The sequence below is a fragment of the Nicotiana sylvestris genome, chromosome 10 (assembly GCF_000393655.2).
Source record: "Nicotiana sylvestris chromosome 10, ASM39365v2, whole genome shotgun sequence".
Lineage (NCBI taxonomy): Eukaryota > Viridiplantae > Streptophyta > Magnoliopsida > Solanales > Solanaceae > Nicotiana > Nicotiana sylvestris.
This window is the reverse complement of record NC_091066.1, coordinates 170,365,020-170,436,575: the sequence shown is the minus strand read 5'-3', so window position 1 is coordinate 170,436,575 and position 71,556 is coordinate 170,365,020. Positions and strand designations below refer to the sequence as shown.

The 71,556-nt window shown below is 37.5% G+C and overlaps 6 protein-coding genes and 1 long non-coding RNA gene across 9 annotated transcripts; 4 read left to right on the top strand and 3 right to left on the bottom strand.

The window, feature by feature from the left end:
• The first annotated feature begins 5,562 nt into the window (after positions 1-5,562).
• LOC104242716 (serine/threonine-protein kinase ZRK4-like) lies at positions 5,563-6,834 on the top strand. Its single transcript, XM_009797793.2, has one exon. It carries the CDS (start codon positions 5,723-5,725, stop codon positions 6,785-6,787), a length of 1,065 nt encoding a protein of 354 aa, XP_009796095.2. The 5' UTR covers positions 5,563-5,722; the 3' UTR covers positions 6,788-6,834.
• Positions 6,835-7,963: 1,129 nt separating this feature from the next.
• Positions 7,964-8,446, bottom strand: LOC138880250 (non-functional pseudokinase ZRK6-like). Its single transcript, XM_070159929.1, has one exon. The coding sequence runs from the start codon at positions 8,444-8,446 to the stop codon at positions 7,964-7,966; it is 483 nt and encodes a 160-aa protein (XP_070016030.1).
• Positions 8,447-8,852: 406 nt separating this feature from the next.
• LOC138880348 (uncharacterized) lies at positions 8,853-9,742 on the top strand. The gene is made up of 2 exons (XR_011402965.1): positions 8,853-8,943; positions 9,286-9,742. It is a non-coding gene; the product is annotated as an uncharacterized lncRNA (long non-coding RNA).
• Positions 9,743-10,876: 1,134 nt separating this feature from the next.
• Positions 10,877-14,098, bottom strand: LOC104242715 (uncharacterized). Of its 2 annotated transcripts, none has more exons than XM_009797792.2 (3): positions 13,999-14,098; positions 13,141-13,216; positions 10,877-12,105 (listed from the first exon to the last, which is right to left on the bottom strand). In XM_009797792.2, the coding sequence occupies exon 3, from the start codon at positions 12,078-12,080 to the stop codon at positions 11,088-11,090; it is 993 nt and encodes a 330-aa protein (XP_009796094.1). In that variant the 5' UTR covers positions 12,081-12,105; positions 13,141-13,216; positions 13,999-14,098; the 3' UTR covers positions 10,877-11,087. The 2 variants fall into 2 exon arrangements, with proteins under 2 accessions (XP_009796094.1, XP_009796093.1); XM_009797791.2 differs by having other exon boundaries at positions 10,877-12,139; positions 13,999-14,095.
• Positions 14,099-26,823: 12,725 nt separating this feature from the next.
• Positions 26,824-36,852, top strand: LOC104236280 (vacuolar-sorting protein BRO1-like). The gene is made up of 9 exons (XM_009790171.2): positions 26,824-27,306; positions 28,404-28,711; positions 29,008-29,961; positions 30,457-30,546; positions 31,591-31,659; positions 32,493-32,633; positions 33,009-33,057; positions 34,046-34,149; positions 35,884-36,852. Exons 1-9 carry the CDS (start codon positions 26,940-26,942, stop codon positions 36,469-36,471), a joined length of 2,670 nt encoding a protein of 889 aa, XP_009788473.1. The 5' UTR covers positions 26,824-26,939; the 3' UTR covers positions 36,472-36,852.
• A 6,346-nt stretch (positions 36,853-43,198) lies between these two features.
• LOC104236278 (uncharacterized) lies at positions 43,199-52,780 on the bottom strand. Of its 2 annotated transcripts, none has more exons than XM_009790169.2 (13): positions 52,523-52,779; positions 52,313-52,422; positions 51,876-51,986; positions 51,713-51,770; positions 50,313-50,402; positions 49,601-49,695; positions 49,350-49,403; positions 47,688-47,825; positions 46,404-46,461; positions 46,193-46,307; positions 45,997-46,066; positions 44,906-44,977; positions 43,199-43,563 (listed from the first exon to the last, which is right to left on the bottom strand). In XM_009790169.2, the coding sequence occupies exons 1-13, from the start codon at positions 52,698-52,700 to the stop codon at positions 43,447-43,449; spliced, it is 1,266 nt and encodes a 421-aa protein (XP_009788471.1). In that variant the 5' UTR covers positions 52,701-52,779; the 3' UTR covers positions 43,199-43,446. The 2 variants fall into 2 exon arrangements, with proteins under 2 accessions (XP_009788471.1, XP_009788470.1); XM_009790168.2 differs by lacking the exon at positions 43,199-43,563 and adding an exon at positions 43,570-44,318 and having other exon boundaries at positions 52,523-52,780.
• Positions 52,781-65,961: 13,181 nt separating this feature from the next.
• On the top strand, positions 65,962-68,158 carry LOC138880249 (uncharacterized). Its single transcript, XM_070159928.1, has 3 exons — positions 65,962-66,246; positions 66,331-66,893; positions 67,972-68,158. The coding sequence occupies exons 1-3, from the start codon at positions 65,962-65,964 to the stop codon at positions 68,156-68,158; spliced, it is 1,035 nt and encodes a 344-aa protein (XP_070016029.1).
• The last annotated feature ends 3,398 nt before the right edge of the window (positions 68,159-71,556 follow it).

The following is a 71,556-nucleotide window of genomic DNA, read 5'->3' as shown; positions in this document are numbered from 1 at the left end:
TAAATAACTAATTGGGATCTGAAAAGGTAAAAGACACATGGGAGGGGTACTGTGACATTTGGAAAACAGGCTGTTAAAAGGGATGGTGTTGAGGCTTATAAAAGGAGACAGAATTGGGCAGGAGAAGGGGGCATGAGGAGATAGACATAAAAAAGGGGATAGAATCAAAGGATAGGGAGGATCAGACCTGAAAAAGAAAATATACACACACAGTGAGGGGATTGGGAACCTTAAGAGCTGAAAAGGAAAAACAAAAACACAGATAGAGAGAGGTTAAGGGATAGAAGCTATACAACCAACAATCAGAAACTTTTTCCTCCTATCATTATTGGTTTTCAGTTGTTCAACTGGTTCAGATCAAATTCTGATCCTTATGAAATTCCAGTTGTGTCCTTTAGTCGAGTGTTTTCATTGGTTTACTACTGGTTTGGTCTATCTGGAGTTCTGATTCTACTCCACTGGGTGTTGCTGTTATTTGGCTATTGCTTTCTATTGGCCATAGTTGCATTTCTGCACTCGAGCCTGTTCTTGCTGCTGCTATTTTGCTCACTATTGTTGCTGCATTTCTGTCCTGCTGCTACTGCTATTCTGCTTCCCGCTGTTGCTGATTTCCCTATCTTCTTCCTCTTCTCTTTGGCATTTTCGGTTTGTTTCCAGGTACACATCTCAAGTCTTACATTGGTGTAGCTGAATGTAACATTGAAAAAGCATGAATAGAAAGATTTGAAGGAGTTATAATCACTCGTTTACTGACTGCCTTTTCATAAATGTTGTTAAATTTATGTAAATTGTAGTTTATAGATGATAGAGAATACATTATTAAGTTTGTACTTGTTGATTTGAACTGTGGTGTTCGATTCGTTTATTGGCATACAGAATGTGAATGGAACTCTTGGAATGTGAAATTATTTAATGTGATTGTTAAAAATTAAAATTCACTCCTTCAGCATGTATTGAATAAGTAAGGGCAAATGGCTATTAAAATAATGTGGTTTTGAAATGCCCGGTCTTCGATTTCTTTAGGCCTTTACAGGATTAGTTTTTATCGGCAGTATTCTTCAATAAGGAATCCTATTTACCCTGTTTAAGCAAGTTAATCTAATTTTTGACCTAAAGATATTTGTTCGGATTAAGTGTCGTATTTCATCAGAATAAGCGGATTTTTCTCTGTCAAACCAAAGCAATTTTCCATTGAAAAGTAGTGTTTTCTCTACTTTGTAAATAGTTAATCAGGTATTGGTAAGGATCCGGATTAGGCAAAAGTATATAGTTAAATTAGCATGTATCTTTTCTTCTAGTTTAGAGACAAATGCATTAGAAATGTAGCCACTTTAGGATGTCCTCTCTAAAATAGAGATGAGCCTCGCCGAATAAAGATGCAAAATTGCGGGGCCCTCAATAAATAACCATGATAATTATTTAGAATTCAGGATAGGCCATTTAATAAATTTCATGGCCTTCTACAAAATAATAACGCGTTAGACTCTTTAGGCGCGGCTTAATTAAATCATATTCTTAAATTCGGGTGCACATTGATGTGACCCAAATCCAAATCTCAATGAAGTTCAAATGTGTCGATGATCACGGGTGCATTGATTGTGACGTGGTTCGAGACGCATTTTCACGACGTTGCAATTCTATAAAAATAAATGATAATGATAAAAGCGGTTTAAACTTAATAAAAGCACATAAGTCACAACATGTATTTAAATCAGATATTTAGCCATTATAACAATTTAAGCGACCGTGCTAGAACCACGGGATTCGAGGGTGCCTAACACCTTCCCTCGGGTCAACAGAATTCCTTACTTAGAATTTCTGGTTCGCAGACTTCATTTGGAAAAGTCGAAAATTTCCTCGATTTGGGATTCAAGATAAACCGGTGACTTGGGACACCAAAAGCCAAACCTTTCCCAAGTGGCGACTCTGAATTAAATAAATAATCTCATTTCGAATATTGTCACTTAAATTGGAAAAACTCCACCCGCGCATTTAACCCTTCGGGGCGGGCGCGCAAAAAGGAGGTGTGACACCCAGTCCTAAAGGTAAAACCCGAACTGGAGTTCCTGTATTTTTAATTTTGTATTTTTTTTCTGAACCACCCACCCACCCTACCCATACCCCTCTCAAAAAAAAATTGTTTGTTTGTATTTTTAACTTTATATTTTTTTTTTGCTTTGAGCATAGTTCTAAAACATAGTCAAGTTGGGCGGGTTGGGTTATAACCCATTGTTTAGCCCATCTTGACCCAGTCCATCTTAGCCCAAGTATACTTTGGACTGGGTTGGACAATGACCCATTTATTGACCTAACCCATCTTGATCCGCCCAAATTCAGCTCAACCCGCCTATTTACCCCTTCTAATGGCGGTGATGGCCAGGTCGATGATGATTCTTCCTGTGCTTTTCTTTTCTATCTAGTTCCTCATTCTCATCAGTAGATTTACTTAAGAATCTACTTCTATCACACCTAAAAGCATCAGAATCTGAAGACCTTGAATCATGACTATGGGACCTGTAATCACATTTCCTATGTTTTCCGTGATTAATGCGGTCCAGTTTTTCTTCATCGCTAGAAGAGACAGAAGCATCTGAGTCCAATAGTAAGGAAGAAGATTATTAATTTGGAAAAATACTCGAGAAAATGAAGTTCTTAATCGTGGTGGACTTAAGCTATGTAGCTTATGAAAGATTTCAAATTTTTTTAGCTTTTTAATTACACCAACAAAAAAAAGCTACATGTAAAATATTGAATTTAGAACAAGGAGTATAGTTGATATCATGACCTGGAAATTTAATAACTTGAAACAACAACAGCAACAACTAGGGGTGGGTATAAAATCCGAAAAACCGAATTCCGATCCGAACCGAATTAATTCGGTATTTCGATTTCGGTATTTCGGTCTAATTCGGTATAACATTTTCGGTATTTCGGTATTACGGTACGGTCCTCGGTTACTAGGATCTTGAAATTTCGGTATACCGAAATACCGAATTTGTAAAGAATTTTATGTTGGACCTATACTGCCCAACCCAACCCAACCCAATATGTTGTACATCTAATTCGTTAAAATAGCACGGTATAGCTAGTTTTCGGACTGGTCATTCAAAAATAGCCACCATTTACGAAGTCAATGAAAAATAGCCATTATTTTGTTGCAACAGAGACCGGTCCCGCATAATATACGGGAGTTCGGTACATCAGTGTACGAACTCCAGCATATTATGCTGGACCGGTAGCTGACTCCTGTATAATATACGGGAGACTGGAGCACCGGCGCTCCAAACTCGAGTATATTATACTGGACATTTATACTTGCTGGAACTCCAGTACATTATGCTGGAGTTCTAGTGTACTTATGCTGGAACTCCAACATATTATGCGGGAGTTCCAGCATAGTTATCTGGAACTCCCGTATAATATGCTGGAGTTCAACCATACCTATGCTGGAACTCCAGTATAATATACGGACGTATTTTCTGGGTTTTGAATAGTGTTTTCGCTCAGATTTATCTTTACATGAAAAGTGGCTAAATTTCGATTACTTTTGAAACTGGGCTATTTTTGAATGACCAGTTGTCTGACTATTTTTAAAATTTTCCCATTCTAATTTTCTACACTGCTCTAGTACCTAGCGCCCCAGCCGGCCAGCCCAACCCAACCCAATAAGGCCCAACAGAAACCTCTTTAGTCTTTCACTACAAGCGAATTAGGGATTAGGGAATTAGAAGGGAGAAACAGAAACGGAGAAACCTAACCTAAGAGAATAGAGATCGTCTACGCTGACTGTGAGAGAGAACTCAGAGAAGTGAGAACTGGACCGATGTGAGATCGGGTTCGAAACATACTTGTCTATGGCCCGAGGAAATGCCTTTGTCCCTGCTATGGAGATGACAAAGTGGTTTGACACCAACTATTAAGTGACACATCAACCTTTTCTTTTCATCGGATATATGATTATCTTGTTCGTGTGCTGATTTATGGTTTTTCATTGTTTGATCCAACCACTTCATCAGTTCATTGTCCCTGAGTTGGGACCTGATGTTAAATTTTCTTATGCTTCTGACAAGGCAATAGATGAGTACAAAGAGGCTAAGAGGGGTATGCGATTCTTTTCTTATGTATACTTTTCACTTCACAATACATGTCTGATTCTTGAACTATTGGAAGGGGAATATATTTAATTGATATGATCGTTCATCGTCACTGACTTCACTTTTTTGCTTTATGTAATTTTCTAAAAAGAGTAGATAAAAGTTCGTATTTGTGGTCTAGAAAGACTATTGTTCATTTCTTTTATGTTTTCAGCAAATTTAGTTATAGCATTTACATTATCTTGTTAAATCTATTTATGCTTATGCATGGTAATAAAAGATTAGATGATTGATTTATTGATCTTGATCTTGTTACTCACGCAACTTGGAGTAGATACTGTTCCAGTACTTGTTGGTCCAGTTTCATACTTGTTGCTTTCCAAACCTGCTAAGGAAGTTGAGAAATCTTTCCCCCTGTTGTCCTTTTGGACAAGATCCTTCCAATTTACAAGTAAGTGTTTGTTTTCACGGCCCGCTATATCTGAATGGACATATGATTTATCTTCTTTTTTTTAGGTTCAAGTGCAATCATGCCTGTGCTCCTAAAGTATGCCCTCATATTTGGGAACACTTTAAGGTGATAGAAGATAATGGAGAAGTTCACAAAGTAGAGTGCAAGCATTGTGATCGAGTCTATAATGTTCATCCAAAAAGGATGGCACATATTGTTTAAGGAAGCATATTAGGCATTGTCTTAAGCGTCTTCTTGAAATTCGTATTTAAGAATTAAGACTAAGTTGATTCGAGACTATTAGTGTAAATTTGAATTGAGGGATGATCTCTCTGTTTTTGTTGCTCGGTGTTTAATTCTACTGCTACTCATTAGTGGTTGTTACTATCTTAGCTTACTGTGATATTTATTTACTTCTTTTGCCCTTCAAGTACTTGTTGTGTATGTGATAATCAGGTGTGCATCTTCCATGTATGTGTTGCTACATGTTAGGCAGATTTAAATGTTTCTTACACGCCTTTTGTTAGGCAGATTTGATTATTTAGTGTTGCTGCCTTTTGTTAGGCAGAATGACAGATTATTTAGTGTTGGTGCCTTTTGCTTAGTGCTTAGGCTCTTAGCACTTAGCAGTACATGACGTGATTATGTATTAAACTGAAACCATATCGAAACCGTACCGAACCAAAATAAGGAATACCGAATCGTACCGAAATATTTGGGTACGGTATTTGGTATACATGACTGATAAACCGAATATCGAAATACCGAACCGAAATTTTTAAATACCGTACCGAATACTGAATGCCCACCCCTAACAAAATACAGTATAATCTCACTAGTGGGATATGGGGAGGATAGTGTATAGTAGTGGCGGGTGCCCAAAGCAACCCACCTTCTCAATTTAATAACTTGAAACGTGGGCCAGAAAGAAAAAAGTTAGTGGCTGAAAATGGTGTAAAACAGCCAAGTCATATCAAGTCAACCAAATTTAACAAAGAATAATCAAGTTAAATTCCCCACAAGAAGCAGATGAACAATGGGAATGAAAGTGTCTGGAAATTCAAAAGACACAAAACAAAAGCAACGAAACTACCAAGTAATTCATAAGAGAGTCAAATCGATAGCCGTCTAATGCTATTTATAGTCATTTTCTGTGGAATTTATTTGGCAAGAACAAATGCATCATTTTAGGGGACTCATAAGCAAACTAATTTCATCCTTTGCCTCTGAAAAAAGGCTGAAGAAAGAGCAGTACTATTTGAAGAATGGAAGTGCAGTGCTAGAGGAGCTTATTGCTTTATGCGATGGAAAAAGCCGAATTCCCCTTCGTTACTTCAGCGCCATAGAAATCGAGAGGGCAATCAAACATTCAGAAAAATCATTATACACCTGCCAAAGACATATGGTAAAAGGCTTACTAGACAAAAGCATTGTTTTGGTTAGCTTCGCGTACACTACTTTCGTTGCAAAGTCCAACGATATATGTCACGATATAGCAATTACTTCTCAGATGAGTCATCTTAAGAACGTGCTTAAACTTATTGGTTGTTGCCTAGAATATGCAGAACCTGTTCTAGTGTATGAATATGTTGAGGCTATAACTCTTGATGATTTACTTTTTCATAAGGGTTATTATTATAATCATGCTAGAAATTCATTATCTTGGGAAAGTAGATTGCGGATTGCCAATGCGATTGCTTCAGCAATTCTTTATCTCCATAGTGAATTTACTACGCCCATTATTTATGTAGACCTGCACTCACAAAAGGTGTTAATAGATCAGAGCAGTGGAGTTGCCAAACTATTTGACTTTTCATTGTCCATAGCATTGCCTCCAGGAGAGTTGGAAGTAGATGCTCAAGGTGTGCGCGGAACATGTGGTTATTCAGATCCAGAATATGCCTGCTCGGGTATTGTCACTCAAAAAACTGACGTCTTCGGTTTTGGAGTTATTCTCTTTCAACTATTGACCGGAAAGAGAGCGCTTATTGTTAATGGCGAGATGAGAGACTTAGACAATGTGTCCAATATTGAAGAGTGTAATGTAATGGATATAGCGGATCCTGCCATTTTGGCCGAAGAGCGTGGAACAGATATTCAACAACAATTGGATGACTACTTAGATCTTGTTAAGAGATGCACACTCTCGAAGGGTGACGATAGACCATACATGATTGATGTTGCAAAGGAATTACGTCGAATTGAGAAGTGTTTTCGTGCCCTCACTCAAGGTTTGAATTAGAAAATAGTACTCTAAAACTCAATTGCACTTCACTCATGTAATTGTAAGTCTGATTGCAATGGTATAAGATATAAGCTTAAAGGAATAGATAGGCGCAAGGTAAACGACAGAACCATGTACTAACCGGACCGAAGGAAGAGGTCTCCTGTACAATCTCTGGCCCAAGAATCTGTCTCTCCCCTACTTCATCCCAGCATAGGGGAGTCCTGCACTTGCGTCCATAGAGTGCCTCAAAAGGTGGCATGCCTATACTCGCCTGAGAACTCTTGTTATAGGCGAACGTAACCAAGGGTAGATGTCTGTCCCAACAACCTCGAAAATCAAGGGATTACCTCCGCATAGCCTCCAATGTCTGGATGGTCCTCTTAGACTGGCCATCGGTCTGAGGATGGAAGGCTGTGCTAAGACTCACTCTGCTACCCAAAGCCTTCTGTAGGCTCTGCCACAAGGCTGAAGTGAACCGTGGATCTCTGTCTGATACTATGGATGATGGTATCCCGTGTAGGCGCACTATCTCATCAATATATATCTGGGCTAGCTTGCCCGTAGAGTAAGTCATACTGATCGGCAGGAAGTGAGCTGACTTGGTCAGCCGATCAATAATCACCCAAATGGCGTCATGTTGCCTCGCAGTCTTCGGCAATCCAGAGACAAAGTCCATGGCTATCTCGTCCCACTTCCACTGTGGTATCTGAACTGGCTGTAAGGGTCCTGCTGGTCTCTGGTGCTCAGCCTTAACCAGCTGGCACACTAAGCATTTAGCCACATACTCAGCGACATCCCTCTTCATACCTTTCCACCAATAGTGTGGGCGGATCGTCCTGTACATCTTCGTGCTCCCTGGATTAAGGATACTTTAACAGAACCTTAGGACTTATCTTGAGTTGGGCATCCCTGACTCCATTCCTGACTAGAGAAGGGAATGCGGTGAATCACCAGTTTGGATCGAAGAATAGGCACCCACGAATTAGCAGCATATTTGCGGGATCTATCGAGTGGAAAACCGGGATGTCGATACACCGAGGGACATCTGCTAGAGCTCGCAATTGACATTTCTCACTAAATTTTTAGGAGATTCCCGAGAGTTCGACTGACTAAGAGGCTTTCACAGTTGCCATAGTAAATTCGTTATGGAGATAAACAATTGCTGAAGAAACCTCATTGGCAATACGCAATCTACGTTCCCAAGAAACTGATTTTTTTAGCATTACACTTCTTGAAAAGTAAATCTCTAAGAGATATAGCATCAACATATTCATACACAAGAACTGGTTCCGGAAGCTCTAGGCAGCAACCAACAAGTTTTAGCACACTCTTGAGATGACTCATCTGAGAAGTAATTGCTATATATCGACATATATTATTGAGATTTTCAAAATAATTAGGTGAGACGAACCTCATTAAAACAAGACGTTTGTCCAGTGAGGCCATAACTATATGGCTGTTGAAGATCTCCGTGGTATTTTGGGAGTGTTTTGTTGCCCTTTCGATCTCTATGGCACTGGAGTAACGTAGGGGAATTTGGCATTTTCCATCGCATAAAGCAATAAACTCCTCGAGCACTGCACTTCCATTCTTCAAATACTGCTCTTTCTTCAGCTTTTCTGCAGAAGCAGAGGATGATATTAGTTTCCTCATGAGTCCCCTGAAGTGATGCATCTGTTCTTGCCAAGACCTCTTGCAAAAATAATGACTATTACCTAGTAATTACTCCCGTAATTTTAAAAAAATTGGCACTATTTCTTTATTAGTCTATTTCAAAAAAATCGATACCTTTCAATATTTCCTTAATAAGAAACATTTATAGCCACCCAAATTTTACAACCACACAAATTTTATGGCTTATTTAAGATCACATATCTCAAAAAAAATTCACTTTTTTATTAAAATTTGTGTCAGGTCAAACTAAGACACTATCTTTGAAACGGAGGGAGTAGTAATCTAGGAGTCACCACTAGTAAGAGGTGTGGTGGATGAATGGATTCATCTACCCTTAATCAGAGACCTCAAATTTCAGGAAAATCTCTCTTGTGTGAACTAGTCTTAATGCAGGGGTCTTAGATTCAACAAGGCGTCATCAGTGGCGGAGGCAGGATCTCTACGAAGGGGGTTCAATCATCACTAGTGGAATCTATAAGGAAGTTGAAAGGTTCCTGGTCTGTACTCTTCCTTGTGCATTTGAATTCCACACAAAATGACAATAAATAGCCACACAAAATTCCACTCTTTCATATCTCTTATATTGTTGTTATTGTATTATGCATTTTTTATGGTACTAATATATCGGCTCCTGTTGCTTTTTTGAGCCGAGGGTCTCCTGGAAATAGCCTCTCTACCCTTCGAGGTAGGGGTAAGGTCTGCGTACATATTACCCTCCACAGACCCCACCTGTGAGATTATACTGGGTCGTTGTTGTTGTTGTTGTTGCTTGTGCATGAAAGACTTTTACACATTGATCATCTTAGATTGTGAAATATCCATGTTATTTATTCCTACAGTAGAAAGATGTTGGAGGGACGTCCCTGTCTTCCAAGACAGAAGAAGCTCAAGGTTTCTTCAATGGAACTTGCTCACAATTCTTCCCTTGAAGCCTCATCTCTCTCAATATAAGATGCATACATTTTGATTATTGACTCATAAACATCAATACCTTTCAAATACTCATCCTTGTTCAAGAACTGCAGCAATAGAGAATGTATATTAACTATAGGCCAAAGTCAGGATCTCCACCAGATAAAACAAAACTATTTAAACAGAGGAACAAAATTTTCAAGTCCAGTCAAAGTTACAATATCACCTTTCTGTTTTATTGAGCAGGGAGGCTAGTAATTAGCGCCTCTGGACCTGAACATCAGTGATTTGTATTTATTTGAAACCGATGTTGTGTTTATTTCAATTCAATTTGTAAAAATCTAAATCTTAGAAGCTCATAATTTCAATTTAATTATTTTATCATTTATTTGTTATCTCATTAAATTAGATAGTTGTTAATTGGCTTACCTAGCGGATTGGGTTAGGTGCCATCACGACTAGTTGGATTTGGGTCGTGACAACGAATTAGGAGTTAGGTTAAAAGATGGTTGGTTTTATCGGGTTGGGCATGGTTAATTATACATAATCAGGGTTAAAAGAAATGTAGGGTCAAGTAAAGAAGAACCAGTAATATAAAGACACGCGGCAAAGGTGGAGTCGAATTATTAATTCTTATTATTTAAAAATCAAAAAATGGAACTGTTAGTCGACAATGGCATAAATAGGACAAAAGTATAACGTTTAGTGGCATAAATAAGCCAAAAGTATAACGTTAGTGGCATGAATAGGGTGACCTTTAACGGATGACATAGATAGGCCATTTATGTTAGTTGAGTGGCATTTTTAGACCTTTTCCGAATTTACAATATCACCTTTCTGTTTTATTGAGCAGGCAGGCTGGTAATTAGCGCCTCTGGACCTGTAACCAATCGCCTTCTTTTTGTCATATACAAGACACAAGGCATCAAGTTGCTGTATTGAGTTATTGACAAGAAATTTTTGACCATTTCTGGTGCAATATGATTTTATGAAATCATGAGAGTTCACAAATTTATAGAACTGTCGATATTTAATGGGATTGGGCTGAATGAGAAAATCACAGCAAATATAAAATTGGCCGAAACTAATTGTATTTGCTAGCCAAAAGTGTATAAAATATGAATACTATATGTATACTATATATTTAATCGGCTATTATTTTGGTACAGGCTAAAAATATATTTCTCAAAGTTGTCCTGATAGATTATCTCAATAATACCAATCCCAACAGTGACTCGGTTCAGAGCTAATTTGCATAAAATAAATAAAAAGAGAATAATTTACTTCTGCTCAATAGTACTAAAGAGAGGCACTACTAATAGCATAGCAAGCCGCTCCGCTCATGACATAACGATATCTTAGATTGTAACTTACCAACCACAAGCAACACTGCCTCATTCCACCTGCCATATCCTGTGATGTGATTTGATTAGCATACTGATTAAAGCTACAGTAAGCACCCTAGCATAATCACAGCAAAATTGATAATTACATGCAACTGACAATCAAAAGGGAATATCTCGCCACAAGATGTTACTCTGTTAATCAATAGCAGAATCACTAGTAGCATAAATGTGCTGGTCTGTAGAAAGATTCAACAGTATTAATGAAATTTGGGCTTTAGGCCTCCAATCGAAACACAACTGTAATTCGCAATGGCAGTTTAGGGTCTCCACAGAATGAAGTTAAATGAAAAACAACATGAATTGGGTGCAAGCAGTCATAACATCTAAGCATTCTGAATAACATGAGGACCACTGACATCACTTTCCTTGTGCACCTCAGAACCACGTTCCACTGGCTCATCATTTTTCTCTTTCTCGCCGTGGGGTTGATGCTTGTCCTTGGACACTTCATCTGAGTGGTGATGGTTATGGTTGGAACGGTGATGACGGTGATGGCCATGTCGATGATGATTCTTCCTGTGCTTTTCTTTTCTATCTAGTTCCTCATTCTCATCAGAAGATTTACCTAAGGATCTACTTCTATCACGCCTAAAAGCATCAGAATCTGAGGACCTTGAATCATGACTACGGGACCTGTAATCACATTTCCTATGTTTTCCGTGATTACTGCGGTTCAGTTTTTCTTCATCGCTAGAAGAGACAGAAGCATCTGAGTCCAAACTCCCGTGACGTTTATGATGCTTTGTGTGGCTTCGTTTCCTAACTGCAACATGATCACCATCACTTGAAGACTCTGAACCTTCTGAGTGTGATCGCCCGTGACGTTTGTGATGCTTTGAATGGCGTCTTCTTCTCACATCTTCATCATCTGAGGAACTATAATCTGAGTGTCGATCATGATGCCTGCGCTTCTTGTGACCCCGCTTCTTTCTTCTTCTCTCTTCTTCTGAATCACCATCATATTCCTCACTGCTATCATCACTCGAATTGGAGGATCTTCTCTTAGGCTTTCGCTTAGATTTCTTTTCCTTCCTATCCGAATCACCCAACTCAGAGCTATGGTGCTTCCTATGCTTCTTGTGCTTTTTGGTGGATTTTTTTCCTTCATATCCACTATCAGTGTCACTGGCACTATCAGACTCCAAGTCCGATTTCCTTTTACGCTTAGCTGCCTTGGCTTTCTCTCTAGCTTCAGCATCAGATATTGCTCTTGCTGCAGCTTCAAGTTTTTGCTCCCATTTCAAGCGGGCTTCATTCTTCTCAAGAGCTCTCTTCTTTTTCTCCTCGACCAATTGCATGAACTTCTTGGCATCCATTCAGAGGTAAAAGACAAACAAATTTCTGCATTTTGGTATGATGATGACCAGAAGTGCATCTCAAAGAAGAGAAAGGAAACAATGTTAGTTCTTCCACCATTATTACCACCTTTGAACGAGAGCATATTTCACATGAAGGAAGTAAAATGTAATTCAAACTTAACAAAAATAAACAATTTAAAGGCAAATGCCTATAGTGAAAGCATGCATATATGATGCTATTAACCAAAGAAAACCTACCAAGAGACTAACAAGGAATGCGAACAATTAGGAAAATGATGCACAAAGAGAGAGAGAGAGAGAGAGAGAGAGAGAGAGACTTCAGGTTGCAAATAAAATTTAATTGCAATACAGTATCAGAACATAATTCCACATTCACTAATGATATGCAAAAAATAATTTGTCACTGCAATATTATATCAGACTGGATATATCACAGGCTCAAATCTCATATTTAGAATTAGATATGTCCTTTCATTAGCATATTATTTGAGAATAAACTGGCATAAGCCAGATCCAGTATTGTGCATCACCGATATGGAAAACAATTACAAACATCAAAAGCTGCCAACCACCAAGCGAAGCCCTATAACAGTGTAACCCAACATATGATTCAATATTCATCACTGTCATTGGCTGACACCTATTTGCTTCTCTGTCAAACTACTTTGCATAAGAGAGTGTGTCAATCCGATGTTAAACTTGAGAAACAAGCATAACAAATACCTATGATGGATTAACTGAATGAAAAACACACAGACCATAACTGAAACAAACAGGTGAGAGCTCAAACAACACTGCTTTGGATCTCTTTCAAAACAAGATCAAAATACACTGCATTGGACCAGAAATCTAGGCCAAAATAACAAAGATCTCATTGTATACTTTTGATCATAAACAGGTTCCAAATACTTTTAGATTTTTTCCTTTATCAACTGGACAAATATTCCTTTTTACTAAACAAACCTCTCCAAGCTGTTCAAATGAAGCTAGAATTGATAGGTGCATTGACGCAAAACTGAAAAAGGAAAAGAATTGCAAACTGGAACAGGTTTCTTACCTTATACAATAAAATCGTTGACCAAAAGTCCAATTCTCAAGCTCAAAATACCCCTCCAACCAACTTCCCAAAGAATCTGCATTCAACCCCAAAAAAAGAGGTTATACAATTTTCACAGCTAGCCAATTGTCATGTCTAAATTAAAACTGCAAACCAGCTTTCTAGATTCAAGAGAGAATACATATCAACCCAGACAATCTCTAGAAAATAATCAGCTCTCAAGTTGAATCTTTTATAACAAAAGCAGAAACTCAATAATGAAAGAGTAATAGGCTGAATGTGAGTACTTAGAACCTTAAAGATTCAATTTTTTAAAGGACATCAACTAGGCGGAACAAAGACCAAGCAATTTTAAACACAAACCCCATTTCCCGAACCAGTTTCTTTCCAACCCAAAACAAACACAAAAAAAGTGTTTATTCCTTCTTCTTCTTCTTCTTTTTTCCGCATAATTTAAAGCATGTTCTCTTGAAAAACCCAAAAGCCACTTCAATAACTCATATAACAGGATCCAAATTTTGCAGAAAATAAGATCCAGACCCAGCTCAGTATTATTCGATTTGATGATACATCTTCTAACCTATCAGACTCTAAATAACAAGATTTTCAACATAAATTGAAGCAACACAATTAAACCCTAGAATGCCTATAAGGGCATCAAATAAAATTCACCACCTCAGTATTAATCGATTAGAAGATAAATCAAACTCCTCAGACTATATATAACGAGATTTTCAACATAATTTGAAGCACCAGATTAAAACCCTAGAATGCTAGTAAAGGCACCAAATAAAATTCATCAAAAAGTAAACAAAAAAGCATGAATTTTTAAGTAGCTAAAGCTTTTAGATGACATACCAGAGCAATCGGAAAAGAGAAGAATTTGGGAGATTTGAAAAAAGAAGATGGGGCTAGAACTCGTTGAGAGAAAGGAGGTGCTCAATTTTCTAGAGAGTTCTAAAGCTAGAGGAATTGGGGTTATTTATAGAAAAATAGGAAAAACAAAAAATTATTTGAAATTATTTGCGTGTTGTGACAAGAGGGGTTGCTCTGATGGTAAGCAACCTTCAATTCCAACCAAGAGGTTGTGAGTTCGAGTCTCCCCAAGAGCAAGGTGTGAAGTTCTTGGAGGGAAGGATGTCGGGGATCTATTTGGAAACAGCCTCTCTATTTGGAAACAACCTCTCTAACTCAGGGTAGAGGTAAGGTCTGCGTGCACACTACCCTCCCCAGACCCTACTAAGTGAGATTATACTGGGTTGTTGTTGTTGTTGTTGTTGTTGTTGTTGTTGTTGAACTCCAACGCGGTGTAAAACCGGGTTGCTAGGAAATGGGTTCAAACTTTTTTTTTTTTGAAATTATTTTTAATTTTATTTTTCAATAATAGTACTAATATATGGTCTCTTGTTGCTCTCTTGAGCCGAGGCTCTCCTAAAAACAACCTCTCTACTCCTTGGGGTAGAGATAAGGTCTGCGTACATATTATACTTCCCAGACACCACTTGTGGGATTATACCGGGATGTTATTATTGTTGTTGTTCATTTTTCAATAATAGTAGTAGGAATTAGGAACTTGACAACGGGAAATATATTTTTGTTGTTATTGATTTATGGAATGATTCCGATCCTATATAAGTAAATATATTCAAGGCAGTAAAATAATTAATTATAGACGAAAATAATCTTATACATATATGGAATCTTATAGCTATATGAGAGCTAGTTTATCATTTTTCTGGAGTAACACAATTGAATAAGAAGGTATTCCAACGTAAAAAAGCTCTGGAATTAACTTAGGAAAAATTTAGCAAAAAATGATTACTATTTATGTTATTATTTTTTACACATTTAGAAGTTAAAGGTCTATCTCCATTAATCTATTATTAACTCATTGATATTTTTCTGATTATCAAGAGACCTCGTGGTATTTTTGTGATCTTTTATTCCTAGTCAAAATAGAAAATACTTTACGATATAATTAAAGTTCGAGTTACAGAATCAATAAAATTCAATAATTTTGGTCAAAATCACCCACTAAACTATATCTTTAGAATCTAATCCTCTGTCCATAGACCTTTTTTCCTTTTTTCCAGATTTAAAAAAAATGTATTTATTCATAAAAGTTTGCAAGTTTTTGAGATTTTTCGAAAATGAGATTTTCTTATTCAAAATTTTCAGAATTTTTTTCTCTCACAAAAGTACGATTTTTTTTCCAAGTGAAATGCATGTACAAATATAATTTCAATTTTCACATAATATTATTTTTCAATTTAACTTCAAATACTATTTTTTTTTAAATTATAATTTTATGTCCAAACGCCTAGTAAAATTCATAAGCTCAGAATTCTAATAAGTTTCTAAAATGCTTTCATAAACTATATTTTTAGATCATTATATAAAAGGAATTTTGGTTTCGTTAGTGTTTATTTCTTCATTTGCCCCCTAAAATATAAAAGGTAAAATATCTTCCTTTTGTTATAAATATATTATATTATGGATGTTCATTTAGTACTTCGTTGTAAATAAGCTTCCTGAAGAAACTTATCCATATGGGATTCCACCGTAAATATGTTTATCTATTTAAGTACTCTATTGGAAATAAGCTTCCTGAAAAAGCTTATCACTTCGATACCTGGTTATGGATAAACATTACCCCGGTAGAAGATTATTCATACCGGGTATAATAAGCTTATCCTTTCAGTACCCAGTTATGGATAAACACTACCCCCGGTAGAAGATTATCCATACAGGGTATAATAAGCTTATCCTTTCAGTACCCAGTTATGGATAAACATTACCCTCGGTAGAAGATTATCCATATCGGGTATAATAAGCTTATCCTTTCAGTACTCCGTTATGGATAAACATTGCTCTCAGTAGAAGATTATCCATATCTGGTATAGTAACAGCTTACACAGCAGCTTCCTTTCTTCTATAAATAGAAGAGATTTCAGTTCATTATGAACATCAGTTTGAATTCGAATAATATATCAGTTTCTCTCTATACTTGTCTTTACTTTATAGTATTTATTTTATAACACGTTATCAGCACGAGACTCTGCCATCTCGAGCAAATATTTTGAAAGTATCTGAGGTAAGAAGTTTCTTTTCCTAAATAATGTCATCTCTTTCTAAACTTGAATTTGTAGCCCTGTGTGAGCACGTGATTTTTGCCTTACGAAAAACTACTCCAAAATAAATCAAAAAATAAATTAAATTTCTTTTACTGTGCAATTTTTGAATTTGCGTGATGTTTGTTAAATATTTGTCTTATATCCGTAAATGTTTACTTTGTCATAACAAAATGAAAATAAAAATAAAAATATATGTTGCATGCATATCTAGGATTTGATTATGCATTTAATAATTGATTCAAAAAATAAAATCACAAAAATATGTGTCTGTTCTAGTTTTAATATTTCAATGTGTGATTAATGTGTTGTCTATGTATTAATAGGTAATTTATCTTTGTAAGGGTAATTTTATTTTTATAATTTTAATTAGGAATTTAATAATTAGGAATTTAATTAGAAAATGAAAGAATGGGAAATGATAGAAATGGACCTGGGCCAAGAATTTTTAAACAAAAATCAGGCCCAAATACTCAAAGGACCCGGTCCATGTCAACCAGTCCCATACAGGACTCAAACGACGTCGCTTCTGGATTTTTAATCTGGGCCGTTGATTCATTGCAATCAAACGGTCCAGTTCAGCCCCTGCATAAATGAAACGACGACGTTTAGGGCAACTAGATCTGAACCGTTCATCCATCTTGATCCCACGGTCTTAAAAACTCACCCAAACCCGATCCGTTTCAACCCCGGGTTGACCCCTTTCCCCAACTTAAATCAAACGATGTCGTTTGGATAAGTGGATTGATCTCATCCGTGCATCTTAATTGATCCAACGGATGAGATCAATCCACCCCACCCTTTTCTACTGGTTTCCTCGGTTGGGAAATCTTATTTTTCTAAAGCTTTGAGATAAGTTTTATTCCAAACAAATAAGAAGGAATGTCAAGGTATACTACCAAGATTCAAGGTTACATGATACAAAATAAGGCCATGAAGGGCGGGAGATAAAAACAATAAGATATGGGAGGAAGAAAAGTGAAATCAAAAGTGGATCAACAATGTCAGGAAAGACATATGATTACGGTTAAAAGGGTTTGAAGGAAAACATACAGAGGGGAATCCTATAATCAAGGATCAATTACAAGGACAAAACAGTCTTTTTCAACCATTCCAAGGCAATAAAAAAGAGACGAAGAGAAGCCTCACCATCAACAAGAATACCCCAGTTAACCACCCTGCTTTAAACTAACGAAGTTTTCTTTGATTTAAAACAGGGGCAAAGACAATATTTGTGTCAGGAAATACCTGATAAAGAAGTTAAAAAGAAGAAGTCAGGCGTCCACCTGGAGAATGAGGATGAGAATTAAAGAAATCAGGCGTCCACCTGGAGAATGAGGATGAGAATTAAAGAAGTCAGGCGTCCACCTGGATAATGAGGATAAGAATTGAAGAAATCAGGCGTCCACCTGGAGAATGAGGATAAGAATTGAAGAAATCAGGCGTCCACCTGGAGAATGAGGATGAGGAATTGAAGAAATCAGGCGTCCACCTGGAGAATGAGGGTAAGAATTAAAGAAGTCAGGCGTCCACCTGGAGAATGAAGATAAGAAAAGAAGAAGTCAGGCATCCACCTGGAGAATGAGGATAAGAATTGAAGAAGTCAGGCGTCCACCTGGATAATGAGGATGAGAATTGAAGAAGTCAGGCGTCCACCTGGATAATGAGGATGAGAATTGAAGAAGTCAGGCGTCCACCTGGAGAATGAGGATAAGAATTGAAGAAGTCAGACGTCCACCTGGAGAATGAGGATAGGAATTGAAGAAGTCAGGCGTCCACCTGGAGAATGAGGATAAGAAAAGAAGAAGTCAGACATCCACCTGGAGAATGAGGATAAGAATTGAAGAAGTCAGGCGTCCACCTGGATAATGAGGATGAGAATTGAAGAAGTCAGGCGTCCACCTGGATAATGAGGATGAGAATTGAAGAAGTCAGGCGTCCACCTGGAGAATGAGGATAAGAATTGAAGAAGTCAGGCGTCCACCTGGAGAATGAGGATAAGAATTGAAGAAGTCATGCGTCCACCTGGAGAATGAGGATAGGAATTAAAGAAGTCAGGCGTCCACCTGGAGAATGAGGATGAGAATTAAAGAAGTCAGGCGTCCACCTGGATAATGAGGATGAGAATTGAAGAAGTCAGGCGTCCACCTGGAGAATGAGGATAAGAATTGAAGAAGTCAGGCGTCCACCTGGAGAATGAGGATAAGAATTAAAGAAGTCAGGCGTCCACCTGGAGAATGAGGATGAAGAATTGAAGAAATCAGGCGCCTACCTGGAGAATGAGGATGAGGAATTGAAGGAATCAGGCGTCCACCTGGAGAATGAGGATAAGAATTAAAGTAGTCAAGCGTCTACCTGGAGAATGAGGATGAGGAATTGAAGGAATCAGGCGTCCACCTGGAGAATGAGGATAAGAATTAAAGTAGTCAAGCGTCCACCTGGAGAATGAGGATAAGAATTAAAGAAGTCAGGCATCCACCTGGAGAATGAGGATAAGAAAAGAAGAAGTCAGACGTCCACTTGGAGAATGAGAATAAGAATTAAAGAAGTCAGGCGTCCACCTGGAGAATGAGGATGAGAAAAGAAGGAATCAGGCGTCCACCTGGAGAATAAGGATGAATAATTAGAGAAGTCAGGCGTCCACCTGGAGAATGAGGATGAAGAATTGAAGAAATCAGGCATCCACCTGGAGAATGAGGATGAGAATTAAAGAAATCAGGCGTCCACCTGGAGAACGAGGATAAGAATTGAAGAAATCAGGCGTCCACCTGGAGAATGAGGATAAGAATTGAAGAAGTCAGGCGTCCACCTGGAGAATGAGGATAAAGAATTTAAGAAGTCAGGCGTCCACCTGGAGAATGAGGATGAATCCGCAGTCAGGCACCCACCTGGAGAACAAGGAAATACAATTGAAGTATTGAAGTCAAAAGCCCGCTCATATGAGAAAGGAGTACACTTAGAATCAATAAAGTAGAGGAGTCCAACAAAATCCCCAGCAAGAAACAACAAGAGTCCCAAACAGATGAAGAAAATACGGGACACGATGAAAAGGAAAACGGAATAAGCCAAATGCCCAAGAGTCACCAAGATATCAAGACAACAAGAAACGCAAGGGCATGATCTAGATAAGATTTTTATAATTCATGTACCATAGTCTAGTTTAGCTTTTTGTGTTACCTTTGAAGTAAGGTGTAATAAGGAGGTCAGCAAGCAGTAAAAGCAGCACAAAACAGCAGTAACATCACAGTCCCACGGTAGTCCCAGCTACCCAAAACTTCCCGAACTACATTGACCTGATTCCTTTATAGCCAAGGATATGTAGGAAACCTTTGAAGCAGAGGTTCGGTCAAATCTTTCAAAAAATGCTTCCCACGGAGTATTTGAACGGGCAAAAATCGCTCGTATCCGCTCACTTTATCTTTGCACGAAAACTCTTCGAGTTTCCGCACAAAGAGGGGCAGCTGTGAGCACGTGATTTTTGCCTTACGAAAAACTACTCCAAAATAAATCAAAAAATAAATTAAATTTCTTTTACTGTGCAATTTTTGAATTTGCGTGATGTTTGTTAAATATTTGTCTTATATCCGTAAATGTTTACTTTGTCATAACAAAATGAAAATAAAAATAAAAATATATGTTGCATGCATATCTAGGATTTGATTATGCATTTAATAATTGATTCAAAAAATAAAATCACAAAAATATGTGTCTGTTCTAGTTTTAATATTTCAATGTGTGATTAATGTGTTGTCTATGTATTAATAGGTAATTTATCTTTGTAAGGGTAATTTTATTTTTATAATTTTAATTAGGAATTTAATTAGAAAATAAAAGAATGGGAAATGATAGAAATGGACCTGGGCCAAGAATTTTTAAACAAAAATCAGGCCCAAATACTCATAGGACCCGGTCCATGTCAACCAGTCCCATACAGGACTCAAACGACATCGCTTCTGGATTGTTAATCTGCGCCGTTGATTCATTGCAATCAAACGGTCCAGTTCAGCCCCTGCATAAATGAAACGACGACGTTTAGGGCAACTAGATCTGAACCGTTCATCCATCTTGATCCCACGGTCTTAAAAACTCACCCAAACCCGATCCGTTTCAACCCCGGGTTGACCCCTTTCCCCAACTTAAATCAAACGATGTCGTTTGGATAAGTGGATTGATCTCATCCGTGCATCTTAATTGATCCAACGGATGAGATCAATCCACCCCACCCCTATATAAGCCCAAACTCCTACCCCGACCCCTAACTTAACACCCCCCCTCTCCACTGTTCATCATCATCTTCCGAAACCCACCCCTAACCCTAGCCGCCCTAGGATCCCATCGCCTGAAACCCGGCGGCAACAACGCCGCGGGTCACCAAAATAATACCCCAGAACCCCCCGAACACCCTCTATCCGAATATGTTAGCCTCTTGGCTCGAATCTTCCTGAAGGTTCTCGAATCTTCAAATCTTCATTTGAAGATTCGAGTCAAACTCAGATCTAAACCTAACAGCCCCAAATCGACACCATAGCTTCCCTTAACCACCCTAGGTATGGATTTGTTGTTTGTTTGGTTCGAATCCCCTCAGAACTCTTCGAATCTTCTTTTGAAGGTTCGAACCAAACAAGGACTTACCCAGATTTGTTCTAAACTGACACCAAATGACCCCTAGGCTTCCCTCACCCTTGTGTCGTATTTGGTTCCCCTCGAATCTGACCAGAAATTATCTCTGCTTTTTACCTAATTTTCCTGACATTGATCCCTTCACCAAAAATACCCCTATCCCTAATTTTGCGCAATTAGGGATGCGTTCGCTGCCCTGACTATATTTTTAAAAGCAAATTCGGATTATGCGTACGCGCAATTTTGAGCGAATATTTAAGAAAAGGATTTTTTCAAGGATGTTAAAATAATTTCATATAACCCGAGATGTGTAGTTCATTGTCTAAATACAAGAGTGATGATGTTCCTGATTTTATTTTAAATTTCGAACATATATTTTTTAATAAAAACTATAACATAGACAATTTTATTGTGTACACGTATGCGTGGCACGATCCTCTGTAATTATAAAAGATATATAATACGAATATACGTACGCGTAATTCGTCATAAACAATAAGTAAAAGCGGTAGTAAAATCATGCAATAAAAACGTATTTAGTAAACTCAAGATAATTAAGCCAATAATAAAAACAGTTGAGCGACCGTGCTAGAACCACGGAATTCGGAAATGCCTAACACCTTCTTCCGGATTAACAGAATTCCTTACTCAGGATTTCTGGTTCGCAGAATAAATAACAGAGTCATATTCTCCTCGATTCAGGGATTAAAACCGGTGACTTGGGACGCCTTAAAATTCTCAGGTGGCGACTCTGAAGTAATTAAATAAATCTGAGGTAAGAACTTTCTTTTCCTAAATAATGTCAAATCTTTCTAAACTTGAATTTGTAGCCCTGGATATATCGGGCAAAAGCTACATGTCTTGGGTGCTTGATGCTGAAATTCATCTTGATGCGATGGGTCTGGCAGACACCATCAAAGACAAAAATCAGGCATCAAACCAAGACCGTGCCAAAGCAATGATATTCCTACGCCATCACCTTGATGAGGGCCTGAAAATGGAATATCTTACTGTTAAAGATCCAGTCATACTGTGGAATAATTTGAAAGATAGATATGACCACCTGAAGATGGTCGTTCTTCCACATGCACGATATGATTGGACTCATCTAAGGCTACAAGATTTTAAATCTATCAGTGAGTATAATTCTGCTATGTTCAGAATTATTTCCCAATTGAAGTTATGTGGTGATAATATTACTGATCATGATATGTTGGAGAAAACTTTCACCACTTTTCATGCCTCGAATATGCTCCTGCAGCAGCAATATCGAGAGATGGGATTTAAAAAGTATTCTGAACTTATCTCACATCTTCTTATAGCCGAGCAACATAATGGGCTATTAATGAAAAATCATGAAAGCCGACCTACTGGTTCTTGTCCATTCCCTGAAGTGAATGAGACGAACTTCCACCAGGCTAAACGTGGAAAAGGTCGTGGCCCCAATCGTGGTCATGGCCATGGTCGTGGTCGGGAAAGAAACTCTAATCATGGTAATAATAATACACCAAAGAACACTCATCACCACCAACAGTGGAAAAGGAAGGAACAAAAGCATGAAGCGGTGCAAGCACCAAATGCAGAAAATGCATGCTATAGATATGGAGAAAAAGGGCACTGGTCACGTACCTGTCGTACGCCAAAGCACCTGGTTGAGCTTTATCAAGCCTCTCTAAAGAAGACAGAGAAAAATGTTGAAACAAATTTTATTTCTGAAGATAATTTAGACTTCATGCATTTGGATGTAACTGATTACTTTGCACTCCCAGAAGGAGAAACAAGTCATGTAATCGGTGGTGAATCTGTAGAAATGTAAATATTTTAATTTTTGTTATATGTAATATATAGTATTGTTATGTAATTGTTGTACATAAAGAAAAATTATGATTTGATAATGATGTTTACTATAATATATCTTGTTTATGTCATTTTGAAGAATATGGATAACATTAGTAGATCAACTTAAACTCTAGCAGAGTTTGCAAGAAATATACAACCACAAGAAATGGTTATATTTCGTATATCTCATTGTAATTATATTTTGTTAACTACCAGAAGTGGTATATGCCTATGATCACCGAAAGTGATAATTTAGGCTTTCTATGGTTACAATTGAAAATAAGCTACATAAATATTCTCTATATTAAATGCACGCCTCGATTTGCTTCTGAAGTAGTAAATATTTTAAAAGAGGTTGAGGCGTCACAATTTGATGGATTAATGCGCATTCAGATAATTATGTTCGATTTCCTGAAGGATGAGAACTTTTGATAATATTAATTCATTCCCTGAAGTGAATGTGACAATACTAATAAGTCGGATAAATATGAACGCGCTCTTGATGTGAATACATTATAATTCACCTCCAGAAGAGTTAATATAATTGAGAGAATATATACTCAATATTTCGTATTTTAAATTTGCTCCTGAAGAAGTAACACAATTGAAATTGCCTCCTGAAGTGGAAAAATATTATGAAGAGGAGTTTTCGTGTGCTTAAACAATTGTTTTACATTGTTTATTTGATTGTGATTTTCTCTCATGACACCAGCAGTGTCTGAGCAATATTTGATAGTACAAAATGTATCAACAACTCCTGAAGAGCTAAATGTTTGCCTAAAGAATACATGACACCAGTAGTGCCAGATAAATATTAGATTGTGGATAATAAATGAAGGCTCTCGAAGAGCTTATATACAAATATGTCATTCATATTATATGATTATGGTCAAAACATATGTTGTAGTAAACCTGAAGTTTACTAATACAAATGGCTATCATATTGAGACTACAAATGATTGGAAGATTGATAATCTTCATGTTTCCACAATCATAGGGGGTAAAATAATATGTATGTGAGAAGTTACCCGCCTTATTCTTTAATTTGTACTATATCATGTATCACAGTAAACCAGAAGTTTACTAAAGCAAAAGTTTATGCCATAGTAAACCAGAAGTTTACTAAGAGATAGCACATGACATGATAAACTTGAAGTTTTCATTTGCCATTTTTAAATGAGTTATTTGAGAATTTAGATAAGCATATACTAAAGAACTAGAAGATTCTTCAGGAATTCTCATGTGTTGCTTGTTCTCATAATGAATTGATTATACCAGCTAAAGTTGAGACTAAGGCCCATGATTCTGAAATATATAAAAGGTGAATATGGACCCGTTCACCTATCATGTGAACCACTTATAGGTGCATATATGAGATGGTTACATGTGTAATTATTGTCAACCTGCAGTTTGGCATCTGGAATTGCTTTTCTCGATTAAGAGCATAATTTTCAGATTATGAAATCAAGACAGTTCATCTTGATAATGTTGGTTTATATCCAAGCTGGTTTAGCATTGAATACATCCTATTAATGGCTAAACCATTGCTTATGAGAACAAAACTTCATGTGTTGGTCTAAGATTTTCTAAATTGCATATAGCAGCACTTGTATGCATCAGATCAACAATATATGATAAGTCCTCCCTTCACAATTGGTTTAAGATCAGAAACCAAATATTTTTACTATCTTTTGTTGCGTGGTATATGATTAATTTCTCTACCATAATACACAAAGATATGTTTCCCAAAGATGATTGGGGATATATGTTAGTTTTTCTAACATTTGGGGGATGAAATAAACAGTTGAAAAATATGCTATATGAATCGAATTATCATGATCCTCACTTAGAAGATAATTCAAGTCGAATGCCAGAAGCATTTGCTGATCCAAAATTAAATATCATATTTCAGCTACAAATGCTTCTATTAAAATTAAAGTCCCTGAAGGATAGAGTTTACTGTACGCATGAAGCGTGGTAAACCAATCGGTTCCAAAGGTAACAATCATTGAAAAATAGTAGGAGCTAATGATCAAAATGAGGAGGAAATAAGCTCTAGAAGAGCCCACGACATAACATTTCATGAAACTCCCGAAAAAGTTCAGGTACCTGAAAATAAAGAAAGTGATGAGATCTCCACAAGTTATGTCGCTTCGGAACTGACACAAAATGATCGTCGACGATATATTTAATACAATATAGTGCACAATATTGTAAAAGATTGTGAGGATCGGACTAGCAGTCCAGACACTTGAAGATGTCATACCATTTAGATACAAGTCTTAACCTATATGACTTATTTGGCTAAATCTATATGAAGATCCTTGAAGGATTGAAAATGCCCGAAGCATATAATTCAAAGTCTTGAGAAATGTACTCGATCAAATTATAAAGATCTTTGTACGGTTTAAAGCAATCTGTGCGCGTGTGGTATAATCGCCTCAGTAAATATTTGCTGAAAGAAAGTTACATAAATTATGTTATTTGTCCATGTATTTTTATAAAGAAAATGTCATCAAAATTTGTTACACTTGCTGTTTATGTTGGTGACATAAATCTTATTGGAACTCCGGAAGAGCTCCAAGAGGGTCTTAAAAATACTTTTACATGGACAAAGTGTACCCATTAAGTACACCAATGAATATTCAATCACTTGAAGTGAATAAGGATCCGTTCCAACCTCTAGAAGAGGATGAGGAGCTCCTTGGTCCTGAAATACTCTATCTCGGTGTAGATGGTGCACTTATTTATCTTGCTAATGCTAACAAAAGTGGTGCAGATCGTATTGGTAATGCAGATGCAGGTTATTTATCCGATACCCATAAAGCTCGATTTCAAACCGGCAAGCAGGGAGTGCATATGATTGAGATCAGTGATTCATTCGAGAAACATGTGGGTTGGAATGTGATAAAAGACCCACAATATTATACGGAGACAATGTTTCATGCATAGCACTATTAAAGGGAGGATTTATAAAAGGAGATAGAACGAAGAACATTTCACCAGAATTATTCTACATACATGATCTTCAGGAAAATTGTGACATTGATGTGCATCAAATTAGTTCAAGTGACAATCCAGCAGATTGTCTTTACCAACATCAATTTTTGAGAATATGGTATACAAGATTGGAATGCGGAGACTCAAATATTTGAAATAAGGTTTTCTTCAGGGGGAGTAAAATGCGCGCTGTACTCTTTTTCCCTTACCAAGGTTTTTCCCACAGGGTTTTCCTTATAAGGTTTTTAATGAGGCAGTCAACAATGCGTATTACTAAATATGTATACTCTTTTTCCTTCACTAGGATTTTTTCCCACGTGTTTTTTCATAGTAAGGTTTTAATGAGGCACATTATCTTTTAATGAACATCCAAGGGGGAGTATTATAAATATATTATATTATGGATGTTCATTTAGTACTCCGTTATAAATAAGCTTCCTGAAGAAGCTTATCCATATGAGACTCCACCGTAAATATGTTTATTTATTTAAGTACTCTATTGGAAATAAGCTTCCTGAAGAAGCTTATCACTTCGATACCCGGTTATGGATAAACATTACCCCGGTAGAAGATTATTCATACCGGGTATAATAAGCTTATCCTTTCAGTACCCAGTTATGGATAAATATTATCCCGATAGAAGATTATCCATACCGGGTATAATAAGCTTATCCTTTCAGTACCCAATTATGGATAAATATTATCTCCGGTAGAAGATTATCCATGCAGGGTATAATAAGCTTATCCTTTCAGTACCCAGTTATGGATAAACATTATCCCGGTAGAAGATTATCTATATCGGGTATAATAAGCTTATCCTTTCAGTACTCCGTTATGGATAAACATTGCTCTCAGTAGAATATTATCCATATCTGATATAGTAACAGCTTATAAAGCAACTTACTTTTCGGTTCATTATGTATATCAATTTGAATTCAAATAGTATATCAGTTTCTCCAATACTTTATAGTCTTTATTTTATATCACCTTTCATGTTAACCAAACAAACAACATTTATAGGTGGAGAAAAAGAGAAAATGGAAAGTAAACAACATTTATAGAAATTGTCAAAATTTACAATAAGGAAACAAAAGGAAAATTTGGGAAAAAATAGCACCAAAATACGCGCTTGAATTCATTGCATAAGCTCTAAAAACAAACTCTCTATCTATTGAAATCATCACTGCTACACAAAGGTCACCGGAAACCATGGCGTCACCGTCGTCAACGGCGGCGACAAACGTCATGTTAGCAATCTTCGAGAAGAAAACCGTATCACTCGATCTCTACCGTCCGTTACGAAACTACATCGCTTTCAACTACTCCGAACGGGAAGCTCAAAACCTCGAAGATGATCTCCAAACTCTCAAGCAATACCGCTCCGAAATCGAACGCGTTCCGGCCGCTTCGCTCCCTGCTCGCCGTGACATTCTGCAAAATTACTATAAAGCCCTCTGTGCTGTTGAATCTCGTTTTCCGATCTCACCTGATAAAGATCACATCAATTCCGTGTTTTTTACTTGGTACGATACGTTCAAGAACAAGCAGAAAGCTGTGCAACAGAATATTCATCTAGGTATATTGAAGTACATTTGACTTCAAAATTCAAATTATGCTTACAATAGGTGATGCGTGAATTACAATTTAGAATTGCTTCACACTTGCTTTGAGCTTCTACATTGTTCATACTTTCTCTTTTCTTCCCTTCTCCTTTGCTTCTTTTTTATTGTACAACTTATAATGCAGAAGTAGAACTTAGAATTGCGTCGTACTTTATCTTAAGCTGCTACATATATTGGTCTTACTTTCCTTTCCAAATGAATTAAGCATCTTGGAATTTGGATTTGGGATAACGTTGGAACTTGCTCCAGAGATATTAAAACTTTGAAAAGATTTTGAACTTTAAAAAGATTAAAATTTTAATCGCCTGTTGCAGATAGTAAAGAGATTATTTGGAGGTTGGTCCTTTTGGTTTGGATTCTGGAAACTGGATCGGATTATTTAGAAATGCTGTTATTAGTTAATGGACTCTATCAGTTTCATTGAAATAATTTGGTTAGTTGCTAAAGTTGATATTTTCGAAGAGTAACTATTACAGCATAGTCAAAAGTGAAAAGCGAAAAAAGCGCTAAAGTTTGTTGGGGCTTTAAGCACAAAGCCTCAATGGAGAAAAACAAAAATAGCAAAAAATTATGTAACTGCAAACACTAACAATAATTATTTGGACAAAAGAATGAAACTTAAGCTATATATATGATGTTGTGCACTTTAAGACAGAACCAATCACCACCAATGGAAGTGCACATGCCTTAGCACCTTGACGCCTACACTAAAGCGCCAATTAAGTGAGGCGAAGCGCACAACCTGGACTTACTGAGTTTCAGGGCTTAAACTCACTTGAAGTGAGCCTTTAGCAACACTGGTAACTTATCGTTCTATTTGGACATCTAGTTTAGTAGACAGCAGTGATTATATAAGTAGAAAGTCCAAAACCAAACAGAGCAAAGGTATTTAATAATTAGTCTCATTTCAATATCTAAATGATCATTAAAATTCAAACATGTACCTTCTCAATATAATATGGCGATCTTATGAATTGACAGAAGTCAATTTATGCTTAGTATCATCTTGCTATATTAGTAATCTAGCTTTTTATTTTTTGGTTTGCCGCAGAGAAAGCTGCAGTTTTGTTCAATTTGGGAGCAGTGCACAGTCAGATGGGTTTGAGTTTGGATCGATCAGCTGTGGAGGGGCGAAGGCAGGCATCACATTCCTTTATTGCTGCAGCTGGGGCTTTTGCGTTCCTGAGAGACAATGTGGCAATGAAGGCATCAATGGGTAGCTCCACCACGGTTGACATGTCAGTGGAATGTGCTGGGATGTTGGAAAGACTCATGCTAGCTCAGGCTCAGGAGTGCGTTTTTGAGAATACTATTGCCAAGGGAAGCACCCCTGGAGTCTGTGCAAAGATTTCAAGACAGGTTCTCTATTGGTTATAATACCTTATTTATTTCAGCCTTTGCCACTTCATACTTTCTGTGGTTTAGTCAACATTTTATTTGATTGTATGGAAATAACAAACACTCGACTTGCAGACGATTCAACGAAATGCATTCTTGATATTTGATAATATATTAAAAATAGCCATTCTGGATATTATGTTGGCAATGACATTTTCTGATATGTCTGCTGTTTTGGTGTAAGTTGGTGAATTTTCTCTTTGCACTAATACATGCAACATGTAATTTTAAAATGAGCACTGCACATATGATTACAGGCAGGGATTTATTACGAGGAAGCTTTGGCAGCATTAAATGTTGCACCTCTGAACTACCACTTTGATAAGGGTTGGCTGGCTCATGTTCAGCTCAAGGCAGCCTTGTTTTATGCTGAGGCCTGCTATAGGTACGGTATGGAGCTCCACGATAAAGAAGAAATTGCAGAGGAAATTGCGAGGTTGAAGAGTGGGATTAGTGCATTGTCTGAGGCCAAAAAAACATCACCAAAGGGAGCAGCGCAGCAGCTCTTGGATGCAATTAATAAGCTCGAGGCTAATTTAAATCAAAACTTGGCGAGAGCTGTGAAGGAGAATGATAGAGTATACCTCATGAGAGTTCCTCAAGCCAGTTCTCTGGCTCCTCTTCCAGCATTTTCATTGGTCAAACCTATGCCAATGAATGATGTCCTGGATGCAAGCAAGGAGAAGATGTTTGCCAGTCTTGTTCCTGATAACAGCGCTAAAGCTCTTTCTAGGTACACCGAAATGGTTGATGACGTCATTAGGTCTCAAGCTGAGAGATTGCAACGGGGAAGTGAGCTAGCTCGAGTTAGGCTCAGGGAAATGGACTTGCCTGATTCTATTCTTGCTTTGGAGGGAAACTTGACTCTGCCCATGGCCTTAAAAGAAGATGTAGAGGCAGTTCAAGTTTGTGGTGGTCCAGCTGGTTTAGAAGCTGAGCTGCAGCAGCTCAAAGATCTGAAGAGGGTGAACCAGGAATTACTGGTCCAAACTGAGGAGCTTTTGCAAAAAGAAGCAACAGAAGATTCTCAATTTAGAAGTCAATTTGGAACACGATGGACAAGGCCTCAATCTAGTACTCTAACAAAGAACCTACAGGACAGATTGAACAGGTTTGCAGCTAACTTGAAGCAAGCTGCAGAGAGTGATGCCAGGATTGAACGATCTGTGAGGGATCATTCAGCACTCATGTCAATCCTTGATCGCCATCCAGTATGTATTTATTTAGCATTTAGATTCTTTGTGAAACCTTATTTTAGATAACTAGTCATGTGATGCATATTTAGCTCTGTCAAATGAACTTTACTCATCAAGACATGTAGAAAAGATATCTGACGTTCCATGCTGTTGGTTCTGTAAATAGACATATTATTAGTGGGTGTTCTTAGGATAGTTGTCAAATTGTGGAAATTGAGTTCATGAGCTTTCAAAGATAAAATCTGTCGATAGCTTGTGCCATTGGGAGAGCTTGGTGATTTTCTTAGTATGTATTTAATATATGCTGCCATTCTTATTTTAACTGGTTAAAATGACTAGATTTGAATTCGTAGATATCTGATTTTGACTACACAACTTTGAAGTGCTTGCTCCTTAGTTTGTTGTATGTATAGGCCATGTTATAGTTAAAGTCATTACTTACATAATTATATATCTCCTGGAGTGGCTAGCAGAAGCATAGGCTAACCTGTGTATTTTTCTCTATGATAGATTGAATCAGCTCTTCCAACCTTGGCAAGACCAATCATGTCGTTGGATGCCAATGAAGATGCCATTGCGGGAGCTCTGAAGCAGAGCTTGGTAAGACGAGTTAGCCAGACTACATTGTGTTACCGTTCTTCCTGTATCCTTTATTATGGGTTATGTTGCAACCGTGTTTCTAGAGTTGCTATAGAATATTCTCTTGAAAATACCTCACTACGGATGCTTATTAAAGAAAGATACGGGTTAATATAACCTATTTATTTAAAAGAAAGTATACAGCACCTATATGTTTTCTTATAAAGGTATAGCTGCTTTCAGTTTGAAAATTGTCTAATTACTTGTAATACAGAATGAAGTACTTTTTTTCTTCAGATACTCCATGTAAAAATTTATGCTGCTAGTGGTGTATTAAAAGAATACTCTATTAGTGAATACAAAAAGAGAACATGAACATCGTAAGTAACAACAGTAGAAAAGAAAGCTTAACAACAAGCCTCATTAATGAAGTTCAATAAATTTGAGCAATTGTATCCTGATAATCTTGTTTAAAGTCCTCTCGGGTCGAACAAATCAATGGGCAAGTTTGGGGTGTTGTGAAGCATGTAAGCCTTGCATGTTGCAAAAGTAGTTTGGAAAATAATGACAGATGCAAAAATAGTTCAATTTCTTCCTGTCTGCCTAAGCCCTGGTAGACAACGTTACCTGGTACTTGTGCTGGTGGGAGGTAGCTGGTGGAATAGTTGAGGTGCGTACAAGATGGCCCCGGATATTATTATTGTATAAAAAGACAGTGACTTTTGTTGGATCCATTTTGTGGAATATTTTGTTTACTGGATGAACAATCTTTAAGTTGCAGCCACAATAATAGTTTCCACAGATTTGTGTTGTGTCTTAGGTCACAGGTTCAAGCTCCCACACCATGCAAAGCAAAGCCTGATAATTAAGTGGAGAAGGGTAGAGGGGCGGGCCCATTATCCACCGAGTTTCGAAGGCTGCGGTTGGTCCAAAGGATCGGCCCCAGACGGATTTCTCGGTCATCAAAAAAATAATATTTTCCACAGAAATATTTCTCAAAAAATAAAAATAAAGAAATAACTACCTCCACAAACTCATTCAAGTTAGTGGTGCTTATATTTGCAGAGACAATTAGAAGGTCTTGGTGCTCAGCGGGCAGGGCTCGAAGATATGCTGAAAGAGATGAAGAGAAAGGTATGATAACATAGCCACTTGTACCTTACTGTAACTTTTGACTTCTTATTTTAAAGAGGTGGGCATATTTTTAAGTCCGAAACTTTTAGTTAATATATAGTCATTATGTATGTACTGTTTTTGCTCATAGGATTGTTGAACAAGTATGATCTTTTGAATTCCTCGAAAGAAGGGAAACAAAGGTTATTGCTAGTTCACATGTAAGAGGTCTTATTTTGTCTGCTACTTGACAGTACTTATCATGGTAAAAGCACATAAGCTTGCACCAAAGTGAGCAAAATAATATGTTTGCTTAAAGTATTGTGGACTAGTAAATAAATCCTCATTTGCTTAACAACCCAAAAAATAAAGAGGAACATTGCATTTGGTTGTCCTGGTAATGATGGCCTATTCATTGTATGTTAGTGAATTTCTTTTGGTGCAGCTAATTTTATGTGCTAGGTCCTTCTGGGGGCATTATAGTGTATCATGACCCTAGTTTTGGTTATATATTTTAGCTACTTCTTGTTAAGTCTACCAGATTCTCAGAGCTTCCATTTCCTTTTGGAGCTTAGGAAGTCAAACAGATTCCTCCTTAGTACATTTAAAATAGCATTACTCTTAAAGAAGCTAACACATAAGGTTAACACTACATCATTCGATTCAGTGGTTGCTCTTCAATCGTCATCCATCTGCAACAGGTCACTGAAAATGAATTGCACTTTGTCTTGGTCAAACATTTCTGTTTCCATCGGAAAGGTGCTTGTTTCTTGGTATTTGTTCTGCTTCTTTGCTCACTGATCCAGGATCGGCGAGATCCAGCTTTACCATTTATATTGTGGGGTATTGCACAGGATGATATACTTCCTAAGCTGATGACATCCACTGGTTCCCATGAGGATCTATTCAGAAAGGAGATTGCAAAATATGATCATATTTGTGAAGAAATTGCACAGAACCTTGAGGCGCAAGAACAACTGTTGCTGCAAATTCAGGTCCGATATAAAGTTTCTATATCTGGGAAATTTCTTTTTACTACTCTTTTCTTTCTGATGCTGAAGCATCTGCATTAAGCTTTAAATATCATGACTATTCTAGGGATATTGATCTGCTAAATTGATGATGCATGCATTGCACATTCTAGCCTTTTGCATTTTCTTCCTTTTCCGTGTTTAAATATTTTATTTATCTGGCTTGATATTTTGGAGTAGTATGGGAACAATAAAAAATGCTTAAACATTTGAGGATCTTTGTGGAAAATTAAAGCCGAATGATAAAAAATCCCATTCTCTGAGCAGAACAACTTACAATGACTTTATTATTTCAATGTATTTCTTTGAATCCTCTCTAACAATATTTTTCATTTGCAGACTCAAAATGAGGATTTTGCTTCCATTTTCAATCTTGAGGATTATAAAGGTACGTTTTAATCTGCTCTATCTTTCAGGGATATTGTCTGAAGCATTGTGAAGCTTTGATTTTTACTGTTCCTTGTGGCACTGGGAAACAAGTTTTGTATGTGCACTTGTTCACTTTACTAACTGGAAAAGATATTTAGTAGGTTGCAGTCTCTTGTTTTTGCAAGTTGGTTCCCCCAGGAACATGGTGAACTGCTGGCTCACCCATATTAAGATATGTTTCCACTTTTATGATCTGCATTTGCTGGACGGGATGCGCGAGGCTCTGGGTTGTTGCTCCAGGGTGTCTGTTTTTTCAGTTATGAGTGAACCTTTACCACTTTAAAAGTTCAGCTCAGGAAATATGTCATTACAAGATGAAGGGAAAAAAAGAGGGTAACTCAATATGAGCATGACTGATCAATGTGGATGGTTTTCAAAGGAGGTGACTTCGATTTAGAGAAAAAGTTTGTGGAAAAGGATTACGGGGACAAAATATTTTTTAAAAAAAATAAAAAAATTCAGGGTTTCTGCTAGGAATTGTGAGGTTTTTGCTTGAAATGTCATGTGGTGATACAACATTGAAAGATACTAACAAGAGACTTTTTCACTAACGCAAATAAAATGTCAATTAGGAAAGACCAATTTAGTATTTTCTTATTTAGCAATATGAGAAGCGCAGAAACATAATGACCCAAAAGTAATGAGCGTGGAATTCCTTGTGCACCCTACACATTTTAGAAATCAGGGACACCCTAAGCAGCTATGGAATTAAGTCAAAATGCATGTATAATATTGTCAATGAGTCAGGAATTGTAGAAGCTTTCTGCTTCCCTGTGCAGCCACCTTCAACAAAGGAACAATGACCATCTTTAACCCAAATATAATTGTAGATATCTGATTTGTTTTACTCTCAAATGTTGTTGCTATTAGTGTTCCAATGGTGATTTCTAATTCCAACAGTATTAGTAAATTTTTATTAGCTCAATGTGTATGTCTAAATGTTACAGCATCCCGCGAGCGAATCTATAAGCAAATTGAAGCTGCCATTTCAAAATACCGAGAAATAAAGGAGAATATCAATGAGGGATTGAAGTTCTATGTTACACTTCAGGTATGAGATTTCGCATCTGTTAGAGAACTTGGGGGGGGGGGTTGACTAGCCTACTTCGATGGATTTTATTCATGGTTAAATTCCTCTTTCCAATTAAATCTTAAGCTTGTAAGCCTAATGAATGTGCTCAAATCTTTGATGGTATTCCAATACCGCTAAAGACCATTCAATGGGTAACCTCTTTTAAATGGTATCTGAAGTAGGATAGGGCATGAAGTTTAGTTGCACCTAATTATCAGTTTACTAGCTTGTATTAATTAAAAAAGAAAAATTGACCATTTGCATATTATTTCCAAATGAAAATAGAAGTGTTTGTTATATCGTATTCTATTATTGAAAAAACATATTCTCTGAATTAACCTGTCGTTGAGTTGTTTTCTCTCTTTTTAGGGTTAAGTTTCATTTTCTATTACATGTTAATTTTAAATATATGGTCTGATCTAATTTATCAAATACGACATGAGAATTTATAATTCTCCAGTGTGTATATCTGCATATGATAATTATTTGAAAGTTGTAAGAAAGTCGAAAAAGGAACTTATTGAGTGAATTCTTCTGTGGTTTCGTTTCATTGAGACCTCATTTTTTGTGTGCTACCAACTATATTTAAGCTATCTTACTTTTTGTTTCACTTCTTAGTTGTGTCACTTCTTTTCATCTCAGTTTATGTTGTGGCTTTCCACATGGTAATATAATCACTCCATAAAGTTGTTCTTGACTTTTTTAACCTATCAAAAAAACAAAGAAGTTATTCTTCACTTTTAAAATGCTAGCGAGGAATTTGTAACACTCTCTTCTTTTAAACAAATGGGCCTTCTTTTTGCGATATTTAATGTTCCTCTCTACCTTTTAAATATTATTGGTAGCACCTATTCAAACTATTTTCAATGAATTTATGTTTTTCTTTTTGTAAGTATTATTCCCACTTTAAACTATAGTTACATTATGAGAGCTAATTATAACCATTAACCACCAAGCGTAATGTACTTTTTTCACTTTGGTTCATGTTCTATTTGCTTGTAACTTTTCTTTATACTCCTAAATATACCTGCTTAATCATCTAAGGTAAAGAGAAACTACTACAGTAAGACCCAAAAAGAAGATATGATATTCTTGTTGTTTTCTGCATTATCTTATCTTTCGGTTAACAGCTTAGCCGATTCTAAAACTTTCAAGAATTCAAATTTAACAACTAAATAATAATTTACACATGTGCCTTGATTTATATATGAATGCCATTTGATTGTACAAGTTTTTGTTATCGATTTTTTATTATACATAGTCCTGGTCTTTTGTGCTTCCTAACTAATTTCATCACTCAATTTATAGAAACTAATTCTTACCCTAGTACGTGTGTAGGGAACATAGGTAGCAATCGAACTTGTTAGGAATATAACTACTTTCCAAATATATAGGAGTATTATATGCTAGAAACAAATGAAGAAGGATAAGGATTATACTGGGATTCTAAAGCACAAAAACCGAACGAAAGCACTAAGTTGGTCTAGAATCAGGATGGAAAGGGAATGTGCGTTTAGCTTAGAATTTCTTTTACATAATTGATTTTCGTTTTAGTTGGTTTGAATACTCACTGTGACTGCCGACTTAGGCAGGTCTTGCTCAATATCTTATTTCTCTATTGTCCCCGAGCTAATCTCATTTCAAATATGATATCTATTTGCTCCTACAATGGAGGATGAGGAACTGACATTCAATTTTTCATGGGTTAAACAGGATGCGATCACAAATGTAAAGCAACAGTGCAGTGATTTTGTGATGACAAGAAACATACAGTGTCGAGAAATGATGGATGAGGTTCAGAGACAAATTTCAGGTCTCAGTTTCCAGGACAATAAAGGTTCAAATGGCTATAATTATACTTCTGTTCCTCAGTCCCATCAGGTGCCAAGATCCAATCCCCAACCGCCAACAGACCCTGCGAATATGCCCAACGCTGTTCGACCCCAGACTCCTACTTACCACCCCCCTCAGCAGCCCGCAATGGCTGGTAACCCGCAGCAGCCCACGATGCCTGGTTATACTCAAAATCCGCCACCTTATGGTCCTCCTCAGCAGCCTACACCGCCTTACCATTTGCAAGCTTCCGGTCCCCCATATCCACCGCCTCAACATCAACAACAACCACCACCGAACCACGAGTATGGCCAACCTGCGTATCCTGGATGGCGGGGTCCCTATTATAATGCACCTCCACAGCAGCCTGCACCTCCTCAGCAACCGGGTTCTATGCCTCGACCTCCTTATACCGTCCCTTCTCCATATCATCCTCCTCACCATCAGAGTGGCTATTACCGCCAATGATAGTTTTCCTATTTGTCTTCATGTGCATCCTTGACAATTTTGGTCTCAGTAAGTTTTTGAGTCATTCTCTAAAGGGGATTCGATACCCTTGTGGTCCGGCCCTTCCCCGGACCCCGTGCATAGCGCGAGCTTAGTGCACCGGGCTGCCCTTTTTTTCTAAAGGGGATTCGATCAGGTAGTCTTCTCCATTGATGCTAGCTCTCCATTGGCTCACATTACAACTTATGCAAGTTAATACATCTAGGTTTACTTGTTTGTATAGGTTTGGTCTCTTTGCATGATCATGCTTTATTCAGTGCAACTCTCCTCAAATGTATTTTGGATCAGTAATTTAAAATTCTAGTGCTTAGTAAACAATAAAGCGTGATGTTTAGGTGTTTATTGACCTCCCTTCCATTGTTTAAGAACATAAGCATATACTACTTAACTAGAAAGAACACTATACTATAGTGAAAACCTACTATAAATTTACTCCACCTATATGGATTTTCAACAATTCTCTGATTTTAGTTTTTTGGTGGCACCATAGTTTAACTGTATAAGTTTCAGAATACTTTACTGCTTGGCTGTCTTTAAAATGTGATGTTAAAACAATAGCTTTCTAATTAAAATTTCCTTAGCAGGAACGCCTCTTCTGATCTATTCGTGCAGACAAGTATTAAAGGTTCAGGTTTTTGATTAAAAGAAAAAGTATTAAAGGTTCAGTCAGCATACAGATTTACAGTCATTAACTAAGCAGTAAAACCAAAAAAGAGAGAAAAAGTAATTGGGGAGAGATATAATGAATTTAATCAACTCTTAAAGTAATGTTCATGTCTTCAAGTGCCACAAGCTACTTTCTCCATTTGAAATATATGCAATTAGATCACTAGATCTCACACTAGTACGCACACAAAAAATGGGCATAATCATTAATTCTTGTTTTATGACCTCGAAATAAAAAAACGATATTATTCATGGTGAGTGGTGCTCACAAGTCCATATCCGATGGATCCATCAATTTTTAGGCCAATCAGAGTCCGTCAACCAAAATCAGGAAAATCATCACGCATATAAACACACGAAAAAATGACATAATCATTAATTATTGTCTCGTGACCTTGAAATGCCAAAAAACAATGTTAGTCATGGCGAAGCATGACGAGTATTATTTACCAGGCCGTTTCCGATAGACCCACCAAATTTCAGATCAATCGGATGCCGTCAACTTTTTGAGCACCATAGGATTCAAGTGGTCGTACATAGCACGAATAGGTTCTATCTGACCATATATAGTATTCTCGTGACACCGAAACGCAAAAAAAAAAAAAAGATGCTAGTCATGGTGAGTATTGCCTACAAGATAGTATCTGTTGATTCCATCAATATTTAGGCCAACTGGAGTCTATCAATAAAATTTAGAAAAATCATCATGCATAAACACACGAGAAAAAATTGCCATAATAATTAATTCCTATTTTATGACCCCGAAACACCAAAAAAATCATAGTAGTCACAGCGAGTATTTCTCACAAGACCGTATATGATGGATCTAGCAATTATTAGGCCAATCGGAATTCATCAACCAAATTCAGAGAACTATCATGTATATAAACACACGTAAAAAATAGACATAATCATTAATTCCTGTTTGATGACCCCAAAACATCAAAAAATGATGTTCGTCGTGGCGAAGCATGACGAGTATTAGTCACTAGCCGTTCCTTATGGATCCACCAAATTTCAAGTTAATCGAAGCCCGTCAACTTTTTGAGTACAGTATGAATCAAGTAGTTATGCATAGCACATATAGGTTTCATGTGGCCGCGCATAGAATTTTGATGATCCCGAAACACTTAAAAAATGCTAGTCATGGTGAATATTGCTTACAATTTTTACGCGAGTCCGATAGTTTTTTATGCCAATCGCAGTCTGCCAATCAAATTCAGGGAAATTATCATGTGTATAACCATACCAAAAATGAATATAATTATTAATTCATAGTTTATAACCTCGAAATGCCAAAAAAATATATCAGTCATGGTGAGTATTGCTCACAGGACCGTATCTAATAGATCAACAATCTTTATGTCAATCCGGAATCCATCAACCAAATTCAAAAGAATCATCATATATATAAACACACGAAAAAATAGATATAATCATTAATTTCTATTTTATGACCCCGAAATACCAAAAAATAATATTAGTCCCGACGAAGCATGAGGAGTGTTATTCACTAGGTCATTTTTGATGTATCCACCAAATTTCAGGTCAATCGAGTTACGTCAACTTTTTGAGCACCGACTGAATCCAAATGGCCGTGCATAGTATAAGTAGGTTCCATATGAACAAACATAGTATTCTTATGACCCCGAAATGCAACACAGACATTGTTCATGGTAAATATTGCTCACAAAGCAGTATCCATTGGTTTCATTAATTTTTAGGTAAATCGGAGTTCGTAAACAAAATTCAGATTAATCATCATGCATATACACACATGAAAAAATGGACATTATAATTAATTCCTATTTTATGACCCTGAAACGCTAAAAAATAATATTAGTTATGGTGAGTATTGCGCGCAAGACCATATCCGGCGAATCCATCAATCTTTAGGCCAATCGAACTCCGTCAATCAAATTTAGAAAAACTTATCATGTATATAAATATACAAAAAATGGACATAATCATTAATTACTCTTTTGTGACCCCGAAATGCTAAAAAATAATATAAGTCACGATGAGTATTGCTCACATGATCGTATTCGATGGATCTACCAATTTTTAGGCTAATCGAAGTCGGTCAATCATATTTCAAAAAACTATCACGTATATAACCACACGAAAAATATACATAATCATTAATTCCTGTTTCATGACCCCGAAGCACCAAAAAATGATATTAGTCATGACAAAAAATGACGAATATTAATCATTAGGTCGTTTCCGACGGACCCACCAAATTTTAGGTCAATCAGAATTCGTCAAATTTTTTAGCACAGTAGGAACCAAATGGCCATGCATAGCATGAGTAGATGTCATACACCCGAGCATAATATTCTTATGATCCCGAAATGCCAAAAAAATGATGCTAGTCATAGCGAATATTGCTCACAAGGCAATATTCGATGGTTCCATAAATTTCTAAGTCAATTGGAGTTCCTCAACCAAATTTAGAAAAATCATCATGTGTGTACACACAAAAAAAGATTGACATAATTATTAATTCCTGTTTTATGACCGCGAAATGTCATACAACAATATTAGTCATGGTGAATATTATTCATAAGATTGTATCTAATAGATCCACCAATATTTAGACCAATCGGAGTTCGTCAACCAAATTCAGAAAAATCATTATGTATATAAACACACGAAAAATAGACTTAATCATTAAGTCTTGTTTTAAGATCCCGAAATACCAAAAACGACGTCAGCCATGGCGAATATTGCTAACAAGATTGTATCTGATGGATCTACTAATTTTTACTCCAATCGGAGTTCGTCAATCAAATTCAAAAAAATTATCATGTATAATTATATACACACATGATAAAATTATCATAATTATTAATTATTATTTTATGATCCAAAAATACCAAAATATAATATTAGATATGGTGAGTATTGCTCATAAGATCGTATTAGATGGATCCACCAATTTTAAGGTCAATCGACGTCCGTCAACTAAATTCTAGAAAAATTATCATGTATAGAAACACACAAAAAAAAACATAATCACTAATTCATGTTTTATGGCCCAAAATGCTAAAAAATGATGTTAGTCATGGTGAAGCATGTCGATATTAGTCACTAGGCATTTTCGATGGGCCCATCAAATTTCATGTCAATCTGAGTCCGTCAACTTTTTGAGCATCGGTAGGATCCGTGTAGCAACTCCTTTGGGAGGGTGCTACTTACGAAACAAATCTAATTTACTACTTACAACATTAAGAAGATATTAATTCAAAAAAAATATTTAGAATAATTTAGCAGCGAAAATATGCCCATGCGAAAAGGTTCAAAGTGCAATGTTTTTATTTTTGAAAATACACTTCATAATTATTTTTTGAATGAAATACAATATCAAAATGTTAACATAAGGTGATATAACCCTTCTTGAATAATCAACACATTAAAGCAACTTCCTAACAAAATTATATTTTTTTGTTCAACCTCACTGCATGTTCATATTATATATAAATTTCAAACTAGCGAGTAAAAAAATAAAATAAAAATAAATAAATTAAACTAGTCTTCTCCTTTGTACCTTTTTTTACAAGACGAAACAAATCTAATTTACTAATTACAATATTACATTAAACAAGTATGCAAAATTTATAATCTCCAAGCCATTTTCAAGAAAGAAAATAACAACAAATATTAGGTACGATCAGAATAAAAATCCTAAAATCACAAACCTAGGCTTTGATACCAAAACTTATCACAAAAGAGAGGAGCAACTTGAACTTCACCAAAAACGAATTTGCTGGTTGATTTAGTGAAAATTTATGATTGTTTTCATGAAGTTTTTAGGTGATAAGAAGGAGAGAGGGTAAGGGTTTTCTTTGTCTTGAAAGAATGAAATATAGAGAGGAGTTTATGGAAGAGCAAGTCAATCAAAGTTATCTTTAAGAACTTTGGATGAATATGAAATAAAAATAGCTGCCCAACTACTAAATATCTTTAGATAAATACAAAAGAGTGGCAGCCCAAAAACTTAATTATATAATGTATTTAATAACCATTAATCAAAATACTATTAAGTGTTGCACATAGCAATAGCAACACCATGAAACTTCTTTGTCAATATTAACACAACCTAAAGTAAGAAATTTTCATATATTGTCAATTTCACGTTTAGGAAGTGCGAAGTAAAATATCTCCTCACTAGAAAGATGCTCAATCAAAAATGCAAATATTACTAAAAATTTGGGGTGTTACAATCCGTGCATAGTACTCCTATGACTCTGAAACGCCAACCAATGATGCTAGTCACAGTGAGTATTGTTCACAGGGCAGTATATGATAGTTCCACCAATTTTTAGGCCAACCGGGGTTTTCCACGAAAAAATGAACATAATCAATAACTCATGTTTTATATGGCCATGCATAGTATTTTTACGATTCCGAAACGGATATGAAAAGTAGTTACTTTCTTCGAGTTCAACTGACGAATTAGGAAATTTTTTATTTCGTACCTCACACAATTGACACTAGTTGTGTGAAACTCTTTTTTCTCACAATTATGTGGACCCAGAATTTTGTGGACCCAAAAGTGTAAAATATAGGTCCACAAATTTGTGAGATAAAAAAGGGGCATTTGCATCTGTACCCGTTTTTTGTGTCACGTTTTAACTTGTGCCCGCTTTGCAAAAAAAATTGCAAGCGTACCCGCTTTTTCGCATAACTTCAGCATACAGGGCTGAATTAGCAAAGACAATCACGGAAAACTTTAGCATTCTAGTAGCCGGGCCTAAAGTTCAGCTCTAAGCTGAAGTTTTTGTTTTTTAACTGGCCAACTTCAGCTCTAGAGCTTGAAGTTTTTATTTTTGTAACTGACGAACTTCAGCTCTAGAGCTGAAGTTTTTGTTTTTGTAACTGACGAACTTCAGCTCTAGAGCTGAAGTTTTTGTTTTTGTAACTGGCGAACTTCAGCTCTAGAGCTTGAAGTTTTTGTTTTGTAACTGACAAAGTTTTTATTTTTGTAACTGGCGAACTTCAGCTCTAGAGCTAAACTTCAGGCCCTGATATTCAGTTCGACTGAAATATTCTTAGCAACCAAGTCTAAAACAAAGATAACCATGACATAACACACACATATATATTAAAAGAACAGATGAAACTAGTGCATGGTAAAAGAAGTTTCTATTTGCACTGTCTGTTTCAAGCACAAGCAGTTATAGCATAAAAACAAGGGAAGAAGAAAGATCTCCTTTTAATACAAAACCAGTAAAATTTATAGGAAAAAAGGAAACTTGCTTGATTAAAGTATCTAAACATGCAACTGCTACTGATCAGAAAAACACCATGAAATCATGTTATCTTGAAAGAATATTTCAGTCGAACTGAATAACATCGATAGGGTCCATTTCTCTGGATGTGTCATTTAAAAAGAAGAAAGAAGAAAAGTTGGAGGAGAAAGGGGCTGAAGTTATTTAAAAAGTGAGTACAAGTTAAAAGTTTTTTAAAAAATGGGTATAGGTTAAATGGGGGCGACCAAATAGGGCGCCCGTGCAATTTTTACGATAAAAAAGGCCTCACACAACGTAAGGCACACCATAAAACTTCTAATGAATTAGGTGTATTATCACTTTTAGCCAGCACCAAAAATTATTTACATCTGGAAGCCGAAAAGTATATAAAACTTTTATAATTTTTATATATAACATACATAATATATATATACACAAAAATATACAAAATTTATACATTTTTTCGGCTATTATTTTTACAACTATACAATATCATTTTTCCAATTAATTAGTGTTCAAAAGATAGTTTTCTCTTTTTCAAATTCTTTTTCGCAAAGATAAGTTATACTAACACACGGGAACCCTTTTCAACTTTGTACAGTCAATCAACTTACATCATCAGATCAAGTCCGTTTCAAGCTAAGGATGAGCTAATCAGTAAATATGCACTAAACATGCAAACCAGATGGCTGTTGATGCTATTAGATGATGCATTTGCTTAAGAAGTCAATAATCTACTTAGAAAACATATCATCCCAAAATCCTGCTGAAGGAAACGAAGTCGTTAGCTGACATTAGACAAAAATAAGAAGGCAAAAGAGCTTCTCGCACATAAATTTTCAACACACAAGAAAATGTGTAAGTCTTGAGAAGAAGAAGAAAGAGATATGGAAGACCAAAAAATTAACAAGCACTCAAGAAACTTAATCAGCTAATTTGCCTAGACCAGTATTTACATGAAAATCAATTCACAGCAAAAAACCGCCAAAATTTACAAGAAAAGTTTATCGATTCTTCATGCCTTGAGTTGCGCATAGATTGATGTACGAACTGCATGATGAGGAGACAAACATTTTCCATTTACAAGAACTTGTTCCACAAAATCCACTCGTACTGATTTGAATTGGTATAGCTGTATTCAAAATTAATAACTTGTTGAGGATGAGAATTTGAACAAACTACTGTGAAAACACTAAAAGACAACTGGTTAGTACATGCGCCATAACATTATTCCAGCCTAAACCATCTTGTGCAATACCACTCACATGCCAAAAGTGGCAATCTTCTTTCCAGAATCCGTAAGAAACTAGTTCATTGTTGTTCAACTTCAAAAATTGCTAATTACATGGTTCACATTCCCTATATTTAAAGACAGCTTCTATAAAGATATTCATAAAGACAGAATGACGTTCCAATGGGTTCTCTCACTTGTTATTGGTGGAAATGTTGGCAATATTATACCCTAATTGGAGAAGGATCACTGTACTAGCTCAAAGAAAGACAACGAACTCAGTAATCCTTTCTTGCTTTCATTTTTTCTATCTACTTCTGGCAATTGGAAGAGGTGATTAGAATGTTATCCACTGCTGGCTCAGAATTTTTTGCTTTTAACTGTATCCTATGCTACAAATTTCCACGATCTAGCCATAGCAGCAGAGGGTGTGAACAGGGAGCAAGCGGGTCAGGTGTGTATTGAACTGGGTTTGGAATAGTGTGGATGCCTGGCTAGAGTTGAGTGGGTAGGTAGGAGATTTTGAATTCAACATGAACAGTAAACAAGAGTACCAAACCTACTAGAAAAAACAGATATGGCATTTTATCACCATATAACAAACATGGCAATTTTACCTGGGCCATGGTCAAGCCTACAAAATGAGTTTGCTTATTCTGCAGATAAAGTGAAATTCATGATAAATACAATGATTTTCGCAAGCTAGTACCATCTTTTAATGATTATAAAGGGGTGTCCGAAGGTGTTCACAGAAAGAAAGAAACAGAAAACACCATACAGGTTTTAAAGTGGAACAGACACCTGATTTTGGCACGTGCATTGTATATCAAACCAGCCGTGTGGAGTAAGGGGAGGTCGAGTTTCAAGCATTTCCTCTCTAGTATAAGTATAACCATTACCAAAATATATACCTGTTGGAATACATGCACATAGCCGCCACAGGTGGCTAAAAGTAAATTTCGGAGAAAAAGAGCTCAAGCTCTTCCTTTTTAGTTCCATTGAGAAAGTTCCTTTTATAAAAAGACACCACTCTGCTAGGGAAGATACAGCTAAAACCCACAGGATATGGCTTGCAGATGCGATTATGAATAAAACCAGATCGAACCATTAAACTGTCAATCGACAAAGCCAGAATATTGGCCGCAACGAAATGATGGCCAGGACCAAGATAGAGAAGAACTTCTGACATTTCCAAAATACATAGACTAAATTGCAACTACTGCATAATAACATAAATAATTACCTTTTCTCTCCAAGAAAAATCTACAAAACGGTAGAAAGGCTCCAATAAGGTGACCTGATCTCCTTCTTTAATCTGTCAATAGGAGTAAATTATACTTGAATTAACTGATAATATAAGGGAAGCTTGGGAAAAGGATCAAAGCAACCCAAAAGTGTCTAGTTACTTCCATAAGTTCAGGTAAAATAGAATAGTCATGGTTAGTTCTACATTCACCAATTCTCCCTCTCAAAAATTAACACATTATGGGCTCTACATGTTATATTTTGATTAATTTAATCTGTTTATTCCGAGTCAATGCAGGATAGAGGAGGCGATACATTCACAATCTTGAAGTACGAAGCACTTAATGAATGTATTTCACTTTATCGAATCTGGGGTCAGAATGAAGTGTGGATCAAAATCAGATCATGAATGATACATTCACTTTTTTACATTGATGCAAAGAACAAGCCTTATTAGGGCAAAAAAATTTTTCTTGAAGATATCTGAAGCAGCAAATGAAAAACTTAAATGGCGGTGCTCCAACGTTACAGTAATACTAATGGAGGCAGTCAATGAAATAGACTGTTCAGGCTTACGGTTAATCCAGCTATATAACATTTTCTTCTTCTATGTTAAGAAAGGCCAAGGTATTTCTGAAGTACGATACCTACACTTCAACTAATTCTTCTTCGAAGAAGGAAAAGTGAAATGAGAAAAAACTATATAAAATATCAGGCATATTGCTACTGCTGCTGTTAAGCACAAACAAGGACATGAAAATCAACCTCTTTTAGCTTATAGTTTTTTGGTGTACCCATGAGGTTCCCTTATATATAGATGATTGGGTGGCATTCAGAAAACCATGTCTTTTTGTAAGGAATTCTATTTTTTGGTATACTTCTTGTATACGGCCATCTTTTGCCTTTTGTTTTAATGACATTTATTACTTCATAAAAATAAAAAAGGGACATGAATATCAAAAAATGTTGGTTGCTTAACTTGCCTATGTTTCTTCAATTACGAAACAAGATCCCCGATCTCATGAATTGAGTAACACAAACAAAGAGCTGTATGAAAAGACATTAAACAACTCTAGAAGGATGACTTACAGCATCACTGCGAATACCATACACCGAAATTACATAAAACGTGTGATTTGAATCAGATAGCACGTAGTACCTGGCGGAATACAAGTACAAGTTCAAATATCAGTTTAAAATGCCATCATTTGCAAAGGGAACAAAAAATGAGCAAAGAGATAAAATGATGAACTACTCTAGGTACGTAGAAATCAAGGTAACTTACAATGGAGCTAAACTCTCATTCTTAGCGAAGAACAGAACTTTTCCAATGATTGCATATCCTTTATTAAGACCTTCAGATAGGAGATCCATGGTTGCTCTTTTGTATGAAGGGCTCACTGCAAGAAGTTCCTCTGTTAAGACCTCCATCCATAATGAGGATGATCAACTATCGAACTCTTCTGTTAACTAAGAAGATGAATAAAAGTCCTTACAATCAACTGTAGCAAGTGATGATGATAGGGAAGAAAGCCGCTTAGCCTTACTCTGACCCTGAGAGAGAGGACCAAATCATTCGACATTCTTCAAACATCATGCATGATAGATGTTCTATACACCCAATTGAAGTGTTTGACACAAATAGATTCAGAATTGTACACTTGTTTTTTCCTCTTGTAAGAGTAATACCTTAACGGCTCTACAGTAGCTCGAAAACATGCAAGAGATGAAGAAGAAACAACTAATTTTGGACGAATACCTGCCAGTACAATCAGTAAAAATGGAGACTCACTCAACCCATTAATGGGTAAACTGGATATCAGTAGGTCAACGGTAAGAAAGATAAGGCCAATTCTCGGTTGATTTTACTTAGCAACTTGTAGTACCCTGAATGCTTAAACCTCGTCTCGACACTAGCATATCATCAAGCCTTATGCCTTCTCTAACTGTTATTTGTTAGTAAGTTTCCCCTTTTCCTGAACTGCTTTCACCTAATCATCTAACTTAAAGAGACAAAATAATTTGAACTGGAGAAAATTTTCACTGAATTTGGTGCAACCCTATTAAGGTTTCTATATTGACCTCTGTAGCATAGTGAACCCAACACTGACACTAGATTAAGATACCCACTGCCAACTTCCCTTTCAAACAACTCTTGCTCCTGCATAACCTCAGCTGCCTATAATCTGTTTCCTAGCATCAACTAGTTTCCCAGTTCTCCCAAGCATTTAACGAATCCACAGTAATGTTTTAAAAGAAGGGCAACCTTTTGGAGCCTTCTTGTCATACAAATTTCAAATGACATATGTGTCTCCCCTTGCTACCATTAGCCAGAATCTTTTGTTAGACGTCGAGTGGAAGTCAGAAGCATCTAAAGACTGCCATATCAAACATTTTATTGCCTCAGAAAAGGGACGTTTTCGTAATAAGCAAGTCAGGTGTCATAAGCTGCAAAACCCATATGTTCCATATCAACAATATATGATATGTCTAAATGCATAGAAAATTTATCAAATTCCCTTTCTTTTTTTTGGGAAGAGTTCTATCTGAATGCTTCACAACTCCACATGTCACGAGTCAGACAAGAAAAATCAGATGAGGAACTACGACTCTGACACATTTTATGCCTGGAACCATGCATTTCTGAATCAAAATAATGAAGAATTTCGTTAAGACTCCACTCTAATTCTGCCAGCCCTGATTTCCTAAATGCTAGCCAAAATAAGAACAAAAGATCACTTGCAAATGCTTTAAGTAATCTAGAACCAAAATAATCTTACCCGAAGCAAATAGTCTAATTTATCAAGGAGCAGAACCATCATTCTTGCATCCTCCATAGCATTAAGACCAGGATCCATTAATGCAGCAGCTTCAAATCCAGTAAGGGCCCTCTCGTAATTCTCCAGATATTTGTTCACCTTTAAGAATCAAATCAGATCCATCCAAGCATTTATTGTAAAAAATATGGAGAGGAAAATGAAAACATCATTTAATACATCATTATGTATGCAGACTTTAGATATAAGAAAGAAAAAAGGTAAATTTCTTTAGATAGGCTCCATATCTTGCATACAATGCTCAAGCCAAAAGAAGAAGAAGATAGGATGAGAATACGCACAGGAAAAGCTTTGTATAGGTGGTAGATCTTAACAAATCATTTTCTAACCACAAAGAGAAGAAGAAAAAACACGAAGAGAGAGTTGATAGCTACCAATTCAGTAGGAAAACAGACTAGTTCAACGTTTGACAATTTTATTTATTTATTATTATTACCAAAGTGAGCATTTGAAGCTGCAGACTTATGCTCTCTGATGGATTATCTTGAAACTACATCAATTACGCACCCATTGATATCTGCATACATTGAGAAAATCATTTAAAGAGATTTTCAAAAATATTCTCACCTTAAAATGCCGACATGATTCCTACAGTGAAAAAGGTGATGGATTTTCAAGAAGGAAAAAAAAAGAAGGGATTAATGAGGTAAAAAACACATTCGTTTTTGCTCATGAGATAACTTTTACTATTCTTCAATCCAAAGCTCTAGTGTGTCCTGTAAATCGACAATTCTCTTTGCTCATGAAGTTCCCAGCATCAACCAACTTCTGTCTTTATTGTAAAGTTTCCCACACACTTCTCCCAAATCGGCATTTCATTCCTTGGATTTTGAGAGATCAATATATACCCTTTCTTTTCTTTCTATTTTTCTCCTTTTCTCCTAACCAGTTCAGTATACATTCTACTCATTAATCTCAAATGCAAATAGAACCATGGTCATAGAGAGGCATTGATGCAGCCATTAGAATGAATCAAGGGGGTACTTCTGATAGGTGGAAGAAGCAGAATTAAAAATGAAGAAAAATCTAGAAAAGAGATATATGAAATTATATCCCTTATTTTCTGCAGACTGAAGCTGACCAAGTGATACAGGTTTCTCAACTTGTACAATCTCGACAAGGGACAGTTTCCCCATCTAATTTTCTTATTCTTTAGTTTTCCTTTTCTTGGTGAACCAATTATAGTAATGATAATAACAATATAATTATAAACATGAGGCAATCAGTGGCAACCACAACCAAACTTCTAACAGAAAACAAGTGAGTCAAGAAAGGCCATTTTTGCTATAATGTTTCTGAGATGTTCTCAAAGAATCTCATACTAAGTTTTTTTGATAAGGTAATAATTTCATTAAAAGAAGGGGAGAACCCCGTATACAAGCTGTATGCCAAAAAGGGAGAATCTACACCAAGATATGGTTCTCAACGAAGGAAACTAATTCATCTAATAGAAAAAGGCAACTCATACGTACACCAAAAAGAAACTAGAGACAAAAGACTATTTTGCAACTTTATGAAGTCTAACTGAACTCCTCCAAAAGCTCTCATACTAAGTTATTATATCACAGAATAAATCAGTAAGGGAGGATTGGTTATAAGCCTTACAGTGGCACAGTTGTAATACAGATCAGGGTTTGACTTCATTTTTTCATCTCTTTCCTGAAAAGGGTCCCAGAATTAGAAGAGGTTTCAAGTTTATAAAGAAAACATGGAACATAACAGGCTTGGAAGAATCAACACACTGCTGATAAATCTGAAGGTCATGAGAAAGATGATAAGAGGGAAGGTGCCGACTCCAAGAGACGCATTTTAAGAGAAGCTTTATACAGAAGTCAAATTGAAAAATGCATACTTACAGCATTCTGGTATGCTTTTAATGACTGTATAAGCTTATTGTGATCCCATGCTCCAGTCACAAAAAAAGAAGTGAGAAATGCATTTCCTAGGTTATCTGTCAAAAAAGATGGAAGCAATACAAGTCAAAAAAGAAAAGGAAGACGAAAACTCATTGAAGAAATTTGAATTTCGATGCATAAAGTGTGGGTTATGGTTCATCTATCAGGAGATAGATGAATATGAGTATAGCAGAACTTTAGCAGCACAGGATACTGAAGTAACCGTAGGTGAAAAGTGAAGCTTAGCATGCACTGAATTACAAGTATTAAATTTATTTAGTTGCCATGTCTTGATCATTGAGTGCTTACAGAAATTATCTTTTACTTCTAAATTAAAGCATGCTTTAGATAAAGACAAACATTGACTCAATTTCATTGACAACCACTAGGTAAAAGGATAATAAAGAAGCAAATAGTACAGATACTAAATTTATTTAGTTGCTATGCCTTGATCATTGAGTGCTTACAGAAATTATCTTTTACTTCTAAATTAAAGCATGCTTTAGATAAAGACAAACATCGACTCAATTTCATTGACCAGCACTAGGTAAAAGGATAATAACGAAGCAAATAGTGATTAAGTAAAGAATGTTCAAAACAACATATCAAGGGATGTCAGAGCTAAGTAATTGAGGAAGTGTCTCCTTTAACTAGAATCCATCTGCAGTCTTACACCAAGAATATCCATCCTTGACATCCAAAGTGATCGCTTCCCTGGCATGTTTAATACTTTCATCAACAACTTCTTCTGGATTTTCAGCATCTGCAAAGTAAACATAAAATCAGATGAGCAGAGTAGGATAAGCCTCTCAGGAAAAAGAATGTCAGGAGAGATGTGAACTTTTCTTCATAAGCAAATAATTTAAATAGAGAAAAGAAAACTTAAATATACATTCTTCAAAATTAAGATAATACTCTAAAAGGTAGGAATCACGAAGTAGACTGTTACTTGTACTAGAACGCAATAGTTTGTACACAGTGTATCTGACCAATCCATGTTGCCACGAACACATCAGTAAGCATTTTTGTCTTGAATAAGATGCATTGGAAAGGACAACATAAGTTTCCAATGGCTGTAAATCATCAGTACAGCTACTTGTCTAAAGGGGAAAATAAAGGAGTGAACTAATAGTTAAAAACAGGCATAGTTTCCATATAGTTTCCTTCCCTTTCACAACAGGGAAACAATTGTTTGGTGAGTTTTAAATAATCAAATAACATTTGAAATTAGAGAAAATGATTACACTGTAATAAAAGGGGAAACCTTGTTTGTGATCATTCTTTCAGACATCCCTCAATTAAATGAAGAGGCACTTGATTTCACTATACTGTAACAGCCATTCAAGAACATCAAGGATACAAGGAAGAACGCACAGGGTTTTATATAATAAGCTATATTGAAAATAAGATCTCCCAGTCATCAAAGTTTTTCTAGATTCAACATTTCAACCAGCTCCATTATAGCATTCTGCAAAGTAATGTCTTTACTGACCAGTATATTGAATAAACTGGAAAATTCTGTTTAGGTTTTCCATTATCCAGCCACTTATAAAACCACAAACTGATATTTCTGACATCACCTACTCTCAATTTGACTCTGTCAACGAACTAATTTTACAAGTTTCCATTTGCCTCCATAAAACAACCTCAAAAAGTGCAAATAGAGGACTCAAATTTAAGGCTTGGAGGACATCGTCATTATCTTGGATGCCTCATTTCTATAGTCATCAGGTGAGTGATATTTGTGGGTTTCCCGGCGAATTACACTAGTCTGACAATACTAGCTTGAGTTTCTACTTAAGAGTTTAATTTTCCTAGTACAAAGACTTGTCACCATCTTTGGAAAGGGAGAATTCTAGTCTACCATTTATTCAAGGCTAAATAATGCAATGTAGGTCATTCAGTTTAATGTTTTTCATGGTTGTACTCGACTTCATTAGATTGGATCACTCAGTAAAAGAAAGCCTTAATATGGTTACATTTCCTCCTATCTACTATTCAGTATTAGCATATATATGTACGTATGATGCTCATTAAGCACAAAAAAAGAACATAGCATATATCAATATTCACCTTGAGCCAGTTTTCTTTCGAGCATTGATAGTTGACATAGAATATTCTTATTTAGACCCTGAAAACATAACAAATTGAAGATATCTATCAAAAACTGTAGACCTTTTATAAAAGACTTTACTATTGAAATCATTATAACCAAAGCAATAGCAGCATAAATGACCTTGCTAAGGGCAAATGTAAAGCAATTTTTTGCTGCATTTAAATCTCCTTTCTTCCAAATGCAGTTACCTAGGCACAGCCAAGCATCAACAAGAGACGGATTCAACTTAACCTAAAAGGCAACAAATCAAAAACACCTCAAATAAGAATGCTACAAGCTATCTGGCAAAGTATATACTATATATTTCAAGTTTTTAATAGCCAAAAAATCCCCAAGGCCAATGGCACATGGTTTGAAACTCGGTAAATAATGAATTCACCCCTCTACCCATATCAGGCTTTTGTATGTGGCAGGGTTCGAACATGTGACGTGCGCACGTCTAACCCACACCGCATCACAAGTCGCACTGTTACCGCAAAACCAAAAACCTAGGAGCCTAAATGGCAGAGCATATTAGGGCATCAAATTAACATTCTAAATTTATCTTATTTACTTACTGCTTTGGACAAATGATCCTCTGCTTCTTTCTTATATACAGGAACTACATCAAGTACTTTGCCTCTTAAATACTCATAAGTTGCACGTTGAAGTGGCAATTTCCTCTTTTCTGCACAAATTTAACCACAAATCACAATAAGTTCAACGCATTTGCTAATAATTCGCCAAAAAGTAGCTCAAACAATACAATTATCCAGTTAGTTAGTTACCTATAGGGATAGTATCGAGGATTTGAAGTGCGAGATCAGATTGGATTTGCAATTTGGAGACTCTCTCCTCCGGACTTAAGGGGAAATAGTTGTCGCGAAAGCTGTAAAGCTCATCGGCAGCTGCAGTTGCCTCGGCGAATAAATCCTCTCCGGCGACTTTTCCGGTCGAAATGCTCATCTCCGGCGATTCTGCTCGACGAAAAAGGAAGCGAAAGTTGGACTACCGAAAGCTAGGTGTATTGATTTATCTCATCAGTATATTTTTACACTTAATTTTGTTTAGTTAATACTCATTTAGTTACCAAATGAGTAAAACGTTTTGAATTTTTTTTTTTGGGTCAAAAAATTAAGTTACCAAATTAGATTTATTATAAATAATTATATATAAAAGTCCTTTTATCTGGTAGTAATTTAAAACAATACTCTCATAGATGATATAATCTTTAAAATAAATAATAAAACAAGAACGGATAATTCTAAATATTTAGCCGCATTAGGAGTAGATTAAATTTAAATTTGGGCTAGAAAATTTATCCGGACACGTACTTCGTAAAATGGTTCATGCATATTTATTGCCAGGAGCAACACGATCAAGTGGTAAGAATTAACGCTTCATTTCTATTTCTATGCTCGATGATCATAGAAGCTCCTTTACCATTTTGTATAAATAGACTATTCTATTTGTACAAATATGAAATAGCCATAATGGATGCGTTAAATGGACGTCAAGTAGTTGATATTATCCATTCTGGGCCAAAACTTTTTGTTCCCGAGGGCAAAACTATCAAATTTGATCAATCATTAACGAGTAATTTAATGCAGCTGGATTTGATAAGGAGATATAGGAATAATACGTCAAGATCCATTCTGCAAGGAAATAGTACATGAGAATCGAATAACACATGATTCAAACGGTATTCGAAGTAGAAGAATTTGAAATAATAACAAAATTTGGTTCTGTAAATCTGATTAGGTGATCATTAAAAGATCTAATGAGTTGAAGATTAGTTGTTAATGGGTTGTTTGAGTGAGTGCATATTTACATACATATATAGAGGCCTTCTACATGTAATTGCTTTGGAAATTGAGAAATAAGTTTTAAGTTTGTATCATTGTATGTTTGATTAGCAGTAATTTTAATTATAGAAAATTAATTATGCTTGAAAGAAGCAAAACCAAGCTGAATCCAGGTAACAGTTGCATTCAACATAAAAATAGCATTACTCAAAATTTATCTAGTAAAGAAAACTTATGTACTATATTCACTTTAAAATTCTGAGTTCTTTGGTTCTAACACTAAACACTACAATGCAAATTTCATAAGTACCGTTGTAATACTTACTAAAGGAATAAACAACTCCATCAATATGAATTCATTTTCGCAATACAACAACAACAACCAAGTATAATCCCACTTAGTGGGGTCTGGATAGGGTAGTGTGTACGCAGACCTTACCCCTACCCTGAGGTAGAGAGACTGTTTCCAAATAGACCCCGACATCCTTCCTCCAAGAACTTCCCACCTTGCTCTTGGGAAGACTCGAACTCACAACCTCTCGGTTGGAAGTGGGGGTTGCTTACCATCAGAGCAACCCCTCTTGTCTCGCAATAATGGTTCAATATTGGAGGGGTTGCTCTAATGGTAAGCAACCCCCACTTCCAACCGAAAGGTTGTGAGTTCGAGTCTCCCCAAGAGCAAGGTGAGAAGTTCTAGGAGGGAAGGATGCCGGGGGTTTCTATTTTGGAAACAGTCTCTCTACCCTAGGGTAGGGGTAAGGTCTGCGTACACACTACCCTCCCCAGACCCCACTAAATGAGATTATACTGGTTGTTGTTGTTGTAATAATGGTTCAATATAGAGTATGCTTTTGATCTCTCTCCATGATTTACATGATATTCCTAGAGTGAAAACAAGACTTTATGCTTATTTCTATTTGGGTCGAAACCCTATGAATAATAGCAAGTACGAATGTTTTAATTATCTTGATCACTAACACTTGATGAGGAGGTGTGAGCGACTGGCTGTAGTGGGCACGCGAAGAGGTAGAGGGCGACCTAAGAAGTATTGGGGAGAGGTGATCAGACAGGACATGGCGCGACTTAGGATTACTGAGGACATGACCCTTGACAGAGAATTACGGAGGTCGAGCATTAAGGTTGTAGGTTATAGGAAAGTTGTGAATATTTCTACAACACAATAGAGTGAGAGTAGCTAGTTAGGAGTTAGACTAAGAATGTCATTGGTCGTCTATTGATGCAGGGCTTTACCTGCTAGTTTTACTATACCAGCCATTTATTTCGTATTTCGTATTCTGTATTTCATATCTCTTATATTGTTGTTATTGTATTATGCATTTTTATGGTACTAATATATCGGCTCCTGTTGCTTTTTTTGAGCCGAGGGTCTCCTGGAAACAGCTTCTCTACCCTTCGGGGTAGGGGTAACGTCTGCGTACATATTACCCTCCCCAGACCCCACTTGTGGAATTATACTGGGTCGTTGTTGTTGTTGATCACTAACACTTGGGCAAGGAAGATATCTTGTTTCTCTTGTACTAGGATTTAAAATTATAGCTCACTGAATTAGACTTTTTTCATTCATTTCTCTCCTTCACTCTATAAAAATTTGCTAACGTAAATAGCCACTTTCTTTGCCTATTAAAGCCCAAATCTCTAATAATGTCTGATAAAGTCGATGTCTTTGTCTAATAGAAGATCATCACCAAAGTAAAGATTAAGTATCTTGTAATTACTAATCCATATAATAAACAATTATAGGCATAAACTTTTCAGCTTTCACCTTCCAAGTCGTTATCTTTTGTGCATTAAACAATGCTAATCAAATTTCTGTCACCAATTATCCTTTTATCCCTACAAATTCACAACCCCTAAACTCAATCATTCTCATATGTATTTTCTTCATTTCTATAGTTATATGTAGGTGGTAGACACATCGTTGTTCATTCATTTCTATAGATATACCCAGCTTGGCTCAGAAGCATTCTATTTATTCTCAAGGCAATCTTGATTAATATTGGTGTTGTCATTAAACTTCGGCTCATGAATTTACATAAAAAGGCAGTCTCATTTGTTTGTTTGGAATTCTAGGAGTTTTTTTTGTTGTAGTTGATTTTGTAGTTAAGATTTATTATTCTTTTTGCAATATATATTTTTATGGCAATGTAACAAGTTATCAATGTTAAAAGTAATTAGATCCTCCTCTTTTATTTGTCTAATGCACTTTCATCATAGTGTTATGATTCCCACTCATTGTTGAAAACAGTGAGCTCCACAGAGGATGAAGAGGTAGAAGTTTCCGAATGGATTATGAATGGCCTGGTGCCTGAGCCGCTACGCTCCGACTGAAGCGGAAAGGCTACTAGACTTGGACCGATTGTGCACTGAAGGCATGATGAAACTAGAAGCAATCTCTCTTGGCGAGTGTCCGATAAACTTTCAACTTTACTTACTTCCAACAATTTGAGTTTTCGGCATTCATGTTTCAAGCTAGGCTAGCTAGTAATTGTGATTAAGTTAAGTTTAGCTAAACTTTAATTTGTAGAATTGAGGAAAATCAGATATTAACGTTCAATGCGCGAGTATCTTTAAGGGAGGTTGCTCAGTGCACTTTTTGGTTACAGGGTGCAAGCTGAGCATTATCTTGTTCAGGCTGTGAGTGAACACTAATTCATTCATTAATTAATCGGCTTTTATTTGCATTTTACTTTCTAATTAAAGACTATTCTTTTAGTTAATTTGGTTCATACTACGGTGAGCTGAGCACTTGCCGATGCATGGTGGTGATGTTGCGGCTTAATAAAATTAGTAGCATAAAACAGGATATTTTTTTTTATAAAAAGCCTTTCACTTTTTTATATTAGAATTCAAATATGTATACACACACGTGCAAAAAAGTTGGTATTGCCATTTTTTCATACTTGTTATTTATACCATAATATACTTAACTCATAAAGTCTTTAACTTCACATATTAATTTTCTTATTTATATTAATAAGCGATAATTTAAATAAATAAGACGTTAGGTATGTATTTTAATATATTACCTTTGGTATTTATAAGAAATTATATTTACTAATATAAAAATTTAAGTAGTTGTATTTAAAATTCTAAAGAAAATTACTGTTAAAGAGTAGACATTCTTTCTTTCTTTCTTTCTTTTTACAAACTTTTAGTATTTTTTTTTTTTGCACTTTAATATTGTCTAAAATAAAATAAAATCATAATCAAAATTTTAAGGACTTAAATCAAGGCTTTACTAGCCTCCCCCTTGGGCCACCCATCCACCTCCGACATCTCAATCAAATTCTATAGAGTCTCAATTAAAATAAAACAACAATGATAAAGAACATTAAAGGTAGTGAAATCTCTGTTAATAGAGTAAAAACGAATAAAATTTCTTCTCTCTAAAAAATGCTCTCTCCTCTCTCTACCTACAATAACTCAGCCTCTCACTATTGACCTCTGCAATGAACAATCACATGGAAAATAAATCCCCCCCAGCCAATTTACCAATCAATGAACCACCCGATCTTAGTACTATGCAAATCGACGATTCCCACACCAATTCCCAACCAAATTCTTTTTTACATAAACTTCTTTCTACATCACCCGTTCCCCCTTCTCTACACCAATCTCATTATGCCACCACTGACCTTGACCTCAGTGATGAGAATAACACTACTTATGACTTGGACAACTTTGTTCCATTATCTTTAAGTGATAAAACAAGACTTTATTCTCCTTGAAAATACTCAGTCATAGTTAAGGTATTTCGGCTAAAAGTGGGACATCAATTGCTTAAACAGAAAATCTTTGCGCAATGGAAACCAACTGAGGAGGTTCCTTTAATAGACCTAGACTCTGATTTGTTTCTACTCAAATTCCAAAAGGAAGAAAATATGATAAATGCACTACATGATGGGCCATGGTTTATTCTAAATCATTTCTTGTCTGTGAGAAGATGGGAATCGAAATTTCTTGCATCTAAGGCACAACTTACATACTCTGCCATATGGATTCGATTGCTCGAACTTCCCACTGAATTCTATGATATTGAAATTCTTCAGAAATTGGGAAGCAAAGTGGGTAAGCTCCTTAAGATTGATGCATGTACCTCAGACACTACTAGAGAGCGTTATGCAAGCCTCTGCATAGAAGTGCTGCTTGACAAGCCACTAAAATTCTACATTTATATTGGAACCCATAAGCAAACCATCTTGTACGAGGGCCTTAACTTGCTCTGCGTAAACTGTGGTCGTTTAGGACACAACAAAAAATAATGCACCTACCAAATAAAACCTCTAATCCCAGGCACATCTTCCACTAATCCTCCATTATTCGGTCCCCAACTTAACCCAACTACCACTCCTTCTCCACCTAATTCAGAACAAGAATGGAAATTAGTCATTTTCCCACCAAAATACTCATCCAAAATGCCCATGTACCGACAATATAGTGAGGGTGCACCATCCAGTTTTGCAGGAACTCAGCCACCACGCAGGAAGCAGCTACCACACGCCCCAGGTACGTCTTCTAACCCTAAACCACCCTCGTTGCAGACAACTAGTGTAAGTGGAAAAGACTTCTCCGCCCCTAATACTATTCCCCTTAATAACATGTTTGATATCCTTCATAAAAATAGATCCCTTAATGCCCAGCTCGAAGAGTCTAACCTGTTGGGCTAGCCCACTATTACTTCTCCAAAGCCTCTTAGCAGCCCAAGCCCTACACCACATAGCAACCCAAGCCATGCACAATCTCTCACTTCTGACACCTCTGCCACATCTTATGAACTCCACATGCAATGCGTACACCAAACTGCCACTAATCACTCCCTCTTAGTTCAACCTAATAACAAATCTCCCCCAGCAATGACACTTCAAGGGTCTAGTATAGAGACCCAAATCCAAGCATACTTCCCTAAATCCAATAACAATCATGACCCTACAAAATCCACCTTACACTCAACAGCCTTGCCCCAATCGACTCAAACCGAAGCCCATGCAAATCTCATTCCAAATATCGACCTCTCTCACCCAAACAATTCCCAAAGCCCACTCATAAACTCACTGTTTATTACCACCAATCTAGTGCCTTAGAGTTCACCTCCAGCATCAACTCCCACAAATCATTCCCGCACGTTACCTATCACTCCCTCTCTAGTACAAAATGCCACAATTACCACTCTAAACTACACAAAATCACAATCCCCGCCGGAGACCATCACTCACACCAACAACCTCTCACCAAATCACTCCTCCATCATATCATCGTCTTCCACCACCTCGTCCTCTACCAATGAACCCCAACTCACGCTTCTTCACAGCCCAAACTCCACATGCACCAAACAATCCCAACTCCTATCTAGAACTAGCCCTCCAAGATCATGAACTCATATTCACACTGATTGTGAACGACCAAGAAATCACCATACTCCTCAAAAATCCATCAGACCTTGCTCAGATTGGAATGGAAGGGATGAGTTTGGCGTTTTGGCTAGTACCACTAGTCTATGATGCCATAAACTAGCTTAGCTCCCTACCAACCTCTAGCTCCACCAATCCCACAATGGGAAACCCCTCCTCAATTTCCATACATAATCAACCTTCCCTTTTACCCTCCCACTCCAGTAGTTCCTCCCATACCATGGATCCAAACATATGTGCTCCCACCACTGCCTTTTATTCCACCATCTCCAATGGGGCCACACGATCTGATCACACAGTCCCCAGAGATCTCTCCTCCAAACTCTCCCAATCATAACGCAAAAACGAAATCTTCCACCTAGAGATAACTCAAGTAATGATCAACTTCAGGGAAACAAGGCCCGACCCTGTTTGGCTCAGCGGGATCAAAGTCTTAATCCTCAAAGAGGAGTACGCAAAAAGGTTCATTCTCAACTGTCCTCCAAACCTGCATCACTGCTCCATAAGAATAAGGCCAACTATAAACCCAGATGTGTAGAAGTATGCCCTAGTTATAACTCCCTCACTCCTACCTCTACTAGCGAACCAGTCCAACATGGAGGTTCCACAACCACCACCACCCAATAATTCTATGATGAACTTCATCGTTTGGAATTGTAGGGGAGCACAATCTCTTGATTTTAGTCGTAACTTCCACTCCATGCTTGATTATCATCTTCCATCCTTGGTCGTGCTAGTAGAAGCACATATCACTGATCACCACCACATTATGGATGATTTCCAATTAACCCATATGGCAGAAGTGCCTGTTGTACGACATGTAGGAGGTATAACTCTATTTTGGTCCCAGGATACACTCACAGTTGATACAATTGCCATGACATAATAAGAGGTCCACTACATGATCCAGGTAACCCCTGAACAACATAAATGGATGTTTTCTGCTATTTACGCAAGCCCACATGTGATAATAGGCTAGATTCATATAATTTGGTGACTGTTTACGCCCCAGCTTGACTATATTTCACTGTTATAAGATAGTTAAATGATGATAAATTGGCTCTAATTGTGAATTTCATGTTCTACAGGAGTGAGTGGCATGCATGAGGACTTAAAACTATAATTGGAGCTAAATTGAAGTAAGAGAAGCCCCTAGGAGCTGAGTACGTGGGAAGATGAGAGAAAGAAGAGCTGAAATGAAGACCCAGACTAGCGCCCACTAGTGGACCGCGCTAGCCCAGGAATTTGAGGCAGAATGGTAGGCCATATGCGCGGTCATTAACACGTCCACTAGCGCGACCGCGCTATCCAGTTCCAAAAAAATAAACTTCAGGGGTAAACTTGGAAGTTCGGGGGTAAATCCACTTAACATATAGAAGGTCCAACTCGCCCAAGGGAACATTATCAAGGTTTTCATAGCTTAGTTCAAGGAAAGGAGAGGCACAAGGCAAGGAGGATAATTCAACATCGAGTTCTTCCTTTCTTCCTTTTGTGTTTTATTTTTTCGTGATGAATTTGACTACTGTTATGATGAACACTAGTATGAGTAGCTAAATATTTAGTCTAAGGTTTTGATGGTACATATTGAAGGATGAACTTCTTGTTATGTTGATATAGTTTGCGCAGTTTAATCTTTATTTGCTCAACTATGTTCTTATTATAGTTAATTGATAGGATCCTCAATTATCTGTGCCTATTTAGTGTGCATAACTCGAGAGAGAGTGCATATTTAGGTAATTGTTGAACAACACCACTCCCAAAGTATATGAGGAATCAATAACCGAGGGTTTAAAGGCAGGATTAGGGATAACGAAGCCTTGGGTGCAATCTAAAGTGAGCTGTAATAAACAAAGCCAACTAGCGTAACTCGGAAGAGTGCGTCTAGTAAATTGCCATGATTACTCAGGAGAGATTTACTGTAATAAGAGTGCTCATGATTGATAGAGACGATTAGGCAAATCTATGTGAAACATAACCGGAAGGGATTCCATCAATAGGGGAAATCATAACCTAAGATCCTTCTCTTAATTGTTTACAACTTAATCATAGTTAGTCTTCAGTTGCTTATTTTCAGTCAGTCTTAGTTAGTAGAAACATCCTCAATTGTTATTCACAACGTTTGAGAAATTGATTACATAGAATTTTGTAAGTCTAACGAGAGTAATTGATAGGTTAATTCTTTGTGGGTTCAACTCAAGGCAAAATACTCAGATTATATTTGCAACGTCCACGTGTCCTTTTTATAAAGCATAGTTGGGCGTGATCAAATTTTGGCGTAGTTGCCGGGGATCGAACGGTGTTTATCAATTGCAATTGAAAGAAATACAAAAATTCTTAATGTAGTCAGTTTTCTCTATACCCAATCTATGCATTGAAATTTTAACGTTTGTTGACTTGGTTGTACAGGTGCATGCCTAGAAACTCATCGAGAACTGGTGAAGTATTTGAAGCATTATCATATCCCGAGAAAGTTTTCAAAGCCTTGAATCGGGCCAATCGGAAAAACAAACAACAATAAATAACTGAACAATTCGAACCAAACTTGGGGGGTCACATAGTAGACCTAGTTGCGCCGGTAGCACCAGTGGCACCTCTTGTTCCAGAGGTTGAGCTATATGACTGGGCACAACCCATAATAGAGAATTGACCACAACGATTTTAGTCCCGCAGATACAGGATGAATCGTTTCAAATCACGAACAACATGCTGCACTTATTGCAAAATAAGGGACTATTTTCGGGGTCACAAGTCGAAGATCCTCAACATCACTTGAAGAATTTCCTGTTAATCTGTAAACCTCAAAGGCAGCCCAATGTAACTCAGGAAGTAATCAAGCTGTTGTTGTTTCCATTCTTAGTGACAGGAGCTGCCTAGACCTGGCTAAACTCACTCCCCATTAATTCCATAATAACTTGGGAGGAGTTAGTCAAACAATTCGTAAACAAGTTCCACCCACCCAATAAGACTGCTCAACAAATTGATGAAATTTTGAGTTTCAAACAGAGACCAATGGAGACACTACATGAAATATGGGAACAATTCAAAGGGATGCTGGTTATATGTCTGCACCACTTTACTCCAGATCTGATGTTAGGACAACGGTTTTACATGGGATTGTCAGATAGCGTGAAGGGTAATATTGATGCTTCAGCTGGTGGAGCATTTTTGAGTAAAACATGGAGAGAAGGCCAGAGTCTGCTTGACAAGATGGCACAGAATTCGGGCTGGACGACCAGGAATGCACCTATCACTCTAGTGGTTCACTCAGTGCCCTTAGATCCATCTAATACTCTTGCTGAAAACATGGCCACGTTAGTGACACAGATGAGTATACTCACCAAAAAGGTGGAAGAGTCAGGGCAGAAGCAGCAGGTACACATTGTAAATACTACCAATGGGCTAATTGGTAACCAGTGGAATGCAGAAAGCGATCATCATCACTACCCTGAGGACATAAATTATGTGGCTAATTATGGAGGCCAGAGATAGGGTGGTCAAAATTGGGGCCAACAAAATCAGCCGTACAAACCAGTCCAGCCACAGCTCAACAATGGAAACATGGGAGGTGTGAGACCTTACAACAATATGACACCTTATCCAAGACCACATGGATATAATAATCAAAATCAGCAGTAGGGGTATCATCATCCTCAGCAACAGCAGGGGTATCATCCTCCTCAGCAGCAGCATGATGGATGGTAGGAAGATGGGTTTGCTAGAGTCGAGGCAATGATGCAGCATGTTATTGGGTCAAATGTAAAAATCAGTGAAAGAGTAAATGCACATGATTCAGCCATTAAGAATATTGAATTACAGATGGGTCAGATTTCGATGTCTTTGAATAATCGTCCTCATGGGACATTACCCGCAGACACTCAAATAAATCCAAAAGATCAAGGCCCGAAGCAGCTGATGGCAGTGAGTCTATGTAATGGCAGAGACTTAGACTTGGAGCAAGAGAGGGCTCGGGAAAGCAGACAGGCTGAGACACTTGTACCAGTGCCCATTGAGCTGGATGAGTCAACGAAACTGACTGAGGTGACAATACAACCTACCCAGAAAAAACATAACACACAAATTGAGGCTGAGAGAGAAGTCGAGACAGCCTAGGAACCAATAGTTGAGGTGATAGCTGACAAAGAAAATACCCAAATCATTGTGAAGAAGAGACCCCCCGCACCATTCCCACAGAGGCTGGCTAAGAACCAAAAAGAGGAACAATACAAGAAATTCTTGGAGATGCTGAAACAAATCCAGGTAAATATTCCATTAATTGATGCTTTGAAGGAGATGCCTGGTTATGCAAAAATGATGAAGGACTTGATGTACCGCAAATTCGATTTCCAAGACTTGGCCACGGTGACTCTTACACAGACCTGTAGTGCAATGGTGACTAGACCAATTGCTGAGAAGCTGTCTGACCCAGAGAATTTCACAATTCCCAGCACTATTGGTAACATTGCTTTCGCCATAGCACTTTATGATTTGGGGGCTAGTATAAATCTTATGCCTCTGGCGATCTACAAGAAGTTGGGGATTGGAAGATCTAGACCCACTTCAATGTTGTTATAGCTGGCTGACAGGACCGTAAAAAGACCCTCTGGTATCCTAGATGACGTGTTAATTCAAGTAGGGAAATTTATATTCCCCGCAGATTTTGTGATTCTACATTGCATGGTGGATGAAGAGATTCCCATAATTTTGGGAAGGCCGTTCTTGGCCACTGGGAGAGCTCTCATTGATTGTGAGACCAGGGAACTCAAGATGAGATTGAACGATAAAGAGATAACATTCAATGTGCAGAAATCTATGAGGCGACCAAGTGAATTCACCAATTGCTCTCTTATTGATGCCGTGGATGTAATCGTAGAAGCTGATGATGAGATGCTGACTATTGAGGACCCTCTTGCTGCATGTTTGGTGAATTTAGATGAGGTGAATGGAGAAGAACTGGCAGAATGGGTGTTGGCTTTAGAGGGCAGAGGGTTTTGGGATAGAACTCTTGAATTTGAGCCCCTGCACTTAGAAAATAGAGAAACTCCTTCAGCCAGCCATCCATTAAAGAACCACCAAAGCTGGAATTGAAGCCACTGCCCGCCCATCTCAGGTATGAGTTCCTTGGACCTAACTCCACATTACCTGTTATTATCTCATCTAGTTTGTTAGATGTGCAGGCACAACAACTCTTGCAGGTACTCAAGGAGTGTAAGACTGCTATTGGGTGGACCATGGAAGACATTAAGGGGATCATCATCGCCTATTGTATGCATAAAATTCTACTAGAAGAGGGACATAAACCTTCCAGGGAATACCAAAGAAGGTTGAACCCCAACATGAAGGAAGTGGTGAAGAAAGAAGTGATCAAGTGGTTAGATGCAGGAATTATTTTCCCAATCTCTGACAGCAGCTGGGTTAGCCCGGTGCAATGTGTGCCTAAGAAGGGTGGCATGACGGTGGTCAAAAATGATAACAATGAGCTGATCTCTACAAGAACCATCACGGGCTGGAGAATTTGCATGGACTACAGAAAGTTAAATCTAGCCACCCGGAAAGACCACTTCCCACTTCCCTTCATTGATCAGATGCTAGACAGATTGGCATGGAGGTCACCAGGGGATAGAGAGAAGACCTCTTTCACCTGCCCATACGACATTTATGCATTTCGGAGGATACCATTTGGCCTATGCAATGCACCCACCACATTTCAAAGGTGCATGATGGCCATATTCACTGACTTGGTAGAGGACATAATGGAGGTATTCATGGATGATTTCTTAGTGGTGGGGAACTCATTCGATGAGTGCCTTATAAATCTGACCCGTGTGCTGAAACGGTGTATTGAGACTAACCTGGTTCTTAATTGGGAGAAGTTCCATTTCATGGTACAAGAGGGCATAGTCTTGGGGAACCGGGTATCGAGTAAATGAATCTAGGTGGATCATGCTAAAGTTGACGTGATAGCAAAGCTGGCACCTCCAACTTCAGTCAAGGCAATCAGGAGCTTCCTCGGGCATGTCGGTTTTTATCAGAGGTTTATAAGAGACTTTTCAAAAATTGCCAACCCTCTCTGTAAGTTGTTAGAAAAAGATCACCCCTTCTTGTTTTCTGATAATTGTAGGGTAGCATTCGAGGAGCTGAAAATGAGGTTGGTCACAGCACCCATCATTGTTGCCCCCGACTGAGAGCAACCATTCGAACCCATGTGTGATACTAGTGACTACGCAGTGAGGGAAGTGCTAGGATAGAGGAAAGACAAGCTAATTCATCCAATCTACTATGCTAGTAGACCGCTGAGTGGAGCCCAAATGAACTACATTGTGACTGAGAATGAGATGTTGGCTGTGGTGTTTGCTTTCGACAAATTCAGATCATACCTGGTTGGCTCTAAGGTAATTGTATACACTGATCATGCAGCTCTCAGGTACTTGATTGAGAAGAAGGAGTCTAAACCGCGCCTAATTCGTTGGGTGTTGTTACTGCAAGATTCGACCTCGAAATTTGTGACCGTTAGGGCACAAAAAAACAAGTTGTTGACCATCTATCACGACTTGAGGGAGCTAAAAACTCAGTTGAGGTTGAGGATATTTTGGAAACCTTTCCAGACGAGCAGCTGCTCGCTACAATTCTTGAGGAAGTACCATGGTATGCAGACTTTGCAAATTACCTGACAAGCGGTATAGTTCCCTATGACCTTTCATATGTACAAAAGAAAAAGTTTTATCGTGACTGCCGCATGTATTATTGGGATGAACCTTATCTGTTTCGAATATGTGTTGACAATATGATCCGGAGATGTATCCCCGATATAGAACATTCTTCTGTTTTGCAGGCATGTCATGCATCGGCGTATGGAGGGAATTTTGGAGGAGTCAGGACAGCCGCAAAAGTGCTAGAGGCTGGTATTTTTGGCCAACAGTGTTTAAGGATGCACATCAATGGGTGAAGGGCTGCAATGAATGTTAGAGAACTGGGAACATATCCCGTCGCCATGAGATGCCCATGAACCCAATTCAAGAGGTTGAAGTGTTTGATGTTTGGGGGATCCACTTCATGGGCCCTTTCGTCAGCTCCTTTGGCAATAAGTACATACTTGTTGCTGTATATTACGTGTCCAAATGGGTAGAAGCTGCAGCATTGCCCATTAATGATGCAAGAGTGGTGGTGAGTTTTTTGAAGAAGAACATATTCACCCGTTTTGGGACCCCTAGAGCTATTATCAGTGACGGAGGCACCCACTTCTGTAATCGAGCCTTCGAGAAGTTTCTAGCGAAGTATGATGTATGACACAAGGTGGCAACACCATATCATCCATAGACCAGTGGACAAGTGGAAGTGTCTAATAGATAGATAAAAAGTGTATAGACCAAGACGGTAAATGCCACAAGAACTGATTGGGCAAAAAAGCTAGATGATGCACTCAGGGCTTATAGAACTGCTTTTAAAACACCAATTGGTATGTCACCATATAAGTTGGTATTTGGGAAGGCCTGCCACTTGCCAGTGGAACTTGAACATAAAGCTTGGTGGGCGCTGAAACAGCTAAACCTAAACATGGAGGCTACGGGCACAACAAGAATCACTGAATTGCATGAGCTTGACGAGTTCAGATATCTGGCTTTTGAGAGCACAAGGTTGTACAAAGAAATAATGAAGAGGTTGCACGACCAGAACATTATTGAGCGACATTTCAAACCCGGGGACATGGTATTGATCTATAACTCAAGATTAAGGCTATTCTCGGGTAAGCTCAAGTCACGATGGTCTGGCTCATTTCGAGTGGTCGAAGTATTCCCTTCAGGGGCTGTGGAGATTGCCTCAGAGAAATACTCTCACACATTTAGAGTCAAAGGGAAGATATTGAAATTATACGTAGGTATGAATAAATCAAAGGAAGTGTCAGAGATCCACCTAACTGAATCTCAAAGGTCGAGCGAACCTTAAATGCGTTTGTTTGCGTCGTGCCGCGACGTTAAATCAGGCGCTGCATGGGAGGCAACCCACTAAATTGTTGTAATCGTCGTGCCATGATATTAACTAAGGCGCTGGTTGGGAGGCAACCCAATGATAGTAGTAGTTGTTAATTTTGAGTTTGGTGAAGTACTAACCAATGCAGGTGAGCTTGGGCAGGTGATAAGGCCATTGGAAGTGGTAAAAACAGGTGAAAAATATGAAAATATTCATGCCCAGGAGCGCGCCCGCACTACAGGCCCGCATATGGGCAAGTGTTCTACCTCAGCTCCATAATACTAGCATGACCGCGCTACTGAACGTGCATGTGAATGCGCTACAAGCGCGACCGCGCTACAGGTCACGCAAATCGCCTAGTGTTCTGCCTGGACTAGCGCAGACGCGCTCGTATCTCGCTACGACTGCGCTAGTCCCGCCCCATCTGATGCAAATTGTTCCTTTAACTTAAAAAAATAGTTTTTTATGTAAATTCTTTTCCTCTATTCTAATTCCCCCCTCTTCAATTCCAAACCCCCCTAACTCTTCAAGCAAAATAGAACGACATTCCCAACCCTAAACCCCCTTCTTCTTCAAAAACTTTCATCTTCTTCAACTTTCCTCAAGTCTCAAGCACGCCCCCCCTCCTTTTCTTCTCTTCTCATAACATTCTCTTACTACATGTATGCTTTCTTGGTACCACTTTTCTCTTTTTTTTCTTTTTTCAGATTTTCATTTTATTTTTATTTTTTTGTATTTATGTAGTTCTTGTTCTTTTCTTCGTTTAGTTTCAATCTGTAGTATATGTTGTAGTAAGTGTGGGTGAAAAGGTTGGTGGAGTTAGAGCTTGAATTAGTTGTGATTTTGGGAACATTGTAGTTGTTTTGGGTTGGTCAAATGCTGAAATGGGTTGTGGGTAATGAATGCCCACAAGGTGTCCGTGTAAATGCCTTAGTGACTGTAATTGTGTACTTGTGACCAATTATGCGTGTAGAGTCTGAGTAATCGCATTGCATCACAAGTTTGTGTTGGGTTGTGCTAATGTTCTCCCATTTTCAGGTATATGGATCCATCTCGAAAACGCCACGCCACAGGTGCCTCTTCTAGCAGCCAAGCTGGATCGTCCAGGGTGCACGGGTCAGCCCCTGCTCGCCCCTTTGATAGTAGCAGGTTTGTCTCTGACAAGGACCAGGACCGCTTTACGGATAAAGCCCTTAAAAAAGCCGATACCGAAAAGGGGAATTGATATAGGATCGGTCCAGCTAAGTTTCCCTCACATGTATACTGAGTTGGTGAGGCGGGGGTTGCAAACTATCATTGACTAGCCGGGCGAGGGCAATGTGATGGTTGTTCGGGAATTTTACGCCAATGTGAAGGAGCATGTCGATGGTATAGTCACTGTGCGTAGAAAACCGGTGGATGCCTCTGTTGAGGCTATACGGACGATGTACCAGCTGCCCCCTCTTGTGGACCCATATGAAGACTTTTATTATGGCATAAAATACATGCAATGGGCGATGTTCTTTGAAATGATCTGTGTACCCGGAAAGGAGGTTGTCTGGATGAAGTATGGTAAGAAGTTTCACTTCTCGACGCTATCCTTTGAAGGGAAATGCTGGTTGTATATTATCAACAACCGTCTGATCCCGTCCTCCAACACTATAGAGGTGAATGGCCATTGAGCGACTTTGATTTGGTGCTTCATCAATAGTCACAACTTCGACGTGACCAAAGTGATTCATAAGGAGATGTTCACCCGCTATCCAATAAAAAGGTATGGGTTCTTTTTCCCTTCATTGGTTACTAAACTTTGTAGGGAAGCTCGGGTGCCAGAAAATCTGGCTGTGGATAGGATAGTGCCAAAAGACCGCAAGTTCCGGAAAGACAAGGTAACCACTGGTAAGGAGCTGGCGACAGTAGGTGGTGAGGATAGTAGTGACTCTGAGGAAGAGGAGGCTGAGCAGGAGGACGTGGGGGCCGAGCCACAGGCCCATGAGCATATTGCAGCCGCTGCAGCACCATCTGGGACTGCAACACATTCTAGAGCTGCTCGGGTTTCCCGGTTCACCGCTTTGGAGTAGGAGGTGGCTGGGTTGCGTACCTCAGTCACTGACTTGGGTACCCGTGTTGATGCGGTGGCTGACTGGCAGGTGAAATCGGAGAAGAAAATCTTAGGCTAGCTGAGGGCTTTGGGCCGTGCTTGCAATTTGAACCCAAACACTGTCTCTGACCCGGAGTGATCTTTTAGGGAAGTGCCTTTACATCACCGTTCCTTAATTTTTTATTCCATAAGGACATGGCTACCTTTTAAGTGTGGGGTGGGGGATACTTTAATGTGTGTATGTACATGTACAAATTTGATTGTTTGATGTTTCTTCTTCTTGATTGTTTTTTTCGGGTTTGAGTAATAGTTAATTTAGGTAAGTTTAAAGTAGGTAAGTTGACTTGTCCCGACGACGGATCTCTTTCGACGGGGTTCTTGAGGGACTAAGTCAACGTAAAATCTCAAAAAAAGGGAATAGGGAGACTCTTCCTGATGACAGATCTTTTAGACAATTTTCTTGAGGGAAGTAAGTCTAAAGAAAATACCAAAAAGTTTTTTTTAGGTAGTGTAGCAACTCCCCCTTGGTTTTTCTTTGGGCCACGGTTCTTTTCCAAAGGTTTATCTTGAACCGGGTGTAGTTAGTTTTTGTTTATTTTGTTTTTAGTTTTTAGTTAGTATTGATGGGCTATGAGTTGAAATAGAAAGATAAACCCTTGACATTGATACTCCTAAACACAGTGGACACTAGAGTGTAACGCTTAGTCTCAGTGGTTGATTCTTGCTAGAGTGCCTTAATTTGTATGTTTGTAACTGACTTGAATACTCAAACAAGAGTGTCTTGATAAGCCAATCTGGAGTGAGTTATGTACCATGTGTGTGTGAGCTGTACTGTATTCTATGCTCTACATTTGATGCATAGAACTTGCCTCGTGTGTCTACAAAGCGAAATAGTGGTTTCATTCAGTGTTAAATGTGATATAGGCATTTCTTTGTTGAGCCAGATATATAGAGTAGACCCACCTAAATGTAATACATCATAGACAACCCCGTTGAGCCTATAAGCTTGTTTCTTTGGCAACCACATTGTGAACCTTACCCAATTATTTGAATGGACATCTGTTTGAACCCCTTTATCTCCCATAAGCACTTGAATGGTATTGAAATTATGCAAAAGCAAAAGTGTGGGGTGGTGGTTTGGTTTTTGAGTGGAACAGACGAAATAGAGGAAATGTGCAGTGTTTGGAAAAGTAAAGAATAAGCACCACTTAAAAGAAAAAAAAGAAAAAAAAAGAGTAAATGTAGTAGTTGATAAGTGGTGGGTTGTCACAATTGCACCTAATGGAGTGGGATGTTATAAATAAAAATGTGGTGGAATGTATGGTTGACATAAGTATGGTTTTGAAGGTTAATGTGATTGTATTAAAAGTGCTTGGGGAGGTTAGTCACTATATCCAAATATATCATACCCGTCCCTTAGCCTACATTACAACCAAATGAAGTCCTAATTGATCTTAGACTGAGTGGGCTCGATTAGTAGAGTAGTACACTACGGGAAAGCCTATGATGCGTCTTTGTGGTATGTGAATGTTCTTTTTGAGAGTGATCGAATTTTATTTTTCTAAGTTCCTAATTGTTCTTGATATTAATATTAGTGGAACTAATCTCTTGTGTGATGTGAGGGCATGTGATTCACGAATGAAAGGCAAGTCTTGACTTCTTTGTAGAGTAATTTGAGTAAGTATGAATATTGCATGGTACGTGAGAGTCGACTTTTGAGGCAAAGATTGTTCACTACTAGACGTAACTTTGGTGATTTGTTCTTGGTGTGATACATTAGGGAAAAAGGCTTAGTGAAGAAACCTCTATAGAGTGTGGTGGATTTCTCGAGGACTAGCAATGATTTAAGTGTGGGGTATTGATAGTAGGCTAGATTCATGTAATTTGGCGACTGTTTACGCCCCAGCTTGACTATGTTTCACTATTATAAGATAGTTAAATGATGATAAATTGGCTCTAATTGTGAATTTCATGTTCTGCAGGAGTGAGTGGCATGTATGAGGACTTAAAACTATAATTGGAGCTAAATTGAAGCAAGAGAAACCCCTAGGAGCTGAATACGTGGGAAGATGAGAGAAAGAAGAGCTGAAATGAAGACCCAGACTAGCACGACCACTAGCGCGACCGTGCCAGCCCAGGAATTCGAGGCAGAATGGTAGGCCATATGCGCGGTCATTAGCGCGTCCACTAGCGCGACCGCGCTAGTCCAGTTCCGAAAAAATAAACTTCAGGGGTAAACTTGGATGTTCGGGGGTAAATCCGCTTAACCTATAGAAGGTCCAGCTCACCCAAGGGAACATTATCAAGGTTTTCATAGCTTAGTTCAAGGAAAGAAGAGGCAAAAGGCAAGGAGGATAATTCAAATCGAGTTCTTCCTTTCTTCCTTTTGTGTTTTATTTTTTCGTGATGAATTTGACTATTGTTATGATGAACACTAGTATGAGTAGCTAAATATTTAGTCTAAGGTTTTGATGGAACCTATTGAAGGATGAACTTCCTGTTATGTTAATATAGTTTGCCCAGTTTAATCTCTATTTGTTCAA

What these genes read in the sequence shown, in the direction of transcription:
- LOC104242716 (XM_009797793.2), top strand. Translation starts at nt 5,723, where the DNA reads ATGCATCATTTTAGGGGACTCATAAGCAAACTAATTTCATCCTTTGCC.
- LOC138880250 (XM_070159929.1), bottom strand. Translation starts at nt 8,446, where the DNA reads ATGCATCACTTCAGGGGACTCATGAGGAAACTAATATCATCCTCTGCT.
- LOC104242715 (XM_009797792.2), bottom strand. Translation starts at nt 12,080, where the DNA reads ATGGATGCCAAGAAGTTCATGCAATTGGTCGAGGAGAAAAAGAAGAGA.
- LOC104236280 (XM_009790171.2), top strand. Translation starts at nt 26,940, where the DNA reads ATGGCGTCACCGTCGTCAACGGCGGCGACAAACGTCATGTTAGCAATC. An exon ending in CAATCTTGAGGATTATAAAG is followed by an intron (nt 33,058 to 34,045) that starts GTACGTTTTAAT and finishes TAAATGTTACAG; the next exon opens with CATCCCGCGAGCGAATCTAT. An exon ending in AGTTCTATGTTACACTTCAG is followed by an intron (nt 34,150 to 35,883) that starts GTATGAGATTTC and finishes TGGGTTAAACAG; the next exon opens with GATGCGATCACAAATGTAAA.
- LOC104236278 (XM_009790168.2), bottom strand. Translation starts at nt 52,700, where the DNA reads ATGAGCATTTCGACCGGAAAAGTCGCCGGAGAGGATTTATTCGCCGAG. An exon ending in AGGATCATTTGTCCAAAGCA is followed by an intron (nt 51,987 to 52,312) that starts GTAAGTAAATAA and finishes GTTGCCTTTTAG; the next exon opens with GTTAAGTTGAATCCGTCTCT. An exon ending in AATGAGAGTTTAGCTCCATT is followed by an intron (nt 46,067 to 46,192) that starts GTAAGTTACCTT and finishes GTATTCCGCCAG; the next exon opens with GTACTACGTGCTATCTGATT.
- LOC138880249 (XM_070159928.1), top strand. Translation starts at nt 65,962, where the DNA reads ATGCCCATGAACCCAATTCAAGAGGTTGAAGTGTTTGATGTTTGGGGG. An exon ending in AGTTTCTAGCGAAGTATGAT is followed by an intron (nt 66,247 to 66,330) that starts GTATGACACAAG and finishes AAAAGTGTATAG; the next exon opens with ACCAAGACGGTAAATGCCAC. An exon ending in CACCTAACTGAATCTCAAAG is followed by an intron (nt 66,894 to 67,971) that starts GTCGAGCGAACC and finishes TCCCATTTTCAG; the next exon opens with GTATATGGATCCATCTCGAA.